General features: G+C 37.1%; 2 protein-coding genes and 1 long non-coding RNA gene across 11 annotated transcripts; 2 read left to right on the plus strand and 1 right to left on the minus strand.

The window, feature by feature from the left end:
• Positions 1 to 7,871: 7,871 nt before the first annotated feature.
• On the plus strand, positions 7,872 to 26,273 carry LOC127160725 (NACHT, LRR and PYD domains-containing protein 3-like). Its single transcript, XM_051103382.1, has 9 exons — positions 7,872 to 9,704; positions 11,792 to 11,965; positions 17,729 to 17,902; positions 18,287 to 18,460; positions 21,871 to 22,044; positions 22,123 to 22,169; positions 22,419 to 22,970; positions 24,800 to 24,819; positions 26,142 to 26,273. The coding sequence occupies exons 1-9, from the start codon at positions 7,933 to 7,935 to the stop codon at positions 26,271 to 26,273; spliced, it is 3,219 nt and encodes a 1,072-aa protein (XP_050959339.1). The 5' UTR covers positions 7,872 to 7,932.
• A 6,109-nt stretch (positions 26,274 to 32,382) lies between these two features.
• LOC127160724 (uncharacterized) lies at positions 32,383 to 38,157 on the minus strand. 6 transcript variants are annotated; one of them, XR_007826831.1, is made up of 14 exons: positions 37,276 to 38,157; positions 36,733 to 36,804; positions 36,555 to 36,617; positions 36,438 to 36,470; positions 35,859 to 35,939; positions 35,637 to 35,714; positions 35,056 to 35,133; positions 34,900 to 34,956; positions 34,350 to 34,379; positions 34,196 to 34,240; positions 33,684 to 33,855; positions 33,483 to 33,547; positions 32,941 to 33,041; positions 32,383 to 32,555 (listed from the first exon to the last, which is right to left on the minus strand). It is a non-coding gene; the product is annotated as an uncharacterized LOC127160724 (long non-coding RNA). The 6 variants fall into 6 exon arrangements; XR_007826832.1 differs by having other exon boundaries at positions 36,562 to 36,617; positions 37,272 to 38,157; XR_007826828.1 differs by having other exon boundaries at positions 37,272 to 38,157.
• A 1,996-nt stretch (positions 38,158 to 40,153) lies between these two features.
• LOC127160723 (protein NLRC3) lies at positions 40,154 to 48,974 on the plus strand. 4 transcript variants are annotated; one of them, XM_051103378.1, is made up of 4 exons: positions 40,154 to 40,251; positions 40,351 to 40,520; positions 47,377 to 47,490; positions 47,637 to 48,974. In XM_051103378.1, the coding sequence occupies exons 2-4, from the start codon at positions 40,372 to 40,374 to the stop codon at positions 48,871 to 48,873; spliced, it is 1,500 nt and encodes a 499-aa protein (XP_050959335.1). In that variant the 5' UTR covers positions 40,154 to 40,251; positions 40,351 to 40,371; the 3' UTR covers positions 48,874 to 48,974. The 4 variants fall into 4 exon arrangements, with proteins under 4 accessions (XP_050959335.1, XP_050959336.1, XP_050959337.1 ...); XM_051103379.1 differs by having other exon boundaries at positions 47,640 to 48,974; XM_051103380.1 differs by lacking the exon at positions 47,377 to 47,490 and having other exon boundaries at positions 40,156 to 40,251; positions 47,637 to 48,972.
• Positions 48,975 to 57,267: the final 8,293 nt, after the last annotated feature.

A 57,267-nucleotide genomic window follows, 5' to 3' on the forward strand; every position in this document is an offset into this window, starting at 1 on the left:
TTATTTTATTTTCGTTTATGTTCCATCTCTTTACTTAACGTTTTATATGTAAATACTGTAAATGCTCGACATATGTTATATGACTGGGATTTTTACTGGAATGCAGTTTAAAGGTTGAATTATATTTTATTTTGTTTGGTCTAATTATAATGTTTTACTGAGGAATGAATCATTCACGTAGTTTAATTTGTAAATGAAAACACACTCATTTATCGTCACACACGGGCATAAATACAATCATAAAGTCAAAACTTTATTGGCATAATTGTCAAGCATTAATAAAATTAGCCCTAACCAGTTAATAAAGTAATAATAGCCTAACCATAATAATAATAATAATAGGCTAATAATAAATTATAAGTGACTTATAAGTGGCTATATTTTTATATTTATTGTGTATCGCTTTGCTTAACGTTCTGTAGGCCCTATATGCTAGTATTTGCCATATTTTGCAAATACTGTAAAGGACAATTATGCCAATAAAGTTTTGACAGAAGTTTTGATTGTATTTATGCCTGTGTGTGACGATAAATGATTTACAAATGAAACTACGTGAATAGGCTAGTCTATTAATTAGACGAAATAAAATAGAATATATGTCAAATTCAACCTTTAAACTGCATTCCAGTAAAAATCCCAGTCATATAGCATATTCTAATTTTTACTGTATCATTTAAATTACATTCAAAACTTTAAGTAAAGAGATAGAAATAGTAAGGTAAAAAATAACAAATACAAAGGAATGATACAAATATTACAGAAAAAAGAGGATCAGTTAATGGATTTACAAGACTATGGGATGCATGAAATGTTTGTAGGACTATTTGATATTATGTAATATTTATTAATGATAAACTTCTTTTGAATGCTGTCTACATCTACATACAGACAACATTCGCATAGACAGCATCGCATAATATTATCATTTAATATTGTATTAATTTCTATAATAATTAATATAATAATTTCTTAACTCAAAATAAAATATTAATAAATCTATCTCTGATAATCCCGGGTTACTATGGTCACGCAGGTTTGTTTACGCATTAAACCCACGAGAAGCGCATGTCGTTTCCTCAACATAATAAGACGTGGCCACGAGAAATGGATGTCTTTCCCTCATCATAGCATCTCGTCGTTACCTCGACAAAATGATCTCGTGGCCACGACATAATATGACGTTCCCACGAGTTGATATGTGGTGGCCACGACCAACTTAAGTGAACCGAAGGTGTCCCCTCCCGGTCACCGTACGTTACAAAGTGATAACTTGTACATTAGGTGACGTTCCTCCTTAATTCTATATTTTTTTTGTTACATAATGCCTGAGTGGATTGTGTTTGGTTAACATTTTGCAGATTATCCGGTCGCGAAAATCAGTTGAGTTTTCTCTTCTTTGATTCCATAATACGTTTATTTATTTATTTATTTACACAGAACTGTGTTGCCATATTTAATCACTTGAGTCATAACCACTTAAGGGATTTCATGGAGCACTGGGTCAGGTGAGCTCTGACATGCGCAGGAGAACAGGATTTGTGACCGTCATGTCAAACCGAAAGCGAAAATTGAAACTTAATGGGTAAGAAGACACCATTTCGGATATATAGAAACGTTCACAAATGTCACTGTAAGGTAGGTTATTTGCCTCTAAATTCGTGTCGTATTATATATGTTGTTTGTTAGATCCGTGTACATTTGATTAATTTGTTTGTTCGGTTTTGTTTGCAACACAGAATAAAATTGAATGTAAAATTCTGCTGATCTGCTGACAAGGCACAAATGAACGATCAAAGATAATTTCCATTATGACCGGCGTAGTCTAACTAGAGCCCTGCAAATTAAAGTTGCAAGCTGATGATAATCAGATGTGTATGATCTACCAGCAACACAGATGCAGCAAATTAACAATAGCATAACTAGGCAAATGACATGTTTGGATAATGTCTTACTCTGACATTACAAATAATTGAACATGATTTGTGAAAATTCTCATCTATCATGTGTCCTCTGTGGTACCATTTCTTTATGGATACATAAGTAAAGATCCTCTACAAACTGCTCCACAACCTACAGAGCAGATATGTTGTTGTGTGTGTGTAGCATTAAGGTTTGTTTTCACTGTAATTTCTCGAATAATCACAATATTATGTGTCTGTTATTTGTGCTCTTGTGTTTCCATACACAGGTCTAAAGTCAGTTTGTCATTATGGAGAACAGAGAGAGCAGAGAGAGATCTTCATCTCCTGATCACAGCTGTTTGCCTCTGAAGAGTGACAGATTATTGAGTCCTCCTCCTGACCTCAGTAATGACCCAGTGACCTCTGACCCCAGGTGAGATGCAATTCATTGTTAAGGCCAATTCACACTGCACTAATAGACACTGATGAGAACAATCACCAGATTGCAGTACATAATTTCTCATACGTTCTACGACCAGACAAGTGCTGATTCAACATGTTCAATCAGTGGAAACACACACTGAGCAACAGCAACAGATCTGTTGCTTTGTGAGTTGGCCTTTAGAGTCGACAGACTGATTTACAGTTAGGTTAATCTGGTTAATCTGTTGATGATTTTTTTAAATTCATCAGATGAAAACACAAAAATGATTAATCATAAACGTCTGTGAAGTTTAATAAAGGTTTCTGAATGAAAGAATGATTTCTGTGTGTTGATCGGTATCTTAAGGAGGAGGAAGAGATCTTCATCTCCTGATCACAGCTGTGTGTCTCTGAAGAGTGATGGATCCATGCATGATCCTCCTAAATTCAGTGATGATCCAGTGACCTCTGACCCCAGGTGAGACACAAAAAACTACTTTATTAATGCAAGGATCTAATAATTTACAGTCGATTGATCTCATTGTCAGATGAGAGTGTGATTAGTGAATAGTGAAAGGTGTTTGAGTGATTGGATTGTGGATGTGCTGCATGTTTCAGAGTCACACACTCAGATCCTCTCGTCATTAAGTGTTTTCAGAGTGGAGTCATATCGTATGAATGGCAATGCCCATAACACGGGATGGTTGTGATTTATTAAAGAACAATTTATCATAGATGTTTCATCAAAACATATAAAGCACACTTTCCAATCATTAATCAGGTATGACGAAACAAGGAAAAATGTTGTCATGATATTATGACGCACATTTCATGATTTAAATGGGAACACACAAGCTGCATATGCACAATACTTCAGAGACAGACCAGCTTTTTATTTAAAAAATGCAAGAATAGCGTAGTGTATTAGATCAAACTGGATCTGGTTGTTCAAATAAATTTGTATTTTTCATCCCAGAGTTATTCTAAGTTAACTGGTTACCATCTGACATATCCTCCAGATTTGAGCGCAGTGATAGAATAGCATTATACTGTAGATAAGATTGGAGATGAATCGTAGTGAATCACTGCACAATAATAAAAACAATAACATTAAAAATAAAATTAAAACCGTATGTATATACATACATACTCGGAATATACACTGTTTTAATTTTATTTTTAATGTTATTGTTTTTATTATTGCACAATGTAATATTGTTATCATAATAAACACCTGTTGAACGTCAATTGTATTGCTCTTTAATGTGATGTGTTGTCTGTACGCTATTCTTGCATTTTTTTGCAGCTGGTGTGTCTCTAAAGTAGGCTATTGTGCATACGCAGCTTGTGGGTTCCCATTTAAATAATGAAATGTGCATCAGAATATCATGACAACATTTTTCCTCATTTCGTCATATCTGATTAATGATCCGAAACTGTGTTTAATATGTTTTGATACAACATTCCTGATGAATTGTTCATTAATAAATCACAACCATCCCGTGCTATGGGCATTGCCATTCATACAGGCTACAGTGGAAGTTATTGTACACAACTATTCGGCGCTTCAGGTTTTCGAACGCGGACCGTGAAAAAAGGCCCATTGTGCTCACATCGACCTGAGTTCTCAACGTCCTTCTGCGATCCTGCTTCTCTCTCTCCACCATGTCATATGGGCAAATGGTGTGTGTGTGTGTGTCCTAGACAGAGAAACTATTTTGTGACAGCAGCGTATGTCAGTGATCATAAACAAAAGCATGTTAAGATGATTTAAAGAAGCCTATAAGTATAGTTTAAACTGAAATAATCTGCACCACACAGCATATTATATGGTGAAATGGTGTGTGTGGGAGAGACAGCAGGGTTTGCTGGCGATCATACGCAAAAGCACATAACATGGCAGTGATCAGAAGAAATAATCACAATCAGTTGGGACTCCGTTATAGCTTGGACAGTTAGAGACGATAGTAAATAAACTTACAATAAATGAAACAACAGGCAGAACTAAAGGAAGAACAATTACTGTGTGTTTATCAGGATCTTAAGGAGGAGGAAGAGTGACAGATCTTCATCTCCTGATCACAGCTGTGTGTCTCTGAAGAGTGATGGATCCATGCATGATCCTCCTAAATTCAGTGATGATCCATTGGCCTCTGACCCCAGGTGAGGATAAACATGTAGTGGCTGATTTAACCAATAGGGTCTGGCTGCAGATACGCCCATGCACTCTCAGACACCTGCACTTGATGTCACTTGCAATTTTTATTTTTATTTTTTATTTATTATTTTATTTTTTATTTGAATCTCTCAACATTGTACAACAGTAGTGGGTGGAGAAGACAAGACAAAAGAAACAAAACTACAGAGTCCAATGCAATTACCACCTGCACTCTCTGTTACCTGCAATGTCACTTCTAGTCAGCACAAATGTTGCCAATAAAGACAAGATGCTGTGATGGTTGAATGATTAAAACTAATTTAGTACTATAACATACAGATTATTGCAAATTCCCTGTAGAAGGAAAAGACAAAACCAGCAAATCCATGGCCGCAGAACAGCAGAATATTAACACAATGCACAAAGTCTCTTGCTAAGCATTTGTAGAAAGCCATAAATACTTAATATGGCTTAATGCAGTAAGACTGTGATATTAAAATACTAAATTTGATGTACAGTTAAAAAAAGAAAAGCATGATACAATAAAAAATTTAGAGGCACGATGTAATAAATGTATATGAAATGTCATTAAAAAATTAAATAATATGTTTTTACTTAATAAAGGGATACAACAAGACATTTAGCAACATTATTTAATTTATTAAAATGCAAAAAGTACACAGAGTTTATTATTTAATAGTTATGTAATATGTAATTATGTAATATGTAAAAATAAAACAAGGCTAAAAACCTTTTCCATAATGTGGGACTTTTAATTATATTGAAAAAAAAACAGCAGAACAAAATATGCTTTTTACAGCCCTCTAACATGTTACAATATCCACACCATAAAGTAAAGACTGTCATAATTTAATCGGCAGTCAATCACAATCTGGCATAATGTGCTCCATTCATTGAGGTTTTTGTTTCTTTCTCATTTCTTAAACCTCTTTGTGAGTGTTTTCTTTTCCTCTGTCATTTTTAGCTGTTCGCTCGAGGATTGTAAGACAGTTTTCCTTTTCTTTGCATTTTCCTACTTTTCTGCTTTGGAACAATGAACATTACAAAAAGTTTTAAACTGAAACTGAAACTAAAATTATACAGAAAATTCAACCCCAATTCCAGATCAGTTGGGATGTTAAATGCCATAAAATCAAGAATATGTTATCTGTTCATTCTCTTTAATCTTTATTTCATTGATTGAAGTACAAAGAGAAATGTCCAGTGCTTTCACTGGCCAACTGTGAATATAACCAAATTTTGATTTTCATGGATGTAACACACTAAATAAAACTGAAAAGGTTATAGAATATCCAAATGAAACTGTTTTGAAACAGTTGACAGTAAGCAGGTGAAATGGAAATAGGTGAGGATGTCATGTTTGGGTATAGAAAGAGCATTTCTGTCTTTGCAAGCTAAGTTGGATCATGTCTCATCACTTTGCGCCAAATTTCATGACAAAAGTGCCAAACAAATAAAAAAAAAAAATTTCTTAATAGAAAATCACAAAGAATTTAGGTCTTTCACCAACTACCACACATAATATTGTGAAAAGATTCAGGGAATCCAGAGAAATGTCAGTCTGTGTAGGACAAGGCAAGACACCTCAGTTAAATGTAATGACCTTTGGGCCCTTGGATGGCATTTAGGGCTGCACGATAAATCGTATGCGGTTATCACGCGTGTTTAGTCAGTAAAGCCGGGTCTTTGATTAGTAGTAAATCTGCATCACGTGCATTCAGCTGGAGCGTTAAATCATTGACAAGCTACGCAAAATCACATTCATAATCGCAGATGAATCGCATTTGATTATGAGCGCGATTTTGCGTAGCTTGTCAGTGATTTACGGCTCTGTGTATTAACTGCCGCTCCAGCTGAACGCACGTGATGGAGATTTACTACTAATCACAGAACAGGCTTTACTGACTAAACACGCCTGACAATCGCATGTGATTTATCGTGCAGCCCTAAATGGCATTGCACAAGAAACCATCATGCTGTGGTATTAAATATAGACACTGTCACGAATCCTGTTCGTGGCTTTCCATCCGCTCGCTACCAGATGTTGCACTGCCATTACATTGACTCTCACACTACACAAACTGTTGCATGTCACCATGGACTTCATTTCCCATCATCCATTGTGCTGATTACACACAGCTGTAGCCAGTCACCACCCACCCAGATCCATTTTAGATTGCCGAGTATTGCAAAGCATTTATCACTCTCACAGCGATAGCTACTTTACGGAGCCACTCCTAGTTTTCCCAGTTTCCTGAGTTTAGTTTAATCTAGTTCTGAGTCTGTTTTCCTGTTTTCTGATCACCTGTATGTTTTGGATACCGCTCTCATCTTGTTGTTTGGACTCTGTTTGCTCCTGATCTGAATTTATTGCCTGTCTTGTGGATTACCTGTTTTCCTTGGCCCCTGGATTACGTTTGCCATCGATCAACTCTCGCCTATTTATTGGACTACTCTTTGTCTTGTCTTCACAAACCTGTTTGCTGGTGTCTGACCCTTGTCTGTTTAATGACCGTGTCTCTGAATAAAGCTTTGCAAATGGATCCGCACACCTCTCAGTCTCTCCCTAACAGCCACATGGGCTCAGGAGTACTTCAGAAAACTGCTGTCACTTAATGCATTCAGCAGCTGCATCGATAAATTAAACTTGAATTTCTGTTACTCCAGCAGAAAGCTATACATCAATTCTATGCAGTGATGTCATGGGGTTCTCTGGGCCAGAGCTCATCTCAGATAGTCAAAAAGATGATGAAAATGTGTGCTGCGGCCAGACGAGACCACATTCAGACAACAACTATCACAGACTGCTGAGCATCTGAAGTTTTTTTTTGTTAAGCTAGATTGGACAAAAGTTTTGCTTGCAAAACTTGAAGTATTAGTATCCTCAATTCCCAAACAATGAAACATTGTAATTAAAAGGAAGGTTGATGTGGCACAGTGTTAAACATGCCTCCAACTTCCAACTTTCCAACTTTTTTGGAGTGTGTTGCAGCTATGAAAATCAAAATTTGGTTATATTTACAAAAAAAATCAAATGTTGGCCAGTGAAAATGTTGGATATTTTTCTCTTTGTACTTTTAGTCAATTAAATTAAGGTTAAAGAGAATGAACAGATAACATATTCTTGATTTTTTTGGCATTTCACGAAATATCCCAACTTTTCTGCAATTGGGGTTGTACAAAACTGACATCTCTATCAATTTAGATTTTAATTGTATGTCCTAGATTCATATGCTTAATTGTTTTTTAGATATTTTTAATCTGTTCTTCTGTTGATATTTCAGCAGAGCAGATCGAGACCAAAGCATCTCTCAAGGGACTGCCTCTGTCTTTTGTCTGAACAATACAAGCGATACAGCGTCTCTGAATAAACATGTTCAACCAGTGAATGATGAACTACAGAGAGTCAAAGAGCAGTACAAAACCAGCATGAAGATCAAGTATGAGAGATTATTTGAGGGATTGAAATTCCAGGAGAATGAAACCCTCCTGAACAGGATCTACACACAGCTCTACATCATAGAGGGAGAGAGTGAAGGAGTGAATGAAGAACATGAGGTTTTACAGATGGAGAAAACAGCCAAAACACAACACTCACAAGACACTCCAATTGACTGCAATGACATCTTTAAATCCTCACCTGAACCAGGATGTGAGGAGAAAGACCAAATCAAGACTGTTCTTACTAAAGGCATCGCTGGAATCGGAAAAACCGTCTCTGTGCAGAAGTTCATTCTGGACTGGGCTGAGGGAAAAGCCAATCAGGATGTAGATTTCATGTTTGTGCTTTCATTTCGAGAGCTGACCTTGATCCGAGATCATCAGTACACTCTTCACAGACTTCTGTTGGACTTTCATCCTGAACTTCAAGATCTGGACTCAAAGATTTATGAGGAGTGTAAAGTTGTGTTCATCTTTGATGGTCTGGATGAAAGCAGAATCACACTGATGTTTTCAGATGATCAGAAAGTTTGTGATGTGACTGAGACTTCATCAGTGGATGTGTTGATGTCAAACCTCATGAAAGGAGAGCTGCTTCCCTCTGCTCTCATCTGGATCACCTCCAGACCAGCAGCAGCCAATCAGATCCCCTCCAAATACATCAACCGTCTGACAGAAATTCAGGGGTTCAGTGAGTCTCAAAAGGAGGAATATTTCAGGAAGAGAATCAGTGACCAGCATCAAGCCAGCAGAATCATCTTACACATCAGAAGAGCAAGAAGCCTCCACATCATGTGCCACATCCCCGTCTTCTGCTGGATCTCATCCACTGTGCTTCAGAAGCTCCTGAAAGAAGATCTGAGTGAAGACATCCCTCAAACTCTAACTGAAATGTACATCCACTTCCTGCTGATTCAGATCAACATGAGGAATCAGAAGTATGAAGAGAGAGATCCAGAGAAACTCCTGCAGCCCAACAGAGAAGTGATTGTGAAACTTGCTGAAGTGGCTTTCAAACAGCTGATGAAGGGCAATGTGATGTTCTATGAGGAGGACCTGATTGAGAGCGGCATAGATGTCACTGACGCCTCAGTGTATTCTGGGATTTGCACTGAGATCTTTAAGGAGGAATCTGTGATTCATCAGAGTAAAGTCTACAGCTTTGTCCATATGAGCATCCAGGAGTTTCTCGCTGCTTTCTATGTGTTTTACTCACATGTGGTCAAGAACAAGAAACCACTGCATGAATTCAAATTTTGCAAATTTGATGAACTCTCATTGTATGATCTACTAGCATCAGCAGTAGATAAAGCCAATGAGACTAAGAATGGATGTCTTGACCTGTTCCTGCGGTTCCTGCTGGGCATTTCATTGGAGTCCAATCAGAGACTTTTACAGAATCTACTGACACACACAGAGAACAGCTCAGAGAGCATCAGGAGAACAACACAGTACATTAAAGAGAAGATCAAAGGTCCATATGATGATTATTATTATCATCTCTCAGCTGAAAGGTCCATCAATCTGTTTCTCTGTCTGCTGGAAGTGAAAGATCAAACTCTGTCCAGAGAGATTCAGGAGTTTGTGAAATCAGACAAACATTCAGAGAAGAAACTCTCTGCTGCTCGCTGCTCAACAATCGCCTACATGCTTCAGATGTCAGAGGAGCCGCTGGATGAGCTGAGCCCCATGAAATACAAGACATCAGATGAGGGGAGAAGAAGACTGATACCAGCTGTGATCAACTGCCGAAAAGCTCTGTGAGTGTTTAATCATTAATAAATGAAGATTCACGTTTAATAATGAATCTGGCACATTAAAACAATTTTAAAACCCAGAATAATTTCCTAAATTATAGATTTTATCTTAAATAACAAGCTTAGAATCTTAAATGGAAACTGACATTTCTTTTTATTATTTAAATATGTTCCCTGAAGTTCACTTGTATTGTTAGTTAGGTTTTTTTTTTAGCATAAAATAAGTTATATTTTTGCATAACATGATTATTTTTTTTATTTATTTTTTTACGTCTGCCAGCTGCAAGTACCCTTGTATGCCAGCAGAGGCAGAGTATACCACTTGCTCTACACAGGCATCACTATCCTCATTTCCCATAGTTCATTGCCCTGGCTCATTGGCCATGATTTGATTTTTAACATGGGAACCACAGGCTAGGAAGGTACATATAAGGCTAGGCAGGACATGCTGGTGATCATGGTGGGCCAAGTTCCATGAATGAGAAATGGAGAAAAAAAACTCTGAAAAAACCAGGTTAAGTCAGTGGGCCCGTTCTGCTCTGATCAGATGAAACCAGCATGATGTGGTTTAATTCCAGGCTGCAACAAAAGTCAGATTGTGCAAAGGACTTGTCTGGTCCTCGTGGTCTTGTACCGATGGCCGTCTAGGTGACAAGGTCTTCACTGAGGATCTGTCTATAGAGCTCTAGGGATATTGAGAGCATAGATTGTAATTTAGATTTATTCTTAAGATGGAAAAATGCGTTTTTACAAGTGCTAGAAATACGGTACACCTAGGTTTCTAACTGATGATGAAGAATTGACAGAGCAGCAGTCTACTGTTGGATAGTGTTCTAACTGATTACATGCAGAACTTTTTGGCAGTTTTGGGGAAGGTACTCTGAAACTAGCTTTTTAAGCTACAAGCTACTCATAAGTTAAAGTAGTTAAACTACAGTCAAGCTACCCTTTGGAAAAAGTAGCTACACTACAAGTTACTACCAAAACGTAGCTAGCTACATTGAAATTACTTTTTTTTCACAATGACATACATTACAAATAACTGAATAAGCATTTATGAGAAATGTTTTAAATAAAATATTTATTTGAACCAACAATACAATAAACCAAAAGAAGCCACATAAGATCAGCAAATAAAGCTATTTTTAAACTCTTGACGGATGTTGTGGGGTAAAATCATGTTATTAAATGTTCTCTTTTGTTGGACATCAAGTTTATAGATGCTTCTCATTAAGTTTGGGACGCTGTTTGGTGCCTGTTGCTTTTTTAGATGTATGTCATAAGCACCAATAATCCAATAGATGGTGGTAACAAACTATTTTAGTATGTGATCTTGTAAGAAAACACTGTGCTGCTTCAGTCAATTGCAGGTTCACAAAATACGCTACACCACTATGTGCTGAAAAAGTAGTTAGCTACTGGAAACATGACATTGTTTTAAAAGTAGCTAAGCTACTGTCAAGCTACTGAAAATGTAGTTGTACCAATTTTAAAATTGGTATGTTTTACAGGCTGCAAAGAAATATAGAGCTGGGTATCATTAGCATAACAGTGAAGCTAACACCATGTTTCCTGATGATATCTCCCAAAGGTAACATGCAAAGCGTGAAAAGCAATGGTCCCAGTACTGAGCCTTGTGGCACTCCATACTGCACTTGTGATTGATATGATACCTCTTCTTTCAGTGCTACTAATGAATGATGGTCAGATAATTATTTGAAACATGCCAATGCAATTCCACCAATGGCAACATAATTTTCTAGTCTATTCAAAAGAATGTTGTGGTCAGTGGTGTCAAATGCAGCGCTAAGATCCAGTAGCACTAATAGAAAGTTGTTGTTGTTTTTTTCCCCAACACGGTAAACATGTAAACAGTCTTAACTCACCTGGAAACGTGAATATTGATCACTTGAACCTGAATGAGAAAATTATCAGATTACCTCGCACTCTGGAGCTCATCTTATTGTGATTCTGGCTGGAATGTTAAATTATTTTGTTCCAGGTTCCTGTGCACAGACAACTGGCATCTTCCTTTACATGTCTTTATTGTTATTTCATTATTGTTTTAATGTTATGCAATTCTTTTCTAGTCTTTCTGGCTGTAATTTCACTGGTCAGTGCTGTCAGAGTTTGTCATCATCTCTACAGTCACCAAACTGTGTCCTGAGAGAGCTTGATCTGAGTAACAATGATCTTCAGGATTCAGGAGTGAAGCTGCTCTCAGATGGCTTGAAGAATCCAACCTGTCAGCTGGAGACACTGAGGTATTAAAAATTTATAAGTGATAATGTATAGTTAACTGGTCATAATGTTGATGTGTATTTGTAGTGGAGATAAAAGTCATATTAGAATGATCACAGTTATCATTATTATCACAGTATTTTTAAAATATGTTGAACATGTTCAAGAAGTACTAGTACACGAACTGAAATAATTTCAACAAGGTGTATTCTGAAAAATAATAATAATAATAATTTTAGCAGCATTATGACCTTTTTGTTTACATAAACATAATGTACATAAAATAATAACATTAACAATGATTTTAATCGAACAAAAATGTTGATTGGGTGATTCAAAACATTATCTACCAACAGGTTCTACGTGTTCAAATATAGTTTTATAAAATGATAAACCTTACATCACTAATGCTCCTCAAGCAATGATCTGTACAAGTTTGTGTTTTTGAGAAAACAATACCTGTCATTAGTAAACAAAAATCTATTTTTCAAATAAATGAAATAAGGCTATAAAAACATACTTAACATTTGTTCATAAGACTTTTAAGTACTGGGTGTGGTAGACTAGACCTTTTGCTACAAAATGACATGAAATCACCCTGCCCGTTCATTCATATAAAACAATACATGTAAATTTAAATGTTGTAAGACATATTTTGTGTTAGAAATGCCATATGTGAAGGAATGACAATGATAATGTTTGTATTTTATTTACAACATAGTATAATCAAAATATACATAATTAACCCTCTGGGGTCTGAGGGTGTTTTGGGGCTCTGGAGAAGTTTTGACATGCCCTGACATTTGTGCTTTTTTCAGTATCTTAAAAACATATTAATGGCTAAAGTCTGGTTACACTGTAATCAGCACAAACTGGGCTACAATAATATGTAAGCAACATGAATGTACATGTTTGTGCTTTTGAGAAAACAACATTTATGCGTGGTTAGTGAAAATCTAATTTTTTTTAAGTCACTGAAATAAGACCAAGAAACGCATTCAGAACATTTGTTCACAAGACTTTTGAGAACTGGATGTGGTAGGCTAGAGTTTTTTTCTACAAAATGATGTGAAAATCATCTCGTTCAGTCGTTCACAAAAAACAATATACTTACTTAAATTTTCTAAGACATGTTTTGTGATCAAAAGGGAATATGCGAGGGAGTGACAATGGCCATTGAATATTTAGTGATTCACACCTGAGAGACAAAAGGCCCTACCCTAACGGCCCATCAATGAGACTGTGACTGTCAGGTAAGAAACAATGTGAGAAGATTCAGAGATTGGGGTTTTAGATTATCTGTATTTTATTTACAACACAGTATAATATAAACATACTGTTACAAATCTGGTCGGTGTTCCGCGGTCCGCTCACCACCAGATGTCGCTCTCACCTTATCCACACACTCTGACTGTTGCACCACACCCCGGACTACATCTCCCGTCATGCAGCGCGCTGATTGGGTCAGCACCTGGGACCAATCAGGCGCGCTATAAAAGCCCCGGTCTTTCCAATGCAGAGCACAAAGTATTGTCGTTGTGATTATTGTTGTTAGCGTTTTCTAGTTTCCTTGTTCCCTGTGTTTAGTTCCCTCGCCTGGCTTCCCCGTTTTGACTGTTCGCCGCCTGCCTACTGGACTCTTGCTTGTTTTATTGGATTATTCTCTACGTCTTGCCTGTGATATTCCTGTTTGCTCCTGTTTCGACCCTGCCTGTACGACCATGTCTTTGCCTCGTCCTGTTAATAAAAGCTTGCGAATGGATCCGCTCGCCTCTCGCCTCTCACTCTCCGTTACACATACATCATGAAGATCAACAACACATTATTAAGCACACTGATCTAACCACAGAGATGTGAACAGATGGTGTGTAATTCCTGAAAATTGTTTTCTGAATTCTGTTCAACAAGTAGCACAAGCAAATCATACCTGATATTTAAGTGCTTGCAAAACTCATCATCAGTAGTCTAAAAAACCTCTGTGAAGTTGGCACCCCATAAAAAGAAATAATGACCAAAACTATGCCATTTGTTTGTGCTACGTTTGTGCTGATTTGTGGCGCAAAAACGGACTTTCATTCAGTTAGCGTGGAGTATTGAGTTGTAGTTTTCTTTGTATAATTATCCTGTGTCTTTCTAGTTCCTGTGTTTAGCGTTCCTGCCTGGCCATCTCGTCTCGTTCGTCTCGCCGCCTGCCTTTTCGACCCTCGCTTGTTTTCTTGGATTTATCTCTCTCGTCTAGCCCCGTACGGATTATGTTCGCCCCTGTTTGACCCACGCCTGCTTTACGGACTCTCTCTACGTCTCGCCTGTGTCACACCTGTTTGCTATTGTGCCGACCCTGCCTGTCTTCTACGATGTCTCTGCCTTGTATTCTAAATAAAAGCTCGCAGATGGATCCGCTCGCCTCTCGTCTCGTTCACTCCGTGACAATATCTAGCCTTCTCAAAATCAACACGACTTGCCTAAAATAAAATTTATAGATATAAAATAATTAATGCATTTCACAATTTTAATTTAAACATTCAACATATAAATGTGCGCTTTTAGGCGCATTTTAATCCATGAGGAGTGTGGAAGCTACAGCGCGCAGACATGGAGGCACCGGCAATATCACTTGCGATTTTTTAATTAATATCTACGCCATCATTTTTGCTAAAGGTAAGAGTAATATATCATTCGGAACTGCAAAAAGTCTACTTTGATTTGTGTGCACTCACAACATCAACAAAACATTCGTTTTCATTAAATTTAGATTATTTTTTTCAACATGCATTAAAATATATACAAATACATACAAATATAGATTTACCTTGGTGATTAGCTACAGTAGTATCTATCAATTTCTTGTAGTCTTTTTCCAATGAACCGTGATTTGTCCTGCCACGCACACATTCAGTAGTCTATAGCTTAAGCCTATTTTATCTACGAGCCCCTTTTCCACAGTCCGTTATGTCCTTTTTCGTTTTCTTACGCAGTACGGTAAATAATCGTTTATAAGGGGGACAGAAAAACTAGAAAAATTAGCTTTTAAATGCAGTCATGCCATGCAATTACAGATAGGCTACATGTTCCCTATAGATCAGGGGTGCCCAACCCTGTTCCTGGAGATCTACCTTCCTGCAGACTTTAGTTCCAGCCCTGCTCCAGCACAGCTGTCTATAATTATCAAATGCTACCTAAGAGAATAATTAGCTTGGTTCAGGTGTGTCTGATCAGGGTTGGAGCTAAATTTTGTAGGATGGTAGATCTCCAGGAACAGGGTTGAGCACCCATGCTATAGATAATGGTATATTAAGTGCTTAAGTTTTCTCCCTTTAAATATCCAATTTAAGATGAATTTTAGTTACAACCACGATTTCTGGCACAAATCGAGCACAAATAAACACGCCATTTTGTGTGGGGAGCGCTTTGAATTAGGCTATATAATTATATATAGGCTATACAATTTATTAATATTAGCGAATGTTCGTTAAGAATCGATTTTTACTATTTTAACGGCACAAATCGAGCATGTTTATATAATATAATCAATGCACAAATCGAGCACAAACGAACGGCACCGGTTTAGAGAGATTTCGAAGGCATGGGGTGGAGAGTGACGTCACTGCCCCATATTGTATTTGTTTTTTCTAAGGAAGGGAATTAGATACAGTGTTTATTTTAGCGGCACAAACCGGCACAAATCCAGCACAAATGAACGGCACCGGTTTGGAGAGATTTGGACAATGTGGGGTGGAGAGTGACGTCACTGCCTCAAATTGTTTTTGTTATTTCTAAGAAGGGGAAATATATTTGACGTTCATTTCAACGGCACAAACCGGCATAAATCGAGCACAAATGAATGGCACCTTTTGGAGCGATTTCGACGATATGGGGTGGAGAGTTACGTAACAGTCCCAAACAAATATTTTACAAGGGCTCCGAGATACCAGGTTTGTTTTAACGGCACAAACGGGCACAAATCCAGCACAAACGAACGGCACCGGTTTGGAGAGATTTGGACGACATGGGGTGGAGAGTGACGTCACTGCCTCAAATTGTTTTTGTTATTTCTAAGAAGGGGAAATATATTTGACGTTCATTTCAACGGCACAAATCGAGCACAAACGAATGACACCAGTTTTGTGTGATTTAGACCAACTGGGGTGGAGAGTGACGTCACAGCCCCGAAAATATTTTGGTTATATCTAGGGAAGGAAAACAGATACAGTGTTTATTTTAACGGCACAAACGGGCACAAATCGAGCACAAACGAACTGCGCGCGATTTGGGCCGTTTGGAGCGACCAAACCAGCACAAACGTTCGTTTTTGCGGCACAAATCAGCACAAACGTAGCACAAACGAATGGTATAGTTTTGGTCATTATTTATTTTTATGGGGTGCCAACTTCACGGAGGTGTCAAGGAACTTGTTTTACCAATAGAATATCAATGTAGTTGAAGATCTGATGTTGGTACAGTGCTCTCAGAGGAAAAGTTATACATTACTTTTATATCGTCTAAACATTAGCCCTACTTTTATGTCAATTTGTTTATGAAACATAAAACATTCCTGACGCCCTACAGATGCATTGAAAAGTTGCCTATGATATTTCAAAACGTTGCACTCGATTTCACACATTTTAGTCAGGAATTATAGTTTTGGAAAAAGTCCAACTAGTAAATGCGTTCAAGTTTGTCTCAACAACACATTATCTAATGCCAATAAGAAACATTACTTACACTGTATAAGATCCTTTCGTCAGCTGCCTGTAGCCGCGCTCGCGTTCTCTTTGTGAGATAAACAAGCTCAGCCTGTTCCTCTCAGCGCGTCCTCATCTGGAGTAAATACAAGGCTTTTTCCTCTCAGCGCTTCCTTCCAAAAACGAAAGTATCCGACACAAACACGTTGCTGCTTTGTTTACGAGTTGATGTGGGCGGTCATTTCGCGCGTCTCTCACGTGAATGAGCTCACATGAGCTCTTACCTCAGACCAGCTGTCACAGTCCAGTAACTTTCCTTGTTTTGATGCCGAAGCAGGGATGTAAGTTAGACAAGAATATCTCCGATTGAACGATTGAGGTGTTGTGTTGCTGGATGTAATAATGAACATAGCCGTTGTCATTTACTCCTGACATCTGAGCTGCTGAAGATGCAGTGGATTACATTTGTTTGTGAATGGAATGTGCCTCCCGATCTACATATATGCGTCTATGTTCGCGCGAATCATTTGTGATCCAGTCTTATAAGGAGACATACATTATTCCTGTCCATTTTTGGTGTTTTTTTGGTGGCAATTGATGTAGTCTCTCCTGCCCTCCACCTCATGATTACAATGGTCCTTTAGTTGTTGTTGAGGGTCTTATCGCACCCTCTTGTCCTAACCACCATGGAACAAAAGGATTCCGGTTGTGACATGTAGACTTCTTGTGTAATCATCAGTGTTGGGAAGTTATTTTTGGAAACGTAATAGGTTACATATTACAAGTTACTCTATTGTCACTTGCATGTCACTGCATCCTACTCTACGAGAAAAAGTGTGGCTCTTTTCAATAGCTCTAGAACAGTTTCTTGGTGTTTCTTATGCTCTTTTTCTAGCAGAAACTCACTCATCACAAAATTAAAAAGCTTAAAGTGAAGACCTAATTATATCAGGGGCCTTTTCAATCAAGGTTGGTTGTAATGATAATTCAAATATGGAATTGGAAATACTAACCATCCGGAATTTGTATCTGGAACCAGTAACCATTTCCTCCCCAGTTTGTAGGTGATCCGATTGTTAATGGGTTTGTTCTGTTCTCTTTCAGTCTTTCTGGCTGTAATCTCACTGCTCAGTGTTGTGAAATTGTGTCATCAACTCTACAATCCACAAACCGTGTCCTGAGAGAGCTGGATCTGAGTAACAATGACCTACATGATTCAGGAGTGAAGCTGCTCTCTGATGGACTGAAGAGTCCAAACTGTCAGCTGAAGATACTGAGGTTTGATTTTCATATTCAGTTGTTTTGATTTTGTTGAAATAAAAGAAATGTATAGTTGAATTAAATTGTATAGTGCTTTTCACAAAGTGCTTCACATACTGCTTTACAAAGTTTTGTGCCTTAAAGTCTTAAAGTCAGCATAAGCAGCTGAAAAATATGCAAAAGTATCACAAAATGATCACATGCCTCACATGTTATTTATATTTCAGTGTTCTGGGTGAATATGATATGGGTTGGTGAACATGTTAGATGGGGATACACTTTAAGTACTACTTCAATACGTGACAGGACTGTTAATTGTTAGACTAATTATTAAATTGTTAGTTAAATGTCTCAGTGCTCATTTTAATTAGTGTGTAATAATTTTTTGTTTTGTTATTATAGATTGTCCTTCTGTAATCTCACTGCTCAGTGTTGTGAGAGTTTGTCATCATCTCTACAATCCTCAAACTGTGTCCTGAGAGAGCTGGATCTGAGTAACAATGACCTACTGGATCCAGGAGTGAAGCTGCTCTCTGTTGGACTGAAGAACCTAACCTGTCAGCTGGAGATAATGAGGTATTTAAGGGAGATTTTAACTTGTCTGTGTTAAAGAAAGCATACATATACTCATCAAACATTAACTTTCAAGATAAAGCTCATTATTTAAATCGAGCATACTATGTTTTTAGATTTTTACACATTACTATGCAGTATTTATTTAATAAGAATTTCAAATGATAGTCCATTGAATATGAGTCTACTGAGAACCCAAGTGCAGTTTTATTTAACATAAACATGAACTGCATACAACCTAAACAAATACTTGGCTTGGCTTTACATGGAATAAAGTTCTCCTCTGGCCAGATGAACCAGCAGTTTGTTCCATGTTTTAGCAAAGTCAGAGAGGACTCATCAGGTTCCCCTGGTCTTGTGCTAGATTCGGGTGGCTACGATGCCCTTGGAATAAGAAAGAAACAGACTAACATTAGCGTTGATGCCATTCTTCTTACAATGCAACGAGTACATCGGGTGTTATGGGAAGTGTTCCCAGTTCCGGTTGACCTAATTAATGTAGCTTAACAATCCTAACGGATCTGAATTATAGAAATATGTTGGTGTGTTATATGTATCCCAGGTTAAAGAGATGGGTCTTTAATCTAGATTTAAACTGACAGAGTGTGTCTGCCTCCCGAACAGTGTTGGGTAGATTCTTCCTGATTTTGGGCGCTAAACAAGAAAATGATCTGCTGCCCGCGGTTGATATGATATTCTCGGTATTATCAATTTGCAAGAGTTTTGAGAACGCAGCGGATGTGTAGGACTATAATGTGATAAGAGCTCGCTCAAGTACTGAGGTCCTAAACCATATAGGGTTTTATAAGTAATTAACAAGATTTTAAAAAAAATCTATACAATATTTAATGGGGAGCCAGTGCAGTATTGACAGAACCGGGCTGGTCATACTTTCTGGTTCTAGTAAGAACTCTAGCTGCTGCATTTGGGACCAACTGGAGTTTGTTTATTAAAGAAGTCATAGTCGAAATAGAAGAAGGAACCAACGGCCAAAGAAGAGGAACCCAAATGCATCCAATATTGGATGTGGTAGCTACAAGTGATGAAAAGTAAAATGGCAGCAAGAGCAAGTGGAAATAATGAAGCAAGACCAGGTGTTTCAGCATCATGTAGGCAGTGTTGGGGAAAGTTACTTTTAAAAGTAATGCATTACAATTGTGTTACTCCCTAAAAAGTAACTAATTATGTTTTTATGGAAAGTGCATTATGTTACTTTTATATTACTTTAAATCTGGGCAGGGCTTGTTTTTTCTTGTTTTTGTTTTTTTTAATATAAAAAGTTCAATTTTGGCAAATGTAAAAGCCCTTTCACACCAAAGTAAAATGAGGACGCCTCAGGCTGAAGGAAAAGTAAACTCACGTCTGTACAGTAAAATGCAGGAGACTATTACAATACTAAAAAAATAAGCTCAAATGTTTATCTAAAGTAATTTTATCCTTATTAGTATGGTTGAATTGGATCATCAAAGGTCAGCAGCAAAGACATTGGTTAACCCTCTGGGGTCTGAGGTGATTTTGGGGCCCTTTAGATGTTTTGACATGCCCTGATATTTGTGCTTATTTCAGCTACTTATAACATACTACTGGCCAACTTATATTTTTTTTGTATTCAGCACAAACTGTGCTACAGTAATATGTGAGCAAAATGGATGTACATGTTTGCGTTTTTTAGAAAAAAAAATATTATGCGTGGTTAGTAAGTCTTGCTCTTTCACAAGAAAACAATATATTGATGTAAATTTTCTAAGACATGTTTTGTGATAGAAAGCTGTATGCGAGGGAGTGACAATGGCCATGAATATTTAGTGATTCACACCTGAGAGACAAAAGGCCGTCCCCTCTATGAGGCAGGTAACAAAGTATGTAAGGAGAGTAAGATAATGGGGGGTTTTGGTCATTTGTATTTTATTTACAACACAATATAATAAAAACATACGTAATCAAGGTCAAAGACACATTACTGTACTCACTGATCCAACCACAGAGATGTGAACAGACCTTGTGTCATTCCTGTTCAGCAAGTGAAACTAGTAAATCATACATGATATTTAAGTTTTTGCTGCTTCTTTCTGTGGATTCAAGATAAAAGAATAAAAATAAACACTAAAAAACAAAAACAAAAAACATCTCTGAGTATGTTAATATCAGAAGCATCCGTATATAACGATCTTGTAGTCACAGATTCAGGCATGCTTTGTACTGTCTAAAAAAGGACATTTTATATCTGAGAAACAAATTATCGTTTAGCACATTATAAAACTCTATTTGGAAACAGAGTATTAATAACAAACATGATCTAGACATTCTTAGACTCATAGTAATTATCATGTTACAGTGTACACTCATATTACTTTTATATTGTATTTTGTTTCATATTATATAGAACATGAAAACTAAATCGTGTCATAAGAAATTCAGACACAATCAACTACCTATCATTTTCAAAATGTTTCACTCAATTTCAAACATTTTAGCCAGGAATCGTAGTTTGGGGAAAAAAAAGCTAATAAATGTGTTCAAGCTTATGTCAAAATAACACGTTAACTAATGCAAAAAAGAAACATGACTTACTCATCAGACTGATCTCTTCCTCTGGATCAGCCACGCGTCGCGTTGTGTTCTTCATCTGAGGTGAATTCTGTGTTATTCCTCTCAGTGCGTCGTCTTTTTTCTGAGATAAATTCTGCAATTCCTCTCAGTGCGTCTTCTTCCAGAAATGAACAGTAGCCGAGATAAACTTGATGAATCATCAAGCTTTGTTTACGATGATGTGGGCGCTAACATGCTGCGCCTCGCACGTGGCTATTTATCATATCAAAAGCGAATGTAGCTCTTGGGCGTGATCACATTAAAAATAATTAGCTCTGAGGGCAAAACTGTACATCATGTTGGTTTCATAAAGATTACTTTAGCGCAGAATATTTGTTTTTGAAAAGACTTGATGATTTATTTAAAAGTAGAGATATCAAGTTTTCTGTAGATATGTATCTCCTGTCGGTGTGCCGAGTATTCGCAGTGTTTAGGTTCATTTTATTGACGCATTTCTAAAAGCCGTTTGCGGAGACAGTGAAGACTGAGAAAGCACCCTGTGTATTTTCTTTATTTTTAAGAAGCACACAGTTCCATTTTTATTGCGAGTGTGCACAAATAAAAGTATACACTTCATGGTTTCTGATGATGTATAACACTTATTTGTGTGACCAAAATCGACAGAGTATTTTTAGTGTCTTTCGCACTGATCTTAAAAAAAGTGAGCTGATTGTCGGCCCCAGGGAGTTAATAAATTGGTATTAAATACATGAAGTGTAAAGAAAACTCTTGTACAACTTCACACACTATGAATGATATTCACAGAACAGTTTAGTGTTAATGTGTGTTTTGTAGATAATGAGGCTGTTTTGATCCATCTGTAGGTTGTCTGGCTGTATGGTGACAGAGGAAGGCTGTGGTTATTTGTCTTCAGCTCTGAGTTCAAACCCATCACACCTGAGAGAGCTGGATCTGAGCTACAATCACCCAGGACATTCAGGAGTCCAGCTGCTCAAACACAAACTGGACGATCCAAACTATAAACTAGAGATACTCAAGTATGTTTGGCAGTGTGATACAGTGATCTGTGTGTGAATGATGCAAATCTACATTAATGTGTGTTTGTGTGTTTATAGTGTGGATCATGGAGGAGAAAACATGATGACAGCAGGACCAAGAAAGTGTAGGCATACACACACACAGACACACACACTGCTTTTTATATTTTACGGGGACTCTCCATAGGCGTAATGGTTTTTATACTATACAAACCCTATACATTTTTAAGCCTTTTGAATGAGGGTGACATAGGCAGTGTCCTCATTAACCACCTTTACATTGTAATACCCATGTCATTATGCACCACCCAATCCAGTGCACATATACAGTGACTGATCCTGTGTTCTCAATGTTTCTTTCTTTGTGTGTTCAGATGCCTGTGATCTCACATTTGATCCAAACACAGCAAACACTCAACTCATGCTGTCTGATGAGAACAGGAAGGTTATGCATGTAATAGAAGATCAGCCGTATCCTGATCATCCAGAGAGATTTGATGAATATCCTCAGGTTCTGTGTGTTGAGAGTCTGACTGGACGCTGTTACTGGGAGACTGAATTGAGCGGAGATGCTGAAATATCATTGACGTATAAAGGAATCAACAGGAAAGAAGGGAGTGACTGTGCGTTTGGATTCAATGACAAATCCTGGAATTTGGACTGCTCTGATGACAGAATTATTATCTGTCACAATATTAACTACATTGATATACCTGCCTGTTCTTCTGCCTCTAATAGAGTAGGAGTGTATCTGGACTGGTCGTCCGGCATTCTGTCCTTCTACAGCATCTCTGACACACACACACTCACACACTTACACACATTCAACACCACATTCACTGAACCCCTCTATGCTGGATTCAGGCTTTATTTGAACTCCTCAGTTTCTCTGTGTCGGATTAAACAACAGACACACACACTCAGTTGTAAAATAATTTTTCTAAGATCCAAATGTGAACAGTTATGAAATCTGACATAAGTTTTATTAATTAAATGTTAATGTTTTTCATTGGCATCCAGAAATTAAAAGTCTAGATCAGAAGCACTGAATTCTATAAGATTCAGAACAGTAATACGTTTTCTTTCATATTTTTCTGATCATCAAATCGGATAAAAGTACATTATCACCTAATCATGAACTCATTTATAAATCATTGAAGTGAACTTTTGAAGTGAGGCCCGCATCCTGCATGATGTTCCTCTTATTCCTGCAGGAGACAAATACAATGATCATGTTTGTTCAATAAAGTAGGAAGTTGTTTATAAATCATAGAAGTGAACTGATGTATAAATGAATCCCGTCTCCTGATCGTCTGCTTTATTTTTGTGTCTGCGCTGATTTAACACTCAGTTCACGAAATGAATTGTGTACAAACACTCACAGTATCGCTGCTAAACACAGTTTATCACTGTAATCCTGGTTACATAATTGTTCTATATCATTATTATTGTTGATAAGGTTGCTTGACTAAAATATTATGCCTATTGATATGTCTGAAATTCTTCAAATATTCATATATGTATATAGGGGTGCGCAGGGTTGATTGTAACACATGTGGTTTAAATATTTCCACATATGCGAGCATAACTAAATTTACAGTATTTACTAGTTGCCATAGCAACACTATACAAAAGAAAAGAAAAAAGTGCGCCAAAATTCAAAAGCCTTTTGATGATATTGCTGAATATTTATTTTACAATATTAAAAGTAAAGTAAGTTTTTTTTTCTGTTTTAGTATTCATAAAATGAGACAAACCTGCTATTATTTTAATTGCCAATCTGTTATTTATCAGTTCAGATAGTTTAGTAATGCTTGGCAAGTCAGCAGAAGACATTAACCACTTTTATATTCCAGTCGCGCTTGATGGGGAACGTTGTAACACTGCGTTACAACCTGCCCCCCTATTATTAAACTATGCTATTCTATGACATTAGCCATGTAATTATCACTATTTACTTTTATGGATTTAAAAAGAAACCACAAGAAACAGGTGAATAAAGACTGACAATCGATGTTTAATGTTGAGAAATTATTATTTCAAGAAAATGTAAAGCATTTTGGCTTGTTTATGTGTCTGGTGTTCTATGAGAGCTGTGTTTGGAGGGAGGGGAGTGTTTTTCTGAATGTCTGAATGTGTTTCATCTATTTGTGCACATTGTTTTCAACTATACTGTATAGCTGTGTTTTGCGATCAGGGCCATCACAAGCATGGTTGCGATGTGTTCATTGTGAACCTCAAAAATTAGGGTTTTTTTTTTATTCTTAAAAAACATCATTATTTTATTTGAAAAGTTAATCATTTTATTTTGTTGACAAAATAGTTTGTCATGGATATTTTTTTCCATTTGATCAGATAACATTTTAAGCTGTCATATGGTCATGTTACAACGTGCCCCTTACATGTTACAATGTTTTAAACTCAAAGGCTTCTAAAACATTTGACATTTTTAAGTCTGTTGTAAGTCTGTTGTTTTTTCCCGATTTTGATGATATAGTTTGTTGATTTGTGTAGCTCTTGTGATGATGTCTGTTTGCCTCTTTTTATTTAATAATTGTTGTAATATTTTCATTTGCAATAATAATAATAATAAAATGAAACATTCTTCTTTCAGTTTTATTGGTGGTTGTCAAACCAGCTAAAATTCTGTAGTATCATGTTTTGTTTTCTAATTTGTATTTCTAACTTCATTCTATCGTCTTCGTATCTTTTGCAGTATAATAAAATGTGTTCTATCATCTCTTGTGTGTTGCAGTGGGAGCAAAGTCCAGTGGGGTGTTTTCCAGTCACTGAACATGTAGAAACTCTTCAGACTCAAACCACTTCAGGGTTTTCATGAACTGAACCAGGTGAGCTCTGACTTGAGTCCTGCCGGAAGTTTTTTTTTTTTTTCATTTCATGTAAGAAATAACCTAACTTTCTTATTTTTCTGTTCATGGATACAAAATGAGTAATTAAGTTTATTAGTCATGTCCACAAAAAGTCAGTAGCAAAGTGTGCATTGAAATGCTTGTGGTAAGGCATGGGTAATATGATATTTATTGCATATATCAATACAAAACAACCAGAATGTATAAGTATGTATGGTCTGCGTGCATAGTAAGTTCTAACTGTGAGCACTGCGGAGGAATATGTACAGACACAGTGTGTGAACAAACAATGAATTCAGCCTAATGATTTATGAAATCGGATTTCGGCAGGCCTGACAAGACCGTATCCAGGGCTGGATAATGTTGCTCTGGTTAAAATGAACACGTCTCAGACTCAGGAAGTATCTGAACGATTTAAAAGCAACAGTGTCATCCATTTTACAAGCATCACAGTTTTTGAGAGCTCTAAACAGAAATATGTTTTGATGGGTAATCACGAGTGTAAAGGATTACAGATGTAAGCGAGTCAATGACTGATCCGGAGACGAAGGATCCATGTGCAACAACTTTATTATAACAGACTGTGTCAACAGGCAAGGTTCAGCAACGGCGGACAGGTGTGGTGAAGATAATCCAAACGGGTAAACGATAGTCCATGCAATAAGTCGGGGCCGGCGGCGATCAAAGGGAATAATCAGAGACAAAAGCGTAGGTCGATAAAGGGCAGGCAGCAAAGGTTCACTCACACGTTTAACAGTCCGGTTGGCAACGAAAAACGCTCAAGATCGCTAACATGACATAGACGAAACTTTGCGAAGAACACGCCGAAGCGGCGTGCCTAAAATGGCCGACTGGTGGAAGTGAACCCGGGGGGACCCGGAACCGGAAGTGGCGGCCCAGGTACGGGGTAGATGGGAAATGGAGTGCTAGTATTCCGGAGAGGGTTCCCGCTGGCGGCAGTCAGAGGGAGCCACAGAGACCGTGCTTGTGACAACAGAGTATGACAAATGTTTCTCCTCTCATTCTGAAATTGTCCACTTTGGAAAACAGTCAGAACAGTTCTGAAATTTCCATCACTAAGATGTCACACATGATGAACCAACACAAGTTTGTTTGTTTATGTAATTATTTACTATTATTTGACTCGGCACCATTCCCTTCTGTGCATTATTTGTAGAAATATTGGATGTATTGTCGTGTTATCATTTGTTTTGTTTCTATATACAGGCCTTATATCAGTTTCTCAGTATGGATAAAGAAAGCAGTGAGAGACACAGCAGTGTGTCTCTGAAGAGTGACGGATCAACTCCTCATCCTCCTGACCTCAGTAATGAACCAGTGACCTTTGACCCCAGGTGAGACAATATCCAGTATTAGAGACATTGAGCTGATTTGACCTGCTGCTATTTTGAAGGTATAAATAGAAGGTTTGATGCACAAGCATGTGTGTCATGAGTTGCAGGTTTTCAAGTGTGGTTTTGGTATAACTTATGGAGACACAGATAAGAGCTGTGTGTCATCTGAAGGTTTAGATCTAGTCACTGTTCCCATCAGTTTTGCGTTCTGACACATGACTCAAATTCTCTGCTTTCAATCCAGATATAAAAGCTGCTGTTGGTTAATGAAGATTTGATTGATGAACTTGCAGCTCGACTGTACTCTTTTTGAGTCAAAAAGTGATAAGACTGTTCAGTTGTATGGAGATCTTTGATATTGCTTTTTCCCACTGTCGCTATGGTTACTGATAACAAACATGGGTTTGACTCTCGTTGCTCGTTCATACAGACAGTACTCTAGACACAACTGTAAGACGCTGTGTAAATGGGACGTTTCAAGACTCACACCTCTAAGTAAATGTGGTTGACAATCCTTCAGTATACCATAAAAACCCCATACAAACACTCAAATTGTATGAAAATTAAAAGAGAGCCAAATGTATACATGCATACATAAATAGCTATGACTCTTAAAAAGAGTGAGATATTTTCACCAAATTTGGTGCATTTATGTAAGGTCTGGCTCTGAGGATACCTAGTAACACAGTGGGGCTTGTCCACTTCATGGCGCTGCAACACCACAAAGAATGAAATTGTTTCTAAAAACAGAACTATCATGACAATTCACTTTAAATCTAGATTAAAGACATCTTTTTAGCCAAGCATTCAAATAATGCATCTTATAAACTTTTCCTGCAGTTATATCTGATCAAATGTTCATTATTAATCTTTTAGCTCTGGTTGAACAAATCTTTCTTTGCTTAGTTTGAACAGCAGCTACGCTAATTATGTTCCTATTTGTTCTCTGTTTCTGCCATGGGATTGACATCCCGTGGTAACTAGGAATTCACAAGCTTAAGTGTGTCTCACGGCTTCTTAAGAACACTTAAGAAGAGATGATGTCAACCCCTCAGAGGACTTCAGATGATGCCAACCCTGAAACAACATACAGCACTACTGAAATTTGCTACTAATTTGTGGTGTTCCTTGTCTGTTTAATTACGTCATTAATTGATCTTTACCACACATCTCTGCCATATGTACATCAACTTGACATAGTCACCACTAGTAAGCTACTACTTCATATAGTGTAAAAATTTTAATTTGCTGTAAAGTTGCTTTGCAACGATATGTATTGTGAAAAGTGCTATACAAATAAATTTGAATTGAATTGAAAATTAACATGTAGTGAAAATACAGAAAGGTTTAATACATTTATTAATTTAGCAGATATAGTTTGACTTTGAGTTAATATACATGTAATGCCAAGCCAGCAGAGGGAGCCCTCGCCTGAGAACTGACTGTGTGCCACTCCCTCTGCTTCTCCTTTCACTTCCTGTTTTGTGGCTTTGTAAGCCAGAGACTGAGCACATGGCCTTTGCAAAGTATTGCCAGTTTACCTGCCTTACCGAGCGTTTCTCTTGTTGTGTTTTTTTTTGGTTTGCCTATTCTGTGTATTATTTTCTGCCTGTTTTCCTGACTACCGTTTATCTGGATTATCTGGATTATCCCTCTTGTCTTGACTGCCTGATCAGACTGATGATTGTGTTTGGACCTTCTGCCCACCTAATCGCCCTCGTCTTTTGGATTACCCCTGTGTATGGTGACAGATTGGACTGTTACTCTGGTTTTGACACTTTGCCTGTTTTAACATTTCTGTCTGCTAAAACCCCCTACAATAAGCTTCTGCTAATAGATTCCAATTCAGCCTCAGCGCCATCCTTACAATACAATACATCTTTATGATTAAAAAAGAATAGATAGATTTGATAAATATTTTATAAATAAAAATGGAAGGATGCAAAGGAATTAACAGAAGTAGGCAATAAGCAGATGCACGTAGGCAAGACTATATGTCTATGCTGTATAATGCATACTCTTTTAGTGCTCGTTGTGTAAGTAATTAAGTACCTATTTAGAAAGTATGCGGTTTCGGACGCAGCCTTCAGAGACAGCTGTGACTACTGGGCATGTGCACATCAATCTAGCGCCTACTTAAGGGTTTTGAATCGATAATGGAGCACCCCAGGGCAGTTTAATAAGTCCACTGTTATTCCTCATCATGATCAATGATGATTTCTCAAGGATACATATGGGACTGATGTTGGGGCTCTTTGGTATAAAGGAAAGAATATAGAGTATAATATAAAGAAAATGCAACATGCATTAGATGAAGCAGAAAAGTGGTCAAGGGGAAATGTTTTTAAGTTTTCGGTGGAAAAGACAAAAATAATACATTTTACAAATATGAAGAGGAAAGTAGATATTAAGTTAAAATTATATAAAGAAGAACTAGAACGTGTAAATATAGTCTGATTTCTATGGTCAGCTATGGTCAGACAGTAGATTAACCTGGAGAGAACATTTAGAAAAGATGGTGGGAAGATGTAAGCGAGTAGTGAATGTGATGAGGTGTATTTCGGGTCAGATGGATTGGCTTTAAAAACTATTTATATATCCATGATAAGATCTGTACTGGATTACGATTTTTTAATATACTGCTCTGAAAACAAATCAGATTTAATTATATTGGATTGAATTCAGTCTCAAGCCCTAAGAATTTGTTGTGGTGCGTGTCTAACTTCTCCAGTCTCAGCTCTTCAAGTAGAAATGGGAGAAACGCCATTACAGAAAGAAGACAACAATTAATGGTGTCCTATTGGGCAAACTTAAAAGGTCAGTAAAAAGTGTAATAGTTTTGAATGGAGAGTGGGTAAATTAATAAAAGAGATGAGACCGGAAGAGGTTGGATGTGCTCCAATAATTCATTTATCTCCAGTGCCATTGTGAGTTTTGCCCCAACCAAATGTTGATCTAAGCTTATTAGAAAGAAGGGCCCTATGAAACAGAGGTATATGATGTAGGGGACCATATGGGGTCGATGCACATTTTCACAGATGCTTCAAAAGATCCAAAAACAGGTCATGTGGGCTCTGCATTTGTGATACCCAAGTTAAAAGTCAATAAGAGCAGTAGAATATCACTGACTGTAATGATCAGCGTATACTGGAGAGATGTTTGCAATAATTGTGGCAATAAGATTGATTAATGAAGTTAAAATATCCAAGGCAATAATATGTTTAGATTCTAGTTCAGTTTTAATAAGTTTGAATGAGCAGAAGTCAGAAACAAGACAAGATATGAAAATAGAGATTATTCAAGAATTATATTCACTTAAGCAAAACAGTATAAAAGTACAGTTTTTGTGGGTTCCGGCTCATATTGGGTTGAGAGGTAATGAAGAGGGAGATAATTTAGCAACAACAAAAGCCATATAATGGTAAATAGTCGATATCCAGATTCCCCTTAGTAGGTCAAAAATGAAATCAATTATCAAAAAGAACATTTTGACAGTAAGGCAGCAGCATTGGGATTCAGATACCAAAGGCAGGCACTTGTGTCAAATGCATTCAACAGTCAGTGGGTAAGGGAAGAATATCAGACTGGAGCAGAGGTGAGGAGAACTTGATTACAAGGTTACGATTGGGGCATACAAGGTTGAACAGCACAATGCATCTAATAAGCAAACATTGAACAGGGCTTTGTGAGGTATTTGACGTTAATGAAACAGTTGTAACAGTTATAATGTACTGTAGGAATATACTGTTGAAGGACAAACTAGAGAATAAAGGTTTAAATCCAGTCTAAACTAGGTCCAAGTATATATAACTGCAAACCAGAGATCTCCAAAATGGGGTGGGTGCTCCAAAATAGGGCATGACTTCCTCCCATTGACAGACAGGCACATGACACGCATGCACAATTTTCCCCCCAATCCACTTAAGCGCAAACTCCGCCCCACAGTTGATTCTAAAGGTTTTATTGCTTGTGTCAATCTCAGTCAGTGTTGCCAGATTGGGCGGGTTGTCGCCCAATTGGGCTTCTTTTGATCGGCTTGGACCGGAGAATAACGCATTGGGCGGGTAGACAAAATTTGGGCTGCTTTAAAACAATTAAAAGCCATCCAATCAGCTGCTTTTTTCTTCGCTTTTATCTTTAGTCATGTTATTTTAATATGTTCGAGCTCAAAGTATCACAGTAAAAAAATGTGTAGTGCAGTCATCAACATCATTTAACAGAGACCTGTCAATCAGTTACCATATTTTGTGTTGGTGAGATGTGATGACTCGTGAGTGACGGAGTTTTGGCGCTATAAAGGGCAAGATTTTGAATGTGCAGCTATATATTCATTCATTCATTTTATTTGAGTGATTGCGATGGCGAAGTGGCCTAAGTTACACGATAAAAAGTTTTAGAGTGACTCAAAACTCACGACGTGGATTACATGTAGTGAGAGATGAATAGAAGATTTCTAAGTATAATTGTAACTGAAATAAGAGAACAGTTGAATGATTTAATAAAAATCAAAACTGAATATGGGGACTATACGATGCTGTCCTGCATCAGAACATCTTTTAAACAGTCCAGACTGCTCTGGTATACTTGGCATTGACAGCTGCTGGATTGAACAGTTTTAACTGCAAAGTTTTGCATGATGTTCTAAAATGTGTACTTTATGAAAACCGTGCTGTAGTTCTGTCTGAAGATAAAGCACAAGACAACGGTAAGCACATTATTGTTGTTAATCGTTATTATTATTATTATTATTATTAAAATATTTCTGGGCATTTTAAGCATATTTTCTGACTCCCTTTTAATGCATTTGCCCTGTTTTGATCCATATTCCTGTGAAACTGATTTATCTTTATTTTATTTTGTCATCTTTATTTTTTAAGGAGATAAAAATGGCCCTTATCAACCTTGATTGACATGGCAATAAAATTCCATCACATTATTTTGGCAGTAAAAATTTTGGGCTGGTTTTTGTTGAAGTGGGCGGGTTTTGGTGAGCTTTTGGGCTGGAAATCGTCAACCCGATCTGGCAACACTGATCTCAGTGTTGATTTCCTAAACTATACAAATGCTAACCCCTGAACCTACCCCACACCTGACTCTAACCTTAACCAGTGAAGTTGACTGCACGGTGTGATTGGTGCTGAATAGCGTGGCAGATAAACAGTTAATAAAATTGTGTGATATGAGATCACCGGGCCGTTCCGTAACTCCCCAACTAGACCTCACTGGAAAAAGTTACTTTTTCAGTTACATCCAGCGTCACTACCCCTTGCTACACTGCAAATTTCAAGCCGCGGGACGCCCCCGTTGCTTAAAACAAAGCGATTGAGTAAAACTTTCCGCTGCGCGTCACTGGGACAGCTCACGGGTGATTCCCGTTTATATCATTAACCACTGACCACGAGCTTCAGGGCTCTGCTCTCACTGAGCATATTTATTTATATAACGTAGTTTATTTTATTTGAGAACAACTACAAACAATGTTTAATTTATAAAGCTTAGTTTTAGCAAACATTTGGACGTGTAAGGACCGTTGAAAAGACGTCCCTCCGACACGTCCCGTCATGGTTGAAAAATAGTTCCAAAATGAAAGTTGAACCGACGTCTTTGACGTTATCTGGACGTGAATTGCACGTCTTTTCTGGACGTCCCTGGACGTCTAAATGTGTCATCTTCTGCATGTCTATACTGTGTATTAATTTAATTTAATGTGTTAATATAATTTTAGTATATAAGCCTACATATAAAATAGTCACACACCCATTCTGGAGGTTTAGACAACTTAACTTACTACAAGTTCTAAAATGGTCCAAAAACGGTCCAGTCAGACCTGAACGTCTACAAAACGTTTTAACCACGTGTAAATTACAAACAATAACACATTGTTTGTGGACTTAAGCAATTAACTAATTTACTACAACATACTTTGTGCATATAACATTTTTTAAATGTCTTCCATTTGTTAAACGGCTACTATACAAACATTAAAATAGAAATAGTATAATGTGGGTAATTCTGAGTGTGTAGCAAATTTCTCAAAGCTTTACATTAATTTTAAGTAGACATTATTCAAACAAGAACATAACCAAAGTAAAGAATAAAAGTGAACACATATGTATATTTATAATCTTTATTTATTTACTATTATTTCAAAATGTTTACTATAGCACATTTCTGTAGCACAGCTCATTTCTTATAGCCACCACCCCCAGCTTATCCTTGAGCATGTTTTAGGTGTTCTGCCATTGCTGTGTCAATTTCGGAATCTGTGGCAGTTGGACTCCACCATCTGAGGGAAGAGAGTATGAATATTTTAAATAAATTGGCAACATTTGAGTTAAATAACATGCACTTATTTTGAAAATGCCTTTATGGTTATACAACTACATTTAAAATACAATGGAACAAGACTTTTCAGTTTCATGAAAGAAGCATTAGTAACAAGTAAGCAATAAGTATTATATGTTATTTTAGTCTAGAATAATCTTATGAATAAAAGACATTTTTTGATGTGTGCTATTAAAGAAACAGCATTAGTCTTTTAAAAATAAAGTAGATGTGCAACTGTGTGAATGTGAACAGGACATTTCTATTAAAGACAGGTTGTCTTTTAAATAAATAATAGACAAGGAACATGAGATTTTTTTTTTTTAATGTCATAAGGCCAAAATTACCTTGAATTACATAGTACAAAGCTGTAGCTTTGAAAGGCTTTTTGTCATGTTGGCCACCACCCCTCATATTGAATTTGGCCATTAAGGCATTTGACATGACTCTGTGAAAGAAATGATTCAGTATTACTTCACTTCAGAAACATTTTAACATGCGGTCAATATTACAAATTAACAGTAGTGTGCATCATGGCAATGTTCAAATACTCTCACAACCATATCAATCCATCTATCATGTAACAAGTACTCTGAACTATGTCCTTTTCCATATCCAGAATTTTTGTGACAAGTAATGACTCATTCATTGCTTACACTGCTATTATACGGTGATGCCTTGTTTTCAGTCTGCCTAACTGAGTCAGTACTGACATCTTAAAACTTCAACACAAAAACAGGCATGTTTATAAGGAGATATAATAGTGTGTGACAATAAATCATGAACTTAAGTAAAATCAAAGGCTGAGTTTATTATTGTGGCAATCATATACATTGTTCCTGAAATATTATGCAGCAATACACACAAACTATGCAAGGTAAATACATACCTGTTCATGATTTGGTTAACGCAGTCCCTGACAGAAGATCCACCAACTCTGGACAGTTGCTGAACCTAAAAGTGACACCACAGTCAAAATAATGTGATATGATATTATAAAAAGTACACAGTTCTCTGTGTGTGTGCGCGTATGTATGTATGTATATACACAAATATAATACACCTATGCTTTGTTAAATTTGGAACTTACACAGATCCACTTCTTTTCATCATCTTTGATGTATTCTTCAAAGGATTTTAGGTCACTCTCTTAATCCAGTCTTTTAAAAGATGATGTAGACTTGCCAGGGTCCAGAATGGCAGATATTCACAAGTTTTCTTTTAAACCAAACAGCATGAAAAAAAGACCTTCCTTTGGAATCCTGAAAGAAAAATCAGCACATTAATATATACACACACCCTTCAAACAAGACTACTTAAACTCCAAAAGGGCTTGACTGTTTTTTTAGAACCTAAATCAGTCTTCATTGCCTGCTGATTTCGGTGAATATAGGGCTGCAAAAACTGAAGAGCAAGACTGAATTGACAGAGCAAAAACACTGGTATCAATATTGCCATTCGATTTTTAGTTAACAACTATTGAACCTCTAACAAAGGATGATAACAAACTCAGAACATTTACAGACTTTACTGTTTTTTTTTTTTTTTTTTTACTTTATGGCCAGTGTTGTAAATGTCACATATTCACATCACATTCCTTACTTGCAGTTGACATAGGGTAAGCGCTCCGTGAGGGTCTGGTGCCACCTATTTAAAAATGTAAATAAAAAAATTAATAAAATATATAAGTGTAAAATGTACATTAAATTTTGAATATGACAACCCCATGGCTGGAAAAGACTATTAACATACATACCCTCACTTCTGTGCTCTCTCCGCAATGCAGCTGTCAAGTAGCAACACAACATTAGGAAATGCTGTTATCAGAGTTTCAGGACCATTGTGTACATTATTGAAGGCAGTTTTAACAAGAATGTCTGCCAATGTCTGTCTGTCCAATTCTACATCGTCAATTACTGTAGCCATATAATCATTAACGTTGAGTAAATCCAAGGCAGCCAACCCTGATCTTCGAAAGCCACTGCCCTGCTTGTTTTCTAACTATCCATGCCTTACATACTGCTGATTAGTAATGGATCAGTTGTCAATCAGAAGCTGGAAGGGCAGGGACAGCTGGAAAACAAGCAGGGCAGTGGTTCTCGAGGACCAGGGTTGGCTATACCTGTTCTATTCTATATTCAATTGTGAGTAATAAGGCTGCTGTGCATTGACAGACATTGTAGCCTCTATATTTTTAACTGTATGAATTCTGATTCTGAGAAATGTATGTATTTATACATTAGGCTGTGTTGTCATTAAGGTGTAATGTGTATAAAATAAGATGCAACAGCAAAGTTCTCACATACACTGGGGGGTCGTCTGGGACTGGGATGGCAATGAAGAATTTGGGACTGGAGACAATACTATGTAGACATTAAAATGAAAAGTGTAAAAAAAAATAAGAATTTGAATTTAGTTTATGAATCCTCTTTATGTGAATGACATGACACAAATTACAATACCTCATTCGGTTCTGGCACATGGCCTGGAAGAGGGTTCCTGAATTCTCTGTCTGACAGATGGCTGTTCGTTATGTGACCCTACAAGACAAATCGCACCCTAATGTAAATTAATGAATCACAAAAGACATAAATACATGTTTTAAAAATTTCACAGAAGTTAATCTTTTGAAACATCTTCTAATGTTAATCTTACATTGTGGTTAGAGATTTTAACAGAGCAAACAGACCAAAACTGGCGAATGATCATCTGAAAGTTTACTTAAGGTCTGATGTACTACTTACAATGACAATGGGGTCGTGACCTGAATTGCACCCTTGGAGTGTCAATAAAGTGTCATTAACCATGTAATCTTTTGATTAGTACTACAACATCTTAAAAGTGTCACTTGGACATTCAAAATCATAACATATTCTTCAAATTTTTATAGATGCTGTAGCTGGTATTACAGGGCAACATGGAGTAAACATTTATTCTGTAATTGACAGGACTGTGTTTGTCTCGCCCTGTAACAGGGAAAAAAAAAAGCTACTTTGTGGTCGTACACATTTAGATTGATAATTTTTTAAACATTAGCACTTACGCCTCAACATGTGTCCATGGGTCCACGAGTGTTGTTGATGTTAACCTCGACCTCCACTGGTGTCATGTTGTGCATCCACTGTTGGAAAAAATAAAAGTAATAGAAATAAAGGACCATTTTATCTATGGAATTTTGAAGATGTTTATAAAGAGCTTTGCAATCACTTTAAGTTATATACACATTACCACACTGTGAAAATTAAAAATTAAAAAATTAAAATACTTCTGGGGGTAGCCGTTTCATGAGATGTGGGCCTTTGCCTCGGTCTTACTTGAAGATCCAGTAGGGTTTGAGTAAATTGTCCTTCATGGTAATATTAAAAAGAACATGTTAGTTTTGGAGAATTTCACTTTGTACTATGAATGGGGACATATTAGCCATTTCATGATGTGGTCCTTTGCCTCTGTCTTTGAAGATCCAGTGAGGTTGGATTAAATTGTCCTTTGTGGTAATATTACATATGATGTGTTAGTTTTGGAGCATTCACTGTCAAATTGTACTATGAATATATATGGTAATGGATTATATATATATATATATATATACTGTCCAATTTTACTATTAAACGTTCTAACAATAACATACTTTTGTCCTATAAATCCACATAATGGAAAGAGGACCCTATTATCCAAAATGAAAGCTCACAAACAATATCTTACATCTAAACCTTGCATACCTGCTGAATGAAGTGATAAAATTACTTGTGCCATGGAAGGGGACATTAATTCCATAACTCAGTAATGATGATATAAAAATCAATTGAGAACTGTAGCACATTCACAGTAATTTTTGGTGGCATACCTGTTCTTTCCTCCTGGAAGTGTGACAGCCCAGCTGTTGATTAAAACATTCAAGAAGTGATGTTATTTGACTGTTATAGTGATTTGCAATTTGCAAATGACTTTAGATATCACATACTTGCTACTGGTGAAGGCGTGAATGTTGATAGGTTTGTACGTGCAGGTGTGATTTGAACATCCACTGAGAACATACAGAGAAACATAGATTAAGGTTCAATGACTATTAAAAGTAAACAGCAATTTTTTTAAAGCATGATTTCTTTTTTTAATATTACACAAAGCAGTCAAAAACTTACAACTTAACGTAGTGTTGAACAAGTCAGGGGTCGGGCACGTTGCATCTAAATGTGTTGGGCACACAATTTTACCTTTATCACATACAAGGACATATGACAAATTAGAATATTAACAAATTTATATAAATGTTTAACCCATATCTAAACTGTTTACTGTAAAAATTAAGCAATCAGAAACCTATTTTTTTTCTGTGGTACTTAAGGAATTAGATTTTTATATAAGCACCATAAAGGAGATTACAAACAAAAAAGCTATACAATCTGTGTATTTCTTCGCTACTTTTAAGTTATTGTGAATTAGGAAGTCCTTTCATTTCATTGTGTTATTTTATACAAACATTTTGTGTATACCCTTGACACTTTAGATATGTATTTGTTGTTCAAGCATTAATTTAAAAAAAACTTTTAGCATACTAGCTAATTTTAGCCAAACTCAAACTACGTTTCAGTTGACAATGTGCGCATTATTTCTTCATTTTCCTTCGTGTCAAACAAGTACAACTCGACCACATTAATAAAATACTACAAAATGTACTTACCCACCAGTAGATTTTAGTAGAATAATTTGTAAAGCCTTACAACACACCGATGCGCTTTCCTTGTGTTTATGGAAAGAAAAACGTTAAGGCTTTCTCGCGAGATAATGTATTGTATTGCGAGATAATCTATCCCATCGCGAGATAATCTATCCTATCGCGAGATAATCTATCCCACCGCGAGATTTGTTGCAACATCTTGGCAGCACAGTTTTGGTAATCTTCACCCAACTCAGACTTCAAATGTTGACCAGAGATATCTGTTTTATATGTATATGCATAAACTTAAAATAATAAAATCGTATTGAAATTTATGGAAAACGGGTAGAATTATAACTAAAATTCAGTGGCTTTGCAATCACTTAACCATATGGCACTTTGTGAATATTAATTAAACAAGATAGAAATACAAATTACGTTTATTTCATTACGATTTCCTGTTTTTATTTACTTATTTACTTATTTCTTTATTTATTTTGAATGGGTAATGCTTGACTAGACGTGGTCGTCTTAAAACTACTTGGGGCACTTAAATAAAGTATTACAGTAATAATCAAGGTGTAAGCACAATTGCTTTTGCATATTTCATACTGATTTCATACAGGGTCATGATGGACTATAAATGCACGTGTAAAGGACGTCACCTTGTGGACGTCCTCTCACAACTGGTTCACAACAGTGTATGTATTGCACTACACGGAGCTAAAACTTAAAGTAATAATTATATATGCAACCCCAGAGAACTGTATGCATGTACAAACGTATCTGAATGCATTTTTAGGCAGAGTTCTGTGTTACATATTTTTACGGATTTATGCCGTCCTACCGCGACTATTTTTGGCCAGGGACACGACGTTGCCGTCGGACCAATGTTAGCTGGGAGGAAAGTCTTTGCGCGACCAGTTTTGGAGGTTTTGCCCACTTTTGGAGTTCCCGCCCCATTTTGGAGATCTCTGGTCTGCAGTTTTACATTCTTGGGATTGAAAGCAAAAGTTAAAACTTCTTGGGTGAGAAGACGCCATTTCAGAGACTCAAAAAGCTTTCACAAATGTTACCTAAAGGTCAGTTTTTGTGCTTCGATATCATATCATACATTTAATAACGGGTGTAGTTAGATCCGTGTTGTTGTTAGCTTCTTGGTTCGGTTTTGTTTGCGAATCAGAATAGCCACTAAACCACCTTTATTTCTTCGTTCAATGTGAGAGAAAAAAAAGTTTGATTTATTATTGTTCTATATTTCTTATGTATTGATGCATGTGAAGTGAGTTGTTTCAAGTTAGTTTGTAATGTCTATAAAGTCAGAGACACATTGAAGTGCGTGTGGTGAGACGCGGCTTTTCTCCAGCAGCACTAGGCCTGTTTTATTTCTGTTTTATTTCTGTTTTATACACCGTTGACAAGTTCACAGGATTTTCTTGCTTTATGTAAAACGAAGGTTTGTGAGTTTAATCGGACGGCATTAAATTATATTTAAATACTAATTTTCACAGCGTTAAACTACATTATAGGGGCTGTTTTATTATCATTGTATTCTATTGCAAGCAATTCAAAGTAAAACTGATGTATCAGGCCTAACAAGACCTAATCTAATGATCTGGGCTGTGTTTCTCTTAGCGCGCTACGAACACTCTAAAGGTGTATCTTAACTACAGGTGTACCTTTTCAAGGTGTGTTCCCCGAACTATACCTTAGGAGGTTGCTTAAGATATACCTTCTTACCTGCGACGTTACCGGGTGCTGTCCATGACGGTGGTGCTGAATTGGTTGATATCGATGATAATTTATTTATTAAATTTATTAAAATAAATACACAGCACTCTATCCTGTTAGAAGGCAGTGAACCTGCTTGAAATATTTACTTTATGCACATAAAATACAAGGGGAAACAAGCTGCTTAGTAATTGAATAAAATAAATAAAAAACAAAATCCTTCCATACACAAGTCCAACAAAAAAGTATTCTGGTAAGAGTGCTTTCTGATAAGAAGCACTTCTGAATTAGTTGAAATTGCATTTATCAGGACTTATGGGATCTTATAAAAAATAATTCAAATTGCAAACTAAATCCAACCCTGAACAGTTTATATAATTTCAAGCCAGCAACCTCATGACCAAACATGCGCATCATTAACTGGCAGTACTTTGCCTTTACTGGTTTTTAAAAGAGTCATTTATATGATCATAATATATGTTCCATAGTGTCTTCATTTACTCCACAACCAGGGTCGATTGCATCACATTGTTGGTGTAAATCTGTAATTTCTGTTGTTGGATGAGCTACTCAATAAATGCACAACACGCAAAACAAATAATCAACAGCTGCCATGCAGAGAAAAAGGAGAGCCGACAGCAGCTGAATTTTTGCACAGTTATTCCCTGTATCACTGCCATAGTTTGACCAAACTCCCCACCACAGTCATTCCCTTTAAATAAGCCTTTACTGTCTAATGGTTTGCCAGCTGATGTGCCTTTGGATAATGTAGCCAGACAAAAAAGCTCTCGGCTGTCAGTGTGATGTGATTCAACACTGGGCCTATTACAACTTAAGAGTTATATTCACATAGACTGAGATGTAAAGAATTGTGAACTGTCAAAAGGGATAAGGTATAGCTGTGGTTCAGACAAACCTTACGAAAGTATGACTTACAGAAGGTAAACGTAACTAAGAACGTTTTGGGAAAAACATATTAAGGATACGGTACAGCTTAAGGTGTAACTTAAAAATGAGATTCTGCTCTCATGAGGAACAATCACATAATGAACCTACAAATGTTTGTTTTTTCACTCTGGAAATGTGGACGAGTTGACGAGCACAAGCTACTGCCGTCTGAACTCACATTAAACTGTCCTTTATTTTTCTCCTTCTTCCTTACAGATGATTATAATTTCACTAGTAAATCAATAGGAGCTGTGTTTGTTTGACCATCACACACATAGTTTCCCTAAATAAGATGAACTTCTCACATGGTGGTTGAAGTGAAAAGGTAATTTGTTATTATTTTACTCAGTGCAGTTGTCTTTTGTGCATCTATAAAGACAAAATGATGGATATATTGACATGTTTTCTATAATACTACATACAGGCTAGGTGTCAGTTCATCATTATGGAAGACAGACAGAAAGATGCATCTGAAATGATGCAAAATTCTCAGAAAACACCATCTCCAGAACCCAGCTGTGCATCTCTGAAGAGTGACAGATCATTGCCTCATCCTCCTGACCTCAGTGATGGAGCAGTGACCTCTGACCCCAGGTGAGACACTGTATATTACAGACAATAGCCTGATTTCACCTGCTATATTGAAATATCAAATGATGATCAGGTGGGAAAACCTCTGAAATAAACCAAGCAATGAGATAGTCAGGAGATCAAGGCAAGTTCAGAGTTTGCACCATTATAGTTATTATTATAACTCACTGTTTAGTGGTCTTTACACACATGATTACATACCTTCTCATGTCTTTCTGAAATTTACTTGACTTAAGCTGGCATATGCATGATTATTTGTTTTTTGTTTTGTTTTGTTTTTTTGTCCATTAGCATGAAAATCAACAGGAATGATAAATAATAATAACCACTGTCATTTATATTAAATATAGTCCTTAATACTGCATCAAGTGTCTTTATATTATATGAATCTGTTAAGACTGATCATCCCATATTCATGAGAATCTAAGTGAAAGTAGATATTTCATGCAAGAAAATCGTATGATCTTTTTCTGCTGGGTTCCAGGTCATATTGGCATATCTGGTCATGAGAAAGCAGACATCAGTCAAATTCCACCCCCTGATCTTAGACAATATACAGTGGGTACGGAAAGTATTCAGACCCCCTTAAATTTTTCACTCTTTGTTAAATTGCAGCCATTCCGTAAAATCATTTAAGTTCTTTTTTTTCCTGTACACACAGCACCCCATATTGACAGAAAAACACAGAATTGTTGACATTTTTACAGATTTATTAAAAAAGAAAAACTGAAATATCACATGGTCCTAAGTATTCAGACCCTTTGCTGTGACACTCATATATTTAACTCAGGTGCTGTTGTAAGGATCCATCCACTGGCCCAAATGCAGAGTCGAGTTGTCTGGTTGAAGGTTTATGCATGTTCGGTCTTTTCACAGCGCTTCTGCAAAATTCGCTTAATTTATTATTAGTTTAGAATTTAGTTTCATTTTTAATCTAGCTCCTTGTTTAATCTGACTCCAATTTCATATGATCGTTAGAATTTAGGTGTTTAATTCAGGCTGATTGCAAATATCAATTAAGTATTAATCTAGATATCTGATTATTTCGGACTCACTATACTTTCAGTTATTCGTTCATTGGGGACCCGATGCCGCTTTCGAGTCTTGCGCCCGCGGAGTATATACGCAGATCTCGCGATCACGAAAACGCCAGACTGATTGTTGAGTCAGAGGTATGTAGGTGACTAAATACCCTTTTTGACAGCCGCCTACTGCTTGCCTTCACAAAAAGTGTAGTTTACTTTTAGTCTTCGCCGGTACAACTTGCTAACATCAGTGATAGACAGAAATCAGGGGATCTCAGATGATGTGCCTACTGCTCCATTCAATCCTGAGCCTGCTGTTTGCTCTATCCTGGTCGTAATTCGCGGTAGCACCAGCCTCCTCGCAATCTACTGGAAATAATGATTTCAGACGAGTCTAAAATTAATCAAATAATAACATTTTATTTGTCAGGTAAAAATGTATCATGCCAATTACATAGTTTAACAATGAGAATCCAATTCAGAATTAAATTCATTTCCAATTAAAAGGAATACATAACATCAATTCCTCCAAGATAAATCTAAGAGTGAGAGATGCATACCTGACCGCATAGAGATACACAGCAGCATGTGAGAGATTTGGAGGCAAAGCTCCAGAGACTCTCACACGCAGTGTGGGGTTCTTCTGAATACAGAATCCCCCCGTAATGTTTTGTCACTTCACTTATATACCCAGACCAAAACAAACAAATCTTCCAATCAGTTGTAAAAATATAAAAGACCTTTTGGCTTGTCAGGAGATCTCACGACCCAGGGTCACACCTAGCTGGAGATTCCCACCCGACCCTAGGGGGAAAAACACACCCCTCAGCAGCAAAACACAATTCTACAAAAGTGTTCAGTCTTCCTCATAATATAAGTGACTTCTGTGAAATTGAGACCATTTTACCAATCGCACTAAGACCTTTAGAATGATACCAAACATGAAAGGGAAAATTCAACATATTCACAAACTGTATCACATGTAGTATATGGACATTCTTAGTGACTTTCAGTGGAACCTTTTGGGGGAAAAGTGTGAGATGCAGGGAAGGGAGAGGAGAGGGAGGAAGGGGGTTGTAAATGAGCAATAGAGGTGGTGTTGTTTGCCCTCTTTGAAGATCTCTTCTCCAGATTAGTTTTATTGTTTTGTTGCATGGCATCTATTTTTGTCAGGGTTCCTGGACTTTAAATTCACGAGGAAATAATTTCACATCTTACACTGTCCATTTCTTCTGATCATCCTTAAGATGGTTCTACACCTTCATTTGAGTCCAGCTGTGTTTGATTATACTGATTGGACTTGATTAGGAAAGCCACACACCTGTCTATATAAGACCTTACAGCTCACAGTGCATGTCAGAGCAAATGAGAATCATGAGGTCAAAGGAACTGCCTGAAGAGCTCAGAGACAGAATTGTGGCAAGGCACAGATCTGGCCAAGGTTACAAAAAAAATTCTGCTGCACTTAAGGTTCCTAAGAGCACAGTGGCCTCCATAATCCTTAAATGGAAGACGTTTGGGATGACCAGAACCCTTCCTAGAGCTGGCCGTCCGGCCAAACTGAGCTATCGGGGGAGAAGAGCCTTGGTGAGAGAGGTAAAGAAGAACCCAAAGATCACTGTGGCTGAGCTCCAGAGATGCAGTCGGGAGATGGGAGAAAGTTCTAGAAAGTCAACCATCACTGCAGCCCTCCACCAGTCGGGGCTTTATGGCAGACGGAGCCAGACGGAGCCAGACGGAAGCCTCTCCTCAAGGCAAGACACATGAAAAAACACCTGAAGGACTCCAAGATGGTGAGAAATAAGATTCTCTGGTCTGATGAGACCAAAATAGTACTTTGGCCTTAATTCTAAGCGTTATGTGTGGAGAAAACCAGGCACTGCTCATCACCTGTCCAATACAGTCCCAACAGTGAAGCATGGTGGTGGCAGCATCATGCTGTGGGGGTGTTTTTCAGCTGCAGGGACAGGATGACTGGTTGCAATCGAGGGAAAGATGAATGCGGCCAAGTACAGGGATATCCTGGACCAAAACCTTCAGAGTGCTCAGGACCTCAGAGTGCTCAGGACCTCAGACTGGGCCGAAGGTTTACCTTCCAACAAGACAATGAACCTAAGCACACAGCTAAAATAACGAAGGAGTGGCTTCACAACAACTCCGTGACTGTTCTTGAATGGCCCAGCCAGAGCCCTGACTTAAACCCAATTGAGCATCTCTGGAGAGACCTAAAAATGGCTGTCCACCAACGTTTACCATCCAACCTGACAGAACTGGAGAGGATCTGCAAGGAGGAATGGCAGAGGATCCCCAAATCCAGGTGTGAAAAACTTGTTGCATCTTTCTGACTCATGGCTGTATTAGATCAAAAGGGTGCTTCTACTAAATACTGAGCAAAGGGTCTGAATACTTAGGACCATGTGATATTTCAGTTTTTCTTTTTTTAATAAATCTGCAAAAATGTCAACAATTCTGTGTTTTCCTGTCAATATGGGGTGCTGTGTGTACATTAATGAGGAAATAAAAATGAACTTAAATGATTTTAGCAAATGGCTGCAATATAACAAAGAGTGAAAAATTTAAGGGGGTCTGAATACTTTCCGTACCCACTGTATAACTTTTATATTAAGAACATCTGGTCGATGGAATGGGATGAATGCCATGGAAATAAACTACATGAAATAAATCTTAGTATAAGAAGACTGTCTTTCATTAATTTCACATCTAGGTTTGATCAGGTTGTTTTTACTAGGTGCCGTTTAGGACGTACAAGACTCACACGTAAATATTTATTAAAAGTGAACCACCGCCATGTCAAACTAAAATAACATTTTTTTGTTAAACTTTTTTTATTGGACTGTACAGGTTTTTAACATAAATATTTATTCAGAGATGTGTTTAACTGATGAATTTGAAAGAGTATCGCCTGAATGTATTTTAGATTTTTTGTCTATTTTAAACCTTAAGGCCTGGTTTTACAGTCAGGGCTTAGAGTAAACCAAGATTAGGCCATAGTTCAATTAGGACATTGAAGTAATTTTTATAGACGTGCTTAGAAAAAAAACATTACTGGTGTGCAAAACAAGGGCACTGACATATTTTAAGATCAGTCAGTGCAAGTTTCTTTCAGTTGAAACAGCTCAGACTTACATTTTAGTCTAGGAACACTGATCTTTATATAATGACTGGATCGATCATTGTGTTCTAAACTGCCGTCAGGCAGTGAAGCCACCGGAAGTGTTCGATCCGCCATCTTACTGTGACGCGGTCAATGATGAATCTTGAGGCGTTGGATCCATATGCAACAGTTTATTCAAATCGGACAAAACAAACAGGCGAGGGTCAACAACAGCAGACTGGAATAGTGAAGGTAAATCCAAAGGGATAGTCAGAGTCCATGCAAAGGGTCGGGGCCGCCAGCGATCAGAAACGATAGTCCGTGGGGGTAGCGAGGGTCGACAAAGGGCAGGCAGCAAAGGTTCACTAAGAAGGCTAACAGTCCGGTTGACAACAGAAAAGGCAGTCCGATAAATAACGCTCAGGATTGAGGGCATGACCAACAAAACTTCGCAACAAGCGCGCCGGCTAGGCACACTGAAATGGCCGCCCGAGCGGATGTGAACCGCGGGACCCGGAACCGGAAGAGAGCAGCCCCAGGCACGGGATTGTGGGAAACGTAGTCAAAACTCAGGCGAGGGTTCCCGCTGGCGCGGGACAGGGGGAGCCACAGAGATCGCGCTTGTGACACTTACTATTCCCTACCGGCAGAGAGCTCCATTGACTCACAACTAAACCGCTGACCTAAAATCACATGATTTTAATCGTATCAGTCATACAGGACTAGTTTTTAGGATATGTGTCTGTAAATTAATTTTTACTTAAAATGTTATCTGCAATGTTTATCGTCTTTTGGAGCAGAATAAGCGATGTTTTCCAATCGTTCAGGTGAGTGTGTCAGCTGCACTTGCCGTTCTGATCAAACACAAAATATATTTCTTTACATAAGGAATTATGCAGGAAATAGTAAAACATGAACATATATCTGGTATTAGTATCTGAAATTGATTCAAATATACAATAAATAATACAACACAAGCCTCTGTTACTATATTGCTCTATGTTGTATTGATATTCAAATCTTGGAAATAAAGCTTAATGTCTTTAAATCCATATCAGATGTAATTAGTCAGATGTTATGATTGAGCAGCATCTATTTCAAACTCTTAAATATCGCACAAATTCTATTATACTAAGTACCTTAAATTACATGATCTGACTATAACACGGTCTGATTTTGCTCCATTTCGTCAATGAAAATAGTCTGAAACAAAGTCACAGCTGAGCCACATCTCTATTCAAACACAGCTGTGTTTCGTTTGTGAATCAACGTGCATTTTTAAATGAATCTGAGTCATTGATTCATTTAACCATTCGTAAAGAGAGTCACTTGCTTCATTTCTGAATGAATGATTCGGTGATAAAATCAGTGATTTACATCTGCTGACAGTTTTAGTTCCATTTTTAAAGTTTCATTTAATCTTTTTAGTTATTTAAATCATTTGATATTTCTATATTCAAATATTTAATCTTTTTGCATTATTAACATTTATCTCAACATGAATAACATGACTGAATTAACAAACGTTTAAATCATTACCTGCTTCAAAAATAATGTAAACGAAATCATTGTTGAAACATGCATCCTGTACGAATAAAAACACTAACAAAACAGCATAAACAGTGATTAACAAGACAAATTATATGTATACAAAGCATAAGTCTTTATTCAGTTTTCAGAATGAGCATTTTGTCATTTGTAAACGTGGTGAACATCCAATGTTTATCGTGTTCATCTGATGTTCGCTACTGTAATGTTTATAAACGTAACTTTTTAATAAGCAGAGGGAATTCCAGACATTGAACAAATAAATGTTTACATGTTTAGGACGTTTGCGTTGTGAGAATGTAGAGTGAGACATCACATATGAAAACACTCACTTGTTAGGTGATGTTTTCTCATTAAAATCATATTATTTCCTGTTCATTCAATTGAACGTTTGTGAGTACTAGGGAATAGCAATGGCTTCACTTCTATGACGTCATGAGCAATCCAGTTCTCTATTATAGATCAGTGTCTAGGTCTAGGCTTAAGCCTGGTCTGTGAAACCAGGTGTAAATGTTTTAAATAGCGTTTTAATTGTATGACTTGTGTTATTTATTTTGTTTTCGCCATGGAGATAGCCTTGCTAAATGTATGTATGTATGTATGTATGTGCTGTCTTATGCTGTGTTCACAGTTGGTGTATTTTTGAAACTGTCAGCATCTTTTTTAGATTATAATCCAGTGGAATAAACCGTGTTTTCCAAAAAGTCCTGAGTGGTTTTTTTTTTTAAATGCCACCACTGGCGTCTTTTTCTGCAGCTCAGAGCCTCTTTTCAAGTTGAACTTTTCTGAAAAATAAAAAGCCCTAGTTAAGCACCTTTTTGTCAGCTAACATATGACAAGTGAGTAGATAGAACAGTCGTTTTCATAACAACAAGAAGAAATGGAGAAGGTACTGGTAGACAGACTTTTATTTAGACAATGATAGACAATGCCAGAGCCAACAAAGGATGATTCCAGAAAGAGTTCAGTGCATGTACTTGATGATTTTCTTTTCATCAAGTTTTTTCAGAGTTGAATGAAAGAGTGATCTGTTGCATTCTCTGTACATCTAGTTCACAACACCACAACAAACTGCCTTTACAACTACAACTACATACTGAAAGCAAACAAGTGACTGCAGTGTTCTGGTTAATAATGAGTTATTTCTGTGTGTTTTTCTCTGAATCTCCAGGAAGATGAAGAAGAGATCTTCATCTCATGATCCCAGCTGTGTGTCTCTGAAGAGTAACAGATCATTGCCTCATCCTCCTGACCTCAGTGATGGAGCAGTGACCTCTGACCCCAGGTGAATGTGAACATATAACTAGTGGGTGAATTAATTATAACTAGTGAGTGAAACTAGGAAACAACAATTCATGCTAGACTGTCATATGTAATGATTCACATTAAAAAAAATTCTTGGTTAAATTCATTAAATTCATATATTCTCAGCAGTGTGAATAGAGATGATCAGACCAGAGATCCTCCACAAGCAGTGAATGATGAACTACAGAGAGTCAAAGAGCAGCACAAAACCAGCATGAAGATCAAGTATGAGAGATTATTTGAGGGAAACAAACTCCAGAAGAATGAAACCCTCCTGAACAGGATCTACACACAGCTCTACATCATAGAGGGAGACAGTGAAGGAGTGAATGAAGAACATGAGTTTGTACAGATGAAGAAAACAGGCAGAACAAAACACTCACAAGACACTCCAATCTACTGCAATGACATCTTTAAATCCTCACCTGAACCAGGATGTGAGGAGAAAGACCAAATCAAGACTGTTCTTACTAAAGGCATCGCTGGAATCGGAAAAACCGTCTCTGTGCAGAAGTTCATTCTGGACTGGGCCGAGGGAAAAGACAATCAGGATGTAGATTTCATGTTTGTGCTTCCATTTCGAGAGCTGAACTTGATCCGAGATCATCAGTACAGTCTTCACAGACTTCTGCTGGACTTTCATCCTGAACTTCAAGATCTGGACTCAAAGATTTATGAGGAGTGTAAAGTTGTGTTCATCTTTGATGGTCTGGATGAAAGCAGAATCACACTGATGTTTTCAGATGATCAGAAAGTTTGTGATGTGACTGAGACTTCATCAGTGGGTGTGTTGATGTCAAACCTCATGAAAGGAGAGCTGCTTCCCTCTGCTCTCATCTGGATCACCTCCAGACCAGCAGCAGCCAATCAGATCCCCTCCAAATACATCAACCGTCTGACAGAAATTCAGGGATTCAATGAGTCTCAGAAGGAGGAATATTTCAGGAAGAGAATCAGTGACCAGCATCAAGCCAGCAGAATCATCTCACACATCAGAAGAGCAAGAAGCCTCCACATCATGTGCCACATCCCCGTCTTCTGCTGGATCTCATCCACTGTGCTTCAGAAGCTCCTGGAAGAAGATGTGAGTGCAGAAATCCCTCAAACTCTGACTGAAATGTACATCCACTTCCTGCTGATTCAGATCAACATGAGGAATCAGAAGTATGAAGAGAGAGATCCAGAGAAACTCCTGCAGTCCAACAGAGAAGTGATTGTGAAACTTGCTGAAGTGGCTTTCAAACAGCTGATGAAGGGCAATGTGATGTTCTATGAGGAGGACCTGATTGAGAGCGGCATAGACGTCACTGACGCCTCAGTGTATTCTGGGATTTTCTTGAGATCTTTAAGGAGGAATCTGTGATTCATCAGAGGAAAGTCTACAGCTTCATTCATCTGAGTGTTCAGGAGTTTCTCGCTGCTTTCCATGAGTTTTACTGCTGTTTAACAAAGAACAAGGAGCCACTGCATGAATTCAGTTTTTATGGTTTTGATAACTCGCTGTACTATCTACTAAGATCAGCAGTAAATAAATCCCTTAAGAGTGTGAATGGACATCTGGATTTGTTCCTGCGGTTCATGCTGGGCGTCTCACTGGAGTCCAATCAGAGACTCTTACAGAATCTACTGACACATACAGAGAACAGCTCAGAGAACATCATGAGAACCACACACTACATTAAAGAGAAGATCAAAGATACAAATGATGATTATCATCTCTCAGCTGGTCAATCTATGAATCTGTTCCTCTGTCTGCTAGAAGTGAAAGATCAGACTCTGTCCATTGAGATTGAGATGTTTGTGAAATCAGAGAAACTCTCTCCTGCTTGCTGCTCAACAATCGCCTACATGCTTCAGATGTCAGAGGAGCCGCTGGATGAGCTGGACCTCAAGAAATACATCACATCAGATGAAGGGAGAAGAAGACTGATACCAGCTGTGATCAACTGCAGAAAAGCTCTGTGAGTGTTAAATTATTAACTACATCATCATATTTATCGTATCATATTTAATAATGAATCTGACACGTTTAAAATAAATGTTCCTGAATGAGAGATTTTCTCTTAAATAACAGTCCAGAATCTTAAAGAAGTCACAACACGCCTTTTTAATACAGTAGATAGTTGATCAAATGTCTATTATCAATAAATCTGTAAATAAAAAAACAAAATATCAGTAAATAAAACCCAGTCACATGTGAAACTCGTTCATTAAATCAGCAGCAGGTGAAGCAAAGGGACGATCAACACCATTGATCAGTAAAACTGGAATTGAGACAGAAGATAAAATAATGAAATAAATTACTGGTAATAATTAGAATGGCAATAACAATATACCATTATAAGTAGGCCTGTCAGTTTAACTTGTTAACTTAGTTAATTAGTTATGAAAAAATAAGGCGATTAATATACTTTAACACAGTTAACACACTAACCCCAGACCTGTACGTCATCTTATTATTACACTATATTTTACATAGTTGACTGTTGAGAAATATGATGCAGTGCAACAACTCCAGAAATGCAGTTATGCTTTAAAATTCAAGATATTGGTGCAAAAAAATCTGCAGTATATCACACATCACAGGATATGACACGGGCAGCAAGAGCATTATATGACACTAGTGCTGATTCTCCTTGAAAATGCTTGAATTTTAATGTAGTGTTTTCAAGGTTTGAAAAATGCTTGGATTTTGGATAAAGATCTCACTTTCTTACTGAATAGTTATTTTTTTACATAAAATAAGTCGAACTCTGCTGGAGTCTGCGCGTGTGGCTGTATAGTGTGATCTGTCTTTACGTGCACCCTCTGATGGAACAGAGCGGGAGATTAAAACATGCCGTGAGGTTGCTGCTTTAGTCAGCGTTGGTTTGAAAATGACAAATACAAATTATGGTTAAAATGAAAACTAAACACTTAAGTAGCCTCTAGTAAAGTCTGCTTTTTCATGAAAGAGTCCAAACTTTAAAGCCATATAAAAGGTAAATAAAAATGCCCCTGCTCAGTTCAGCTAAATCTTGATGAGTTTTTTGAGAAAGTAAAAATGCAGAAAGTTTCCTGTGATGGGGAGTTTTAGGGGTGGTGTAGAAAGCTAATAATTTATAGCTACTTTTGACTAATCCCTTGTCTTAAAAATAGTTTAAAAGGCTTAAATGTGAGTAGGGATGTAACGATTACCGGTTTGATGATAAATCATGATAAAATTCCCCACGGGTAGTATTACCATTGCGTATTTTAATTATCATTAAAACCGTATTTGATTACCACGATTTGAACAACTGATGATAAATAAATAATGTACAGCATAATGCACAGTTTTAAGTAACAGTCTCATTTGCGCAAGGCATGCAAAATAGTTTCGTTTTGTGTGGAAAGACAGTGGATGTTTTAAAAGAGCGCTAAAGGCATAGGTGCCGATCCCCACGGAAATAATCGAGCACCCACGGAAAAACAGTATATTTACATTTCAACAGGTCATACATGTACATAATTTATTCAACACAGTGCAACCTAAGAGCTTTGACCTTTCAATGAAATATGTGTTGTATATCTATTTACATATTAGTCTTTTGAGAAAATGACTTTTGTGTCTAGTGGTCGAGCGATGGTCAACAATGTCATTCAAATCCCCAACAAACCTGCTTGTTCTTTTCATTTACACATTTATGTGTTTATTTGTTGGATTAATGCAGAGATTTGTGTGAATTCTGCAGTTATAATATACATTGGTTTATTAAAGCGTAATTGTTCTTGTTTTAGACAGGGCATGTCCATTTCACACTGAGTAACAGATATTCTCCTGCACTGTGTCTCAATGTACGTTTGTGTGATTCCAGTCGGAGGGTTTAGTTATCAGGGGACAGTTCATTCGTCATAAGCGTCTTTGTGGGGCTGGAAATACAAAGATGTGAATCACTGCTCTTTCATATGGAGAGTGTATCTGATGTTGATGAGTGTTTCTAACTGCGGATCAGAGCCACTTCCATGATTAAATCACTGAGGTGCTTCTGAAATTATTGAGCTGCTCTAGCCTTAACGCACATCTGTTTCCACAGATCATATATAGTGTGTGGTAAGTATGTACATCTCCGTAACTGAGGCCGATGTGATACATATGTTGATTAATATCCAACGATACAATATATTCAAGATTACAGTCTTCACAGACTTCTGCTGGACTTTCATCCTGAACTTTAAGATCTGGACTCAAAGATTTATGAGGAGTGTAAAGTTGTGTTCATCTTTGATGGTCTGGATGAAAGCAGAATCACACTGATGTTTTCAGATGATCAGAAAGTTTGTGATGTGACTGAGACTTCATCAGTGGGTGTGTTGATGTCAAACCTCATGAAAGGAGAGCTGCTTCCCTCTGCTCTCATCTGGATCACCTCCAGACCAGCAGCAGCCAATCAGATCCCCTCCAAATACATCAACCGTCTGACAGAAATTCAGGGATTCAATGAGTCTCAGAAGGAGGAATATTTCAGGAAAAGAATCAGTGACCAGCATCAAGCCAGCAGAATCATCTCACACATCAGAAGAGCAAGAAGCCTCCACATCATGTGCCACATCCCCGTCTTCTGCTGGATCTCATCCACTGTGCTTCAGAAGCTCCTGGAAAGAAGATGTGAGTGCAGAAATCCCTCAAACTCTGACTGAAATGTACATCCACTTCCTGCTGATTCAGATAAACATGAGGAATCAGAAGTATGAAGAGAGAGATCCAGAGAAACTCCTGCAGTCCAACAGAGAAGTGATTGTGAAACTTGCTGAAGTGGCTTTCAATCAGCTGATGAAGGGCAATGTGATGTTCTATGAGGAGGACCTGATTGAGAGCGGCATAGAAGTCACTGACGCCTCAGTGTATTCTGGGATTTTCTTGAGATCTTTAAGGAGGAATCTGTGATTCATCAGAGGAAAGTCTACAGCTTCATTCATCTGAGCGTTCAGGTTTCTCGCTGTTTCTGCTGCTTTTAATGAGTTTTAACTGCTGTTTAACAAAGAACAAGGAGCCACTGCATGAAATTCAATATTTAAATATGGTTTTGATAATGAAGACTGTCTGTATGATCTACTAAGATCAGCAGTAGATAAAGCCCTTCAGAGTGTGAATGGACATCTGGATTTGTTCCTGCGGTTCCTGCTGGGCGTCTCACTGGAGTCCAATCAGAGACTCTTACAGGATCTACTGACACATACAGAGAACAGCTCAGAGAACATCAGGAGAACCACACACTACATTAAAGAGAAGATCAAGAGTCTTGAAAGATACAAATGATGATTATCAAGTCTCTCAGCTGGTCAATCCATCAATCTGTTCCTCTGTCTGCTGGAAGTGAAAGATCAGACTCTGTCCATTGAGATTCAGATGTTTGTGAAATCAGACAAACATTTAGAAACTCTCTCCTGCTCACTGCTCAACAATCTCCTACATGATTGAGATGTCAGAGGAGCCGCTGGATGAGCTGGACCTCAAGAAATACATCACATCAGATGAAGGGAGAAGAAGACTGATACCAGCTGTGATCAACTGCAGAAAAGCTCTGTGAGTGTTAAATTATTAACTACATCATCATATTTATCGTATCATATTTAATAATGAATCTGACATGTTTAAAATAAATGTTCCTGAATGAGAGATTTTCTCTTAAATAACAGTCCAGAATCTTAAAGAAGTCACAACACGCCTTTTAATACAGTAGATAGTTGATCAAATGTCTATTATCAATAAATCTGTAAATAAAAAAACAAAATATCAGTAAATAAAACCCAGTCACATGTGAAACTCGTTCATTAAATCAGCAGCAGGTGAAGCAAAGGGACGATCAACACCATTGATCAGTAAAACTGGAATTGAGACAGAAGATAAAATAATGAAATAAATTACTGGTAATAATTAGAATAGCAATAACAATATATCATTATAAGTAGGCCTGTAGTTTAACTTGTTATTTTTTCCCAAAATAGTTATGAAAAAATAAGGCGATTTATACTTTAACACAGTTAACACACTAACCCCAGACCTGTGCGTCATCTTATTAAAACACTATATTTTACAAAGTTGACTGTTGAGAAATATGATGCAGTGCACCTTCAGAAATCAATTATGCTTTAAAATTCAAGATATTGGTGCAAAAAAATTTGCAGTATATCAAATCACAGATTTGACACGGGCAGCAAGAGCATTATATGACACTAGTGCTGATTCTCCTTAAAATGCTTGAATTTTAATGTCTTTTTTTCAAGGTTTGAAAAATTATTGGATTTTGGATAAAGATCTCACTTTCTTACTGAATAGTTATTTTTTTAACATAAAATAAGTTAACTCTGCTGGAGTCTGCGCAGTATTAATAAAGTGTGATCTGTCTTTAGGTGCACCCTCTGATGGAACAGAGGTGTATTTTCAAACATGCCGTGAGGCTGCTGCTTTAGTCATAATTGGTTTGAAAATGACAAATACAAATTATGGTTAAAATGAAAAATAAACACTTTTATAAATGTATAAATAAAGTCTGCTTTTAATAATGAAAGAGTCCAAACTTTAAAGCCATATAAAAATGTAAATAAAAATGCCCCTGCTCAGTTCAGCTAAATCTTGATGAGTTTTTGAATCATTAAAAATGCAGAAAGTTTCCTGTGATGGGGAGTTTTCAACATCTCATGTAAAAAGCTAATAATTTATAGCTACTTTTGACTAATCCCTTGTCTTAAAAATAGTTTAAAATCTTAAATGTGAGTAGGGATGTAACGATTACCATTTTTGATGATAAATCATGATAAAATTCCCCACGGGTAGTATTACCATTGCGTATTTTAATTATCATTAAAACCGTATTTGATTACAACATTTGAACAACTGATGATAAATAAATAATGTACAGCATAATGCACAGTTTTAAGTAACAGTCTCATTTGCGCAAGGCATGCAAAATAGTTTCGTTTTGTGTGGAAAGACAGTGGATGTTTTAAAACTGCGCTAAAGGCATAGGTGCCGATCCCCACGGAAATAATCGAGCACCCACGGAAAAACAGTATATTTACATTTCAACAGGTCATACATGTACATAATTTATTCAACACAGTGCAACCTAAGAGCTTTGACCTTTCAATGAAATATGTGTTGTATATCTATTTACATATTAGTCTTTTGAGAAAATGACTTTTGTGTCTAGTGGTCGAGCGATGGTCAACAATGTCATTCAAATCCCCAACAAACCTGCTTGTTCTTTTCATTTACACATTTATGTGTTTATTTGTTGAATTAATGCAGAGATTTGTGTGAATTCTGCAGTTATAATATACATTGGTTTATTAAAGCGTAATTGTTCTTGTTTTAGACAGGGCATGTCCATTTCACACTGAGTAACAGATATTCTCCTGCACTGTGTCTCAATGTACGTTTGTGTGATTCCAGTCGGAGGGTTTAGTTATCAGGGGACAGTTCATTCGTAATAATAAATCTTTGTGGGGCTGGAAATACAAAGATGTGAATCACTGCTCTTTCATATGGAGAGTGTATCTGATGTTGATGAGTGTTTCTAACTGCGGATCAGAGCCACTTCCATGATTAAATCACTGAGGTGCTTCTGAAATTATTGAGCTGCTCTTTATTAACGCACATCTGTTTCCACAGATCATATATAGTGTGTGGTAAGTATGTACATCTCCGTAACTGAGGCCGATGTGATACATATGTTGATTAATATCCAACGATACAATATATTCAAGATACATATAAAGCAGCTACCGATCTGCAATCATCCTATCAGTCATCTTACCTTACTCTGTTTTAGGGATGCACTAATATGAACATTTTGGCTAATTCTTTATATTTGAAAGCTGATATATGTTGACAGATACATCTAACTCAACAATTTTTTTTAATCAAATTTTTGACTGCCTGATTACAAAAAAAGTTCTCATCATTAAAATGTCCCAAACACTTCAACATAAGCAGCCTAGTTTGAACAGTGTATGTTTTAAAAATAATTTTACTCTCCTATTGACAAAATTCCTTATAAAAAAGTCTTACAAATAAATTAAATAATGCATAAATTAAGCAAACAAGTCATTAGGCATCACTGCTTGTGTGTAGAGAATCAAAATGCATGCCGTTTGGAACGATAAAATGGAATCGCCTCTGCATGGACAATAAAGAAATTATTTTCATTACTTAACCATATTGTTGATAAAATAATGGGAAAAAATGGTGGTTATTATTAATAATGCATCAGTGATTTAGATAAAGTAACAAATTAATACCACTGTGTTAAATAGCAGCATTTCTGTTGGAGCTGTGTGCGCTGTAGCTGAATGAACACCTGTAAACTGAAGCGCTTTGTTAGCGGGTTAATTAGGCTATATGAGAATCAGATATTTATAGAACATAAACATAATATTACAACTTATATATGCACAGAAAGATGTTATCTTGAGGTTATGCGCTAGTCAGATGTGTAACTCGTGTATGTGCTCTTGGCTCTTCCCAAAACAATGTGCTGAGACACAGCAACTAAAACCAAGGAATTCATGTTTTATTATAATAATGTTCTCATTAGAATATTTCGTACCCGACATTCCAACTCATAGTTATTAGCTTCTTAACGGCCACCCCCATTTTTGAACATATACATGAAAGTGCACTATACGAACTTATAATTCATGAACGCTTTGGAACACAGACCTAAGGTTAGACTCTTTTTATGCACTGTACATTTTTTTTATAAAAAAAAATAAATATTTGACACAACCAGTTTCACAAGAAAATTGATATAAAATTAAAGCCTTATGTCTAAATAAGTTATGTTCCAAAATTGAAATTGATATAAAAAAAAATTGAGGTTACTGCGTGATTTTATTTAGGGTATAATACCACAAACAGCCATCGGATGCCATCCAAACTCCAAATGAAATTTTCTTGATGCATTTTTCTGTCACACGTCTAAATTTATGTCAATATTAGTCCTATCACAAGAAGACCACCACATATGGGATCTTGACACTCAGATCCTTTCCAATGATATGTATTTTGTCAAGATTATAAAAAATTGTGATTCTAAAAATACATTTTGTAATATGGCACTTGACAACCCACACACTAAGGGGGAGGAGACCGAAAAACATTGTTAAAGTATCATTTCCATAATGTCTGATTTCAAAATGGATTTCACAGGATGAATTTTGAGGTTTTAAGCTTTCAAATAATATATGTCATAGGGAAAAAGAACAATGAATAAAAGGGTGCCAAGCATCTCATAAGGTGGGACGGTGACAGTTGTGCACTGCTGTTTAAACTGTGTGCGCTGAGCTTAAGATCACCGGTAAACTGAAGTGCTCTATTAACGCTCTATTAACTTAATCAAACGCATTATATATGAGATACATCAGATATACATAAAATAATATTACGCTGGGAGTGAGTGTGCGGAGCGTGGTGAATATGAGGGAGAGTGGTAGCTGTCTGTGGCTGGTAGGAGTGCTTATTTTTCACCTTGTGTTTTGTTTATTTCCTTCTATTTTTTGTTGTTTCTTTTGTGAGGATAGTCTGCTTCCAGCACGTTGCTGGGAAGCATGACGACTCCAGACACAATGTTTTTTAAAAATGTTACTTTGCGTCATGGAGTTAAAATTGATTCTCATGCCAGCATAGAGGATGTATATGTGGCTGTGGGAGATGAAAACATTGTGTCGGCTTCACAAATGAATAATGCGATTGTGCTTTTTGTCAGCGCTATTGAGAAGGCCAATAAAATTAAGT

Source organism: Labeo rohita, unplaced genomic scaffold (assembly GCF_022985175.1).
Source record: "Labeo rohita strain BAU-BD-2019 unplaced genomic scaffold, IGBB_LRoh.1.0 scaffold_439, whole genome shotgun sequence".
NCBI lineage: Eukaryota > Metazoa > Chordata > Actinopteri > Cypriniformes > Cyprinidae > Labeo > Labeo rohita.

What these genes read in the sequence shown, in the direction of transcription:
- LOC127160725 (XM_051103382.1), top strand. Translation starts at nt 7,933, where the DNA reads ATGAAGATCAAGTATGAGAGATTATTTGAGGGATTGAAATTCCAGGAG. An exon ending in TGTCAGCTGGAGACACTGAG is followed by an intron (nt 11,966 to 17,728) that starts GTATTAAAAATT and finishes GTTCTCTTTCAG; the next exon opens with TCTTTCTGGCTGTAATCTCA. An exon ending in GACAGCAGGACCAAGAAAGT is followed by an intron (nt 22,170 to 22,418) that starts GTAGGCATACAC and finishes TTGTGTGTTCAG; the next exon opens with ATGCCTGTGATCTCACATTT.
- LOC127160723 (XM_051103378.1), top strand. Translation starts at nt 40,372, where the DNA reads ATGGAAGACAGACAGAAAGATGCATCTGAAATGATGCAAAATTCTCAG. An exon ending in GCAGTGACCTCTGACCCCAG is followed by an intron (nt 40,521 to 47,376) that starts GTGAGACACTGT and finishes CTGAATCTCCAG; the next exon opens with GAAGATGAAGAAGAGATCTT. An exon ending in GCAGTGACCTCTGACCCCAG is followed by an intron (nt 47,491 to 47,636) that starts GTGAATGTGAAC and finishes ATATATTCTCAG; the next exon opens with CAGTGTGAATAGAGATGATC.